The sequence below is a fragment of the Callospermophilus lateralis genome, chromosome 1 (genome assembly GCF_048772815.1).
Source record: "Callospermophilus lateralis isolate mCalLat2 chromosome 1, mCalLat2.hap1, whole genome shotgun sequence".
NCBI classification, from domain to species: Eukaryota; Metazoa; Chordata; class Mammalia; order Rodentia; family Sciuridae; genus Callospermophilus; species Callospermophilus lateralis.
In genome coordinates, this window is record NC_135305.1 from 156,570,196 (window position 1) to 156,640,401 (window position 70,206).

The 70,206-nt window shown below is 51.5% G+C and overlaps 2 protein-coding genes and 1 long non-coding RNA gene across 3 annotated transcripts; 2 read left to right on the forward strand and 1 right to left on the reverse strand.

Annotated features, from left to right (window-relative positions):
- The first annotated feature begins 10,763 nt into the window (after nt 1-10,763).
- LOC143407498 (uncharacterized) lies at nt 10,764-14,303 on the forward strand. Its single transcript, XR_013092358.2, has 4 exons — nt 10,764-11,002; nt 11,251-11,409; nt 11,872-11,961; nt 13,700-14,303. It is a non-coding gene; the product is annotated as an uncharacterized LOC143407498 (long non-coding RNA).
- A 1,895-nt stretch (nt 14,304-16,198) lies between these two features.
- On the forward strand, nt 16,199-23,308 carry Myl2 (myosin light chain 2). Its single transcript, XM_076866771.2, has 7 exons — nt 16,199-16,287; nt 17,517-17,606; nt 19,923-19,998; nt 20,885-20,989; nt 21,583-21,661; nt 21,744-21,792; nt 23,029-23,308. The coding sequence occupies exons 1-7, from the start codon at nt 16,285-16,287 to the stop codon at nt 23,125-23,127; spliced, it is 501 nt and encodes a 166-aa protein (XP_076722886.1). The 5' UTR covers nt 16,199-16,284; the 3' UTR covers nt 23,128-23,308.
- Nucleotides 23,309-24,897: 1,589 nt separating this feature from the next.
- On the reverse strand, nt 24,898-52,741 carry Ccdc63 (coiled-coil domain containing 63). Its single transcript, XM_076855588.2, has 11 exons — nt 52,733-52,741; nt 52,160-52,329; nt 49,687-49,876; nt 43,425-43,544; nt 39,570-39,751; nt 37,836-38,047; nt 34,088-34,308; nt 32,299-32,373; nt 29,656-29,848; nt 26,609-26,809; nt 24,898-25,025 (listed from the first exon to the last, which is right to left on the reverse strand). Exons 1-11 carry the CDS (start codon nt 52,739-52,741, stop codon nt 24,898-24,900), a joined length of 1,701 nt encoding a protein of 566 aa, XP_076711703.2.
- Between the last annotated feature and the right edge of the window lie 17,465 nt (nt 52,742-70,206).

Here is a 70,206-nt window from a genome sequence, read left to right on the forward strand (position 1 = left end):
GTAACATGGAAAACAGGAACTATACTCTGGTATAAGAGAAGATCTGAAGTATCGTCTGGTTCTTTCTTGCCACCTGTGATAAAATGTAAAAGGAGGGAAGTGAACTAAAAACTCTCACGTATAAAGGAGCCAGGAACTGCTGGGCTTGGAAATAGAACTGTTTCCCATCCCCAGTCTCTCTAGATACCCATTTTTTTTCTCTCACACTGAGAATAGTCTTCAGGCTTTTATTACCTGATTTTAAGACTTATTCTAAAATGACAGTTATCAAGACTGTGGTATTGGTGAAAGGATAGACACATAGATCAATGGGGTAGAATAGAGAGTCCAGAAATAGACCCACTCATACATGGTCAATTGATTTTCAACCAAGGTGCAAAAGCAATTCAACAGAGAAAGAATATTCTTTTCAATAAGTAGCCCTAGAACAACTGGGCATCCATATGCAAAAAGAACAAAAACAAAACAAAACAAAAGGTCATCCCTAGCTCTCCATAGGAAATTGACTTGAACTGGATCATTGACCTAGTGTAAACTCTGAAACTCCAGGTGACATAGAAGAAAGTCTTTGTGACTTGGGTTTGGCAAGGATTTCTTATACAGAACACAAGAACACATGGTACAAAAGGAAAAAGACAGATAAATGGGACTTCATAAAAATTTAGGACTTCTACTCTTTCAAATACGTGGTTAAGAAAATGAAATAAGAGGGGCTGGGGATATGGCTCAGTGGTGGAGCGCTTGCCTGGCATGTATGAGGCCCTGGGTTCAAGCCTCAGCACCACATAAAAATAAAGAAATAAAATAAAGATATTTTTAAAAGAAAATAAATAAGAAACTACATGCCAGGAGAAAATATTTGCAAAACACATGGTTTATGAAAGACCAGTTTCCAGTATAAATAGATTAAAAAAAAACTCTCAAAAAATTACCTCTCAAAATTCAATTTTAAAAAGAAACTCTATTTTATCATAAAACAAGCAATCCAATTCAAAATTGGCAAGAGACTATCTGTTCTCCACTGAATTGACTTTGCGCCTTTGACTAAAATCGGTTATTCATGTATGCATGCATCCGTTTACGGACTCTCTATTCTGCTCTGTTGATCTATTTGCCTATCTTTACACCAACACCATACTCTCTTGAAGAGAGTCGTTTTATAATAAGTCTTGAAATCAGGTGGTGTCAGTTCTCTGGGGCTCGCCATCATCCTAAACACTTCCCCATCACCTTCGTTTCCATATGAATTTTAGAATCAGCTCACCAAAAAAAAAAAGAAAAAGAAAAGAAAAGAAAGCCTCCTGGGACTTCTATCAGGATGGCAGTTGACCCCTTGTTCCTTATGGAGGCACTTGACACCTGACAGTGTTGTGTCTTCCACCCCATGGACAGGACATGCCTTTCTGTTCATTTAGAGCCTCTTTAACTTGCCTCAGCTGAGTTTTGTAGTTTTGATCCTGTAAGTCTTTCATCACATCTTTTGACAGATGCATCCCTAAACATTTCTTATGTTTGATGATCTTGTAAATGGAATTGTGTTTTAAAATTCTAATTTCCAGTTGTTCACCACCTGTATGATGAGCTTGCAGCCTGTAGCTTTGCTAACTTCACTTCCTGGTTCTAAGAGCATTTTTTTTTTTTTTTTGTCCATTAGGTTTACTAATAGATGATCATGTCACTTGCTCATTTCACTTCTTTTTTAAAATTTTTTTTCGTAGTTTTATATGGACAGCATGCCTTTATTTTATTTGTTTATTTTTATAAGCAAATAAGGATGGAACCTAGTGCCTCGCACATGCTAGGCAGGCACTCTGACACTGAGCCCCAGCCCCAGTCTGTCACTTCTTCTTTTCCAATCCCTTTTCTTTTCATGCAATACACACTGACTTGAAATGGTAAAAGCAGACATGCCATACCTCAATCCATATACAAAGTTAGGTTAAAATGTGCCCCTTGTCTAAATGTAAAAATATATATAAAAATATGTAAAGATTCCTGAAGAAAAAATTTTATGACCTTGCTGTAAGACTTCTTACAGCAGCAAAAGATGAGCTATTAGAAAAATTGAAAAACTACCTTACATCAAAATTAACATCTTCTGCTCTTTGAACACTGCTGTTCAGCTCAGAATAATATCCAGGAAACAACAGGGTTCTAATCAAGGAACTGGCAACACCTGCCAATGCCTGCCCAGCTAGATTTCAAAATTGCTATGGAGCAGTGGTTGGAGAAAGCCCCCCCTTTCCTTCCTCTTTGGATGGAGGTGGCTGGAGCAACCACCATCTGCTTGTCCCACCACTGTGTGCCCAGCATGTGGGAGCCAGATGCCCTGGCTCTTCATAAGTCTTCAGGAAGAAAATCACTCAAGGAGCTGTCTCCAAAGAATCATCCCTGAGGGTCCTTGGGTGCATCTGGTCCTTGATTCTGAGCCCAATCCTGCCACAGTCTGGCTGGGCACAAATCACGAGCCACTGAAGCAGGAACAAACTTTATTTCTGAACTCCACCAGCACACTCCACACATGCTCCCCGGGAACTCTCCCAAACGCCACCTACGCAGCTCCTCCAGGAACCACCAACCGGAAAATTCCTCCTCCGGCACCTCCCCAACCAATGCGAACTCTTCAGGAATCCCCTCAAGAGCTCAACGGGAACTCAACAGGAACTCCGAGAGAACTCAAAAGTCATCATCTTAATGGCTTGCTAGCGTCACCTCTCAACCACTACTTCTGGCAAAAATGCCATGCGTCATCCCGACTCGGCTGTGGCCCTCAACACAATCCTGTAATGGGATGGCTTTTCGGGGGGCTGTGGGTGTATTTTACCTATGAGATAGATGCAAACTATTGTGGCCAAACAGCAGATTCAGTATATTACATTTTCTGGAAATGTCTGCAACAGTATTTCCCATCAAATATGCTCTTCTGGAATTCTGCAACTCTTCCATCAAGAGGCAGAAGCTCTGCCCCATTCCATTCCTTTTAACTTGGGTTGTGCTTTATGACTCCCTGACCAATGGAGTACAGAAAAAATGACACTATACGATTTCTGGGGCCAGGTCACAAAAATATCATATACCTTTCCCTTAATCTCTGGAGATACTCACTCTTGAAACCCAGCCACTATGCTGTGAGGGAGCCCAACAACCTTTGCAGAGAGGATCACAAGAAAAGTCCTCAGTGCAGATCCCCAGCTAAGCTTCCAGCAAGAGTGGGTACAAGCACCAGCCCCATGAGTGAGCCACCCAAGAAGTGAGCCTCCCTAGCCACCCTCTAGCTGCCTCCGCCGAAACCCCATGGGTCACAGACAAGCTGACCCCACTATGTCCTGTGCAAATTCCTGATTCACAGGCAAATATAAATGTTTATTATTTTTTCACTCCATAGAGTTATGGGGTGTGTTGTTACACAGTCATGAATAAACAGAACCCTTATCTATAAGTGTATAGTCTGTAGAAATGACCCCAGAGCCAAAGCAATCAGAGAAAGATTGATAGATGCGTCCTTTAAAATGTAAAGCCTCCGTGTGCCAAAGATTCATAGACAACATTAAAAGTTAAAGACAGCCACTTCTGAGTGTATACTTAAGAGCACTGGAAGCAGGGACTCCTGCAGATATTGCATAACCATGTTCACATCAGCCCTATCACCACAGCCAAAGGGGAAAGCAAATCAAGTGTCATGGATAGAGGAATGGATGGACCCAATGTGGTGTCTGCTAGAAGTGAAATATGATTCAGCCTTTAAAAGGACAGAAATTCTGACACTTGCTACAAGGTGGATGAACCCTGAAGTCACAATGCAGAGGGAGATAAGCCAGACACACCAAAAGCCACTATTGTGTAAGTTATCAGATGCAGAAAGTGGAATAGAGGTGACCAGGGGGTGGGGAGAAGCAACCAGGAAGTCAGTGTTTGATGGGACAGAGTTTCAGCTGGGGGTGACAAAAGGGCTCCCGAGGTGGGTGGTGGTGATGGTTTTGCACAATGGAGAGAATGTGCTTCATGCCCCGGGGACTGTACACTTTAAAATGATCAAAAGGGTAAGTTTCATGATATGTATATTTTACCACAATCAAAAGTAAAATAATTTAAAGACAAATTAAAAACTGAAAAAAAATATTTGCATATCTTTGCAAAAATAACCACAATATATTGCCAGCTCTTTAAAACAACGAGCAAATATAGGAACATGCAATGCAAAACGAGAAATAGGATGATGATGAGGAGAAATAAAAATGGCTAAAAAGCAATTTGGAAGTATATTCAGTGTCTTAGCAGTTTTGCGAGGTGCAGGATAATATCATATATAGCTGGTGAGGGTGTAAATTAGCATCTTTTTGAAAGGCAGTTTTGTTGCATGCATCAAATCTGTTTTAAAAAGTTCTGTGACCCACTGGTTGTGGTGGTGCATGCCTGTAATCCCAGCCACTCAGAAGGCTGAGGCAAGAGGATGGCAAGTTTCAGGCCACTTAGCAAGACCCTGAGCAACTTAGAGAGATCCTGTTTCACAAAGGGCTGGGGATGTAGTTCAGTAGCGAAGCATCCCTGGGTACAGTCCCCAGTATTGAAAAAGAAAAGTTCCACCATCCATTTTTGTACTACTAGGAATTAATTGTAAAGAAATCATCACTTAAGATCCGGGGGTAGCTTATAATCAGATGAAAAGCTGAACCGACCTAGATGTCCACCAAGAGAGGTTTGTAAATAAATGTGGGAACAGCTCAGAACTTCTGTGCAACCTTTAGAAGGGGCGACATTCTGCTCTATTTGTAGACATGCCGAGGTGTGCACGACATATTTTAAGTGAAAAAGATGCAGATTAGGAAGCACCATGCACAACGTGGGGGCCGGGAGTGCGCGTGTCTGAATACATTAGGAATCTGCAAGCAATGTTAAGCTAGCTGGGTCCAATTCTGGGTGGTGGACTCCTGATAATTTATTTTCTTCCCTATATGTGTCTGCATTAATTTTTTTTCTATGAGCATACATTACTTCTATCAAAATTTTAGAAAGACCTCTTTTTTTCCACAACTACAGAAAAGCACAGCTGTGATTCTAATGAAGAGTGAAGAATCCCATTTCTATTCTTATTTGGGGGTCTCAAGGCCCATCACAAAACATCTGCTGAGGGCTTGGCAGACTCTGACAATGTCCCAGTCCAAGTCACCCTGCCTGGGAGTCTCCTCATCAGAGAGGACATGGAGAGGAAGCTGTTGAAGCTTCTAGGCCTGCTCAGCCTGGTCCTGTTGCCAAGGGGCCTCCAGCGACATATGTCAAGGAGATGTCCCCTTCATCATTGTTTATAACAGCAAATCAACCAAGCTGTGTCCATCCACAGGGGATCAAGCAAATAATTCACGTGATTTATGCACAATGGAAATTTGGTAACAGCAATTACAAAGAGCCAAGCAGCCCCCTTGTCCCTGTAGGGAATAATCTCTCAGATGTGTTGTCAAATGAAGAAAGCTAGGAACAGAAAACGTGTTCTGGGTGAGCCCACTTGATGTTCTTTCTCAATGTGGAACATGAGCTTAATCTAATTTTTTAAATTATTATGATAGTATTCTTTGGGGGCGAGTTCATATAACAAGAATGTGCGGCGGGGGCAGGACCATATCTAAAAGCTGGACACACAGAATAGAGTATGGCAGCTTCTGGTGACACAGGGGGCCCTCTTTTTCTGCTTTACATACTTCTCTTGCGTGTTTTTTTTTTTTTCCAACTGATACAGATGTGTTGGGTTTTCATAACAATCTAATATTGCTTTCATGAGGAAAAATTAATATAAAAAGCTAGGCATGCCCAATGTAGAAAAATTTAATATAGAAATGAATAAAGAAGAAAATTAAAATAAAAATTACCCATCCGGCCAGTCCCTGGAGTCAAATGCTGCCAGTTTCGTAGGATGCTGGTTTCTCTCCAGAAAAAGTGATTTGCCACCAAGGACACATTCTCAGGCTATAGCAGGTCTCCCTGAAGACCTTCCAGGGGCTGGTTCGAGAAACATCCGGGCCTCACAGGCTTGGAAAGTGCGCAACCTTAGGTCCAGTGTCTCTGCTTCTAAAAGTGCATCCCAGGAAGCCACTGGAGGGACTGGCCTGTGGCTCAGGTAGAGGCTTGCCTAGCAAGTATCAGGTCCTAGGTTTCACTGGGGATTGGGGGGGGGGGGGACAATTAGACACTAGGACACATAGGATGTTCTGAGAATGGTGGCCTCATGTCTAATTTGGAAAAAAACAGGAAATATCCTAAATGCCTATTAATGGGGGTTCTGGATCAAATATGGGACATCTATACAATTGGACATTCTACAGCTGTTCCAATAATGACGTGGATCAATGTTTATTGACATGGAATGATTATCTTGTTATCTTATTAAGCAAATAAGTGATTATGTAACCGTGTGTATGGCATGACACACTTTGGTGAAGGCAGGCAGGCATATATTTGTTGTGTTTATGTGTAAAACCTGGGTCATTGACTTATGTTTATCATCTGTGACCTGCTACCTGGTCCCCAGTCACAGGACCAGCTCCAGGAGAGCCTGGATTTGTCTGTTTTGTTTCTTGGGGGCTTTGGTAAATAGTAGGCGCCTAATATTTGAGTCCTGAATTAACGAATGAGCTACAAATCAGCAAATGGTTTTCCTTTATAAAGACTTCATTCGATAGTCACCCTTCCGATTTCCAAAAGTGGCATGGGTGAGATGGATCTGGCAGGCCTGGCAGAGACAGGTGGGACAAAAGATGGCCCTCGCCCTTTCCGGATTTCTGCTCCCTCCGTTCTGCGCTGAGGTGCAGTCTTGCTGAGCCCTAAAGTAGCATCGCCCCCTGCTGGGGAGTTTGGAGAACTGCAGGACAGAAGCTCAGCCGTTGCCACCCCAACTCCCCCCACCCTCTTACCTCTAAGCAATTAGACTGGACATTTGGGAAGGACCGAAATGGAAAGGTCATGGGGATGCATAGTTCTGTGTTTTCTTCCAGAAAGCCAGATGTGGGGGCGTTTTCAGGCTGAAAGAGGAGCCTAGGAGGAAATGGAGCTGACTCTCAGCTGCAGGGTCTGCAGGCGGTCTCGCTCTAGCTGCAGATGGATTTTTCCTGTTGAGAGATTTGACCTTGATAGAAATCAGCTGTAAGTCAAAACCAACTCCCCAGGGATTTTTTTTTTAACTTCTGTTTTTTGTTTTAACTTCTGGTTTCTTTCACATCATTTATCCGATCCTCCCCACAAAACTAGAATTTGAAACGCAGTTTTTACCCAGACTCTTAAACAAATGTGCAAATTCAGTTGCAGATCATTTGTAGATTCAGCAATTTTACTGAGCATTTACTATGTGCCCCGAATGGATCTAGGTGCTGGGATACAATAGGGAAAAGACAAAAATCTCAGCCAGCATTGGAGCTGTTTTTTCTAGTGGGGAACACAGGTAGGGGCCTAGCAAGGGCATGAATGCAAAACTTTAATTTGAAACTGGTAAGTGCTCAGAAAGAAAGGAACAGAATATTACAAAAAAGTAACAGAACAGACTTCAATCTGGGGAGTCCATTTAATCTGAATTCTTTTAGCCTGGGACAATCCAGTGGGGAGGAAGTACAACGAGAGAGAAGCTGGAAGTTTTGAAGCTTTTCGTTTTAGTGAATGGTCTCCCCAGAGAGAAGTGATATGTCCATTAGAACCTAGGGGGCTAAAATCAAGAGTCCCAGTTCCAGTTCTGAGTCTGCCCACTTCCTTGATTTGTCCCATAGTTATTCTGAGGATTTACAATAGCCTAGTATAATGGCTGTTTATGAAGCAATTATTCAATACATGGTAATTATTACTGTTACAGTTTCTGAGAAGTTCTGCAACTGAAGAATCTTTTGAACTAGACTCACTCTGTGGCTATGGGAACTTCGTTGCAGAACATTTTGTGTTTTTTCATATATAAATTTGGGGAATATTGCTTTAGCTGGGCAGTGGGGGGGGGGGGGTATCGAGCAGACATTATTTGTCACCTACCCCAAATCCATCTGCCATATTTTTTTCTTGCTAACAGAATTCTGATCCTGTTCAGGATTTGGCCAGAGTCTTTGATCTCAAAGAAGATAGACCAGGCTTAGTGTGGGCATGGGTACCTTCCATTGTTATGGCCAGCAATGTGAATGGACAGCCTCCCAGGGGCTTCACCAAGAAGATAGTTTCCTCCCAGATTAGAAGTAGATGCGTATGTAAAGAAACATTCTCCCTCCCGGCCACCCTGCCTCCTTCGTCCAACATGGAGGTGTGAAGCTCCATGGCATTTGGATCTGTGGCCACCATCTTGGGAGCGTGAAGGCAATGTCAGTAAAATCACAGAAACAGTCACAGGATCCCCAATGGTGTCCATCGACTGAGCAGCCCTGGGACTGCCTATTCCCAAACTCCTTGTTATGAGAGAACAACAACCCCCTGCAGGTGTGGGATTCTGCCTGTGGTTTTCTGACACCCGCAGCCCAACCCACTTCTCACTGACCAGGGTCTCAGCTCTCTGCTCAGAATTGAAGTCAGCCTGGTTTTCTCATCTTCTCTGAATGAGCCCTAGTTTACCTTGAGGACAGCCTCTGGGCATCGTACCCAAGGCCTGCCCTGGGGCCAGTTCCCATTGGAACCATGACTCACCTCAGAGGCCCTAGTTGGCCGCACACCTTCAGTCCACAGCAGGCTCCTAATCCCCCCTCTTTGTCTTTCTCCTCTGTCCTATCTATTTTTGTCCTTTGTGAAATGCCCTGGCCCCCAACTAGGATGCAGAGGTATTAGCACACCCTCCCCCTGATCCCTCAGGCTCCTGTTCCCTTGTTCAGAGTCACCCAGGAGAATAAGGCCCACTTCGTTTTTTTCTGTATGGCTTTTCTGGGGGAAACAGAACTGCTCCATTGTTCCATTTGCTTCAACCCCAAAATCCTCTCCTATTCTCTTCAACACACATGGGCCAAGAACTTGCTTTCTATCTCAGATATCGGAGGACACCTGCAAAGGAAGAATGACAGACACGTGGCCTAGGTGGCACTACCCCTGAACCCAGCACCACGGCAGACATTGCTAATCAACAGCAGCACTCCTCTCATTGAGCCTAGGTGGAGTTGGCAGGAGAGTGAGCAGATTTCCTTGACCTCTGTGACAGGGTTGGGGGCGAGAGATAAAGAGGGAAGCCCATATCCAGAAGGTTCCCCTGAGCCATCACCTTGTGGCTCTCTTGGCCAGTCTGAAGGGGCCAGGCTGGCTTGCAGAGCCTTAGGGAGTCTGTGGTGCCTATGACAGGGGCGTTGACAACAACCCCAAGGATGGCCTAGGACCTTGTCCAGGTCCTGGACTCATCCTGGACCATCATGTCTGGAGTCATTGCTCAGGAGACACCAGGGATGTGATTGACATCCTCTAAGGCAAGGAGAACCCCGTCATGGGGAGTGGCCAGTCCTGGTGTCGGCAGTGGTGTGGGGGGTGTCGAGTACACCAGGGCGGGAGAAGCCCTGGTGTGGACGGGGCTACAGGCCAGGCAGGTGGAGGCTCTCTCCCTCGGGAAGCCAGCAGCCATTGCAAGTGCAGGCAGTGGCTTTTACAAAGATCCCCCTGGCAATGGACTGCAGAGGGTCAACAGTGGCAGTTCTTGGGGTCATCCAGGTGAGCTGGCACAGGGGCCCGGACAGGAGTAGCTGCACACCGACTGCAGGCCTGAGCTCAGGGACAGTTCAAGATTCCACGTGAATTTAAGGGAGGATGCTTGAACCTCCAACTCCGATTGCACACCTCATGGTCCTCACTCCTTGGGGCTTGGGTTCTGACCCAACCAATTTTGTAGTTGAGAAGAGAAAGGTTCACCCAGAAAAAGCTACTAACCCTCCCCACCCAAGCCCCAAGTGGCAGGGGTGGCATCTCCCCCACCAGCCTGCCTCCACACCCCCCCTTGCCCACAGCCCTGGCCAGGGGACGCAGAGTAGGTGGGCTCCTGTACCCCTGGCCTCCCCCAGCCTCCTCACTGGCAGACACCCACTCTCCCATCCCAGGAACCATTCTCTAGGTCAGTGGCTCCCAAACTGGATTAGTCTACTCCCCGGGGACAGTTGGCAAGGTCTGGAGATGTTTCTGGCCGTCACAATTTGGGAGGGGGCTTGCTCCTGGCAGCTACTGGGTAGAGACCAAGGACACCCTGGACATTCCGTGACACACAGGACATCCCTGCCTCCTGCCAGAACCAAGAAGGAGCTGGTCCCACACATCCCCAGGGCGAGGCTGTGGCCACCACTCCTGAGTCCAAGCCCATGAAGGCTTCGAGGGCGGGAGGGGCCTGCCCAGCCCTGCACGGCTGGGTGTTGCTGAAGACGCACTTGAAGGTCCTTCACCCGAGGACCCCAGGTCAGCGGCCTGAGCAGCCAGCAGCGCAGCCTTTATATAGCTCCAGACCCGGCATGAGGACCAGCCGGCTGTCATCATGCCACGTTCTTCAGCAAAGGGGCTCAGGCTGCCGGCCACAGCTGTCTCTGGAATCCGGGCCTTGTGGAGGGTAACAATGGCCAGGAATGCCACCAAGACAGCTGGGCGCGGGCATCTGAAGGGCAGCAGTAAAAACGATATTGTCTGGGAGCCTCTGCCCACTGCAGGCAGGCAGGTGACCCAGGGCTAAAAATACGAGGGAAGAAAAAGCCAGCAGCAGTCCACTGGCAGCCAGGGGTGGATCTTGCTCTGGGTGAGGGGTGGGTGAGAGCTGGGGCTGGGTCCCTGGGCCCCAAGGGACACCAGAGTGAGGATGGTGGTGGTGGTAGGGACTGAGTTCGAATCCCAGCGCTGCCCGGTGCTGCCAGTGGGGCTGTGTGACTGTGACTGCTCTGCTTGGAGCCTTCTTTATCTGCAAAATGGGTCTAGCATCAGCGCCTGCCTTAACTTAGTGCTTCTATGAAAATTAAAAAGCCAGTCTCAGCCCGGAGCACGGTGCCTGACCCAAGTGCTTCCGGCTAGAGGGGCGAGGATGGTTTCTTTGGGGACCTGTTTGGTGAGTTCACCGTGCAGTGGCTGTGTAGTTGCTGTGGGGACAGGCCTGCTTTCCTCAGACTTTGGCACTCACCCCAAGGACCGGCTCAAGCTGTAATATCCCCTGTAGGACTCAGTACATGTCCCCTGGAACTCAGCTAGCCCTGAGCCCCTGTCCCTAGGAGCTCTGCAGCAGGGGCCTGCAGCGGGGAGGGGGCTGGCAAGGCCATGACCACACCCGATAACCGCCACACGCCTCCCATCACACAGCATGGACATGGTGCCTGGCACTGTGCAGCCACTGACACTCCCTGCGTGAGTGACCACGGGGACCGTGCTGTGAACGGTGCCGGGCAGAATAAGTGGGTCTGCTGTGACATCGGTCTTCCAAGGCTAGGGCTGCTGCGACTGAGGAATCTGAGGTTTAAGGTAGGTAAGGCATTTATTTGTCCAGGTCCCTGCCACCAAGGAAGTGAAAGAGCTGACCTGGAACCCAGCTGTCAATCACCATGCCATTCTAGCAGATCAGGGTCAAGTGTAGGATTTTAACTTTCAGGCCAAGGAGGAGACTTCCTCCTGGGGCAGTGGGGAGCCATGGAGGGTTCTGGAGTCATCGTCAGAGGGGGCATCAGAGTGGGGCATGCAGGAAGGACTAGGGGTGGAAAGGCAGGAAAGGGCAGACCCCAAACTGGGAGCTCCCGCCCTGGGGGGGGGGGCAACAGATTTGCAAGACATTGTAGGGGCCTCCGGTGAGGCAGAATCGAGATGCCGGAGGACTTTGGTTTGGGAATGGGAACCTAAGAGAGGGGCAAAATCATTGTAACAAAAGAACTTTGGAAAAGAGAGAGAAGATGAATTAGTGTCTGAACACGTTATTTCCTCCACCCGCAGCCCCTCGGCAAGGGTCCCAGCCAGTGCCCTGGAGTAAGAGCAGACGTTCACTGAACATGGCCATGCCCAGAGGATTCTAGAACTTCAAAGGTATTAATCAGCTCACTCTGGTTCTTTGAGGCAAGGCCCACTGGGTGTCCGCTTTGCAAATGAGGAAGCCACGGTGCGGAGGCTGAAGTTGCCCACCCTCTCTGCACCCGGGCCGCCCAGTGCCCATCAACCCTGCCCAGCCCATGTTTGCTGGTCATGCCCGTCTGGCTGGCAGGAAGGCTGCCCTCCCCACTGGTGGCTCTCCCTGACGGCCAGGGGCCCTGACATGAGGAGATAGGCTATCACTTGGTGACAGAGTCGTCACCCAGCAGCTTTGAGCTGGCAGGGCCTGGTATGCCTTTGTTCTTTGGGAGGCGGCTGACTTCACCACCATCCTTAAAGGGACACGGGCCTCAAGGCACGTTGTCTCCAGAGGCTGCTGAGTCCCTGTGCCTGGCTGGCTCAAAAGCAGTGTGGTCCCAGGTAACCCTCCTCTCTTTAGCTCTGCTGGGTGCTCGTTAGTCACATGGAGAAGGGTCCCTTTTCCCTGAGAGTGTGGAATGTAATGACGACATTCTGGGAACTAACATGGAAAAAGTACCTGCAAAGGGCATGAATTAAAATATGCCCCCAGCACGGCCTTAAAACCTTCAGAAGCCCCAGGGCTCAAAAGTGGGGGGCTCCCACCGACCAGCATTGAAGGAAAGACAGAAGCGGCACTGAACAGTCCAACCAGCACAGGGACATCTGTGTTCCCCATGGTGACTACTTTGACTCTTTTTATTAAAAAAAAAAAAAAAAGTCAGGCAAAAAAGCCAGGCTCAGTGGCGCACGCCTGTAATTCTAGCGGCTCGGGAGGCTGAGGCAGGAGGATCACCAGTTCAAAGCCAGCCTCACCAATAGTGAGGCACTAAGCAACTCGGTGAGACCCTATTTCTAAATAAAATACAAAATAGGGCTGGGGATGTGGCTCAGTGGTTGAGTTTCCCTGATTCAATCCCAAATACCAAAAAAAAAAAAAAAAAAATCTATTGCTCTTGGCACCTTTTCAGCTGTTGCTTGAGCGTGTATCAAGTGAGCTAGCTTCACAGCCCCCCCCTTGGCCCTGTGGCTGCCACCAGGGAAGGGAGCCAGGAACTGCCAGGAAGGTGGCCAAGGCCCATCCAGGGGTGGAAAGACCCAGGGGCAGGAGGTATGTGTGCATTTGTGCTCAGGTGTGTGATGTGACACTGTTGGAGTGACATGGTGTCTGTGTACATGGTGTGACACCATCAGTGTAAAAAGAAATCTACTTGTGTACACAGATATGTGTGTGTGTGTTTGTGTGTGTGTGTGTGTGTGTGTGTGAGAGAGAGAGAGAGAGAGAGAGAGAGAGAGGTCTAGAAGGCCAAGTCCAATGCGCTATCCTGGATTAGATCCTGGAACAGAAAAAGGACAAGAGGGGAGGCCGATGTCAGGCCCAGGGTAACGGAGAATTCTGTGGCTTCTCTGTAAATTCAGACATCAAAACTTCATTCACAGTTGGCCGGGACTCAGCTGGCATGGCTTGTTCAATAACAAAATCCTGAGCTACAGGAAAGGAGAATCAAAAGTAATCACTCCTCCTGTCCCCATACTAGCAGGGGACCAGGACTTCCAGCCTGTGGTAGGAACCCTCAGTTCTCCCTGTCCCGGCCTCTTGAGTTTTCCCCGGGGCTGTGTTCCCCCTGTCCTGAGGTCTGTCCCATGCTCTCCTGACCCTGGGGTACGCGGATGCTGCCAGGACTGACCCTGGCCTGGGTTTTCTGACTTTCTCTAGCTTACAGCTCGGGGCCTTTCCATCCACGACCTCACCCTCTGTGAAGAGCGTGTCCCCGAGTTCCTGCTCATCTTAGGCTTCTGTGACTGGGGTGTTCATCGCTGGCATCTCGTCATGATTTTCCTCAGCTTTCAACAGACACAAACCTGCCCTCTAACTCACCCACTTAATTTTTAGTGTAGAAAGCAGAACTTGAAGCAGAACTTGAAGTTCCAAGATGTTTTCATAGGCTGGTTGGTTTTGATTTTCTTTTCTCTCTTTTTTTTTTTTTTTCTCATTTTACTTTCTGGAGTTATCCAACTCTTGGGCTTTTAAAGATAATGACATTAACACGCTGTTGCCTTCTCTCACAATGTGAGGCCACTCTGTGCCTCTCCCCTGACTTAGCCCACTCTGTGTTGCTCTAACACGACGCCCAGATCGAGTAATTTATAAAGAGACGTGTGCCTTAAACTGCTGGAGGTATCTCCTCGTCTCTTCCTTTAAATTTGCCAATGAATGATTTTTGCAAATTATCATTCAATAAAAGTGACCTTTCGGGCTGGGGTTGTGGCTCAGTGAGTGGTAGAGCATTCCCCTAGCATGTGCAAGAACCTGGGTTCGATCCTCGGCACCTCATAAAAATATATAAAATAAAGGTATTGTGTCCAACTACACCTAAAAATTAAACATTAAAAAAGTGACCTTTTTTTGGGGGGTGGGGCTTGGGGGTGGTTCTTGTTTTTGTTGGAGCGCGTGCGTGTGCACGCACATCTGTGCCTTTCAATACACTCAAGCTTTGTCATCGTAGTTGACATTGCTCACTGTTGACCTGTTTCCTGTTTCTCTTACACTGATGCCCAGGTCCTAAGCCCTGAGAATGTGACCCTCCATGGCAAAGGGGCTTGCAGATGTGATGGAGGCCAGGACCTGAAGGTGGGGGTCATTCTGGATTACCCAGGTGGGCCCGACGCAGTCACCGGGTCCTTAGGAGAGGGAGGGAAGAGGGCCAGCCACAGAGAGGTTGGCTTCTGAGACTGGAATGATGCGGAGCACGAGTCAGGGAATGTGGGGGTTTCTGGGAGCTGGAGAAGACAAGGGAAGGACTCCCCACGGGAACCACAGAGGGGCGCCGCCCGCAGGCCCTTTTCTATTTGTGACCCTCAGTGCTGCAAGATAACAGATACATACTGCATGAAGCCACCACGTCTGGCAACATTTTCACTGCAGCAATCGGTCACAGTACACTTGGTTTGTTTTCTGATTGTTCTAGAAGTTCCTGTTCTGGTGGCTCAGGCCAGGGTTCTCTCTGGCTTCTGAGAGCCTCAGTGTTTTTTTTGGGGGGGGGCTCAGTTGGACTTGGTCTAGTTGCAGGAAACTTGTTGGCTCTCGGAGTCCCACAGGCAGCCAGCAGGCAGGGGTCCAGCCCTGAGGGCCTGTGGTCAAGAGGGGAGGTGCTCAGGCCACGCCAGCCCAGAGGGCAGGGATGCCCCCCGCTGCCCACTTTGCTCCTTCCTCCCCCCTGTGGACCCCAAGCTCAGCAGACATGTGGCCCGGTGCCCTTGTCAGGCTGCGGTGTTCCCAGAATCCCCTGAGGCAATCCCACTTCTCCTAGCTGCAGCCTCAAGGGGCCATTGTGGTCTTCATGTTCTAGTCGGACACAGAGGCCGAGAGGTCCAGCGCCCTGTCAAGGACTCTGCACCTCCCACTCTCCAGCCAGAGCTCTGCTCCAAGCACCTTTCCACAGGCCCTGTGAAATGCCTCCTGAGACAGCCCCACTGGACACATGCCCTCAGGGACACACCCAGACACCTGCCCGCCTCAGTGGGCCCAAGCCCATCCTCACCCATGTCCAGGGCTCCCCATCTCTCCATCCTTGTGGCTGCAACAACCATTTTTCTTGGCCATTTATAGCTCCTGTGTTTTCACCCAGGGCTTTAACGAAAATCCATGGTGTGCCTATGAGCTGGGGAGACATCCATTCTGGTGCTGGCAGAGAAAAGCTCCTCTGGGTGTGTGTGTGTGTGTGTGTGTGTGTTGGCGTGTGTGAGTGGAGCCCGTGTATGTGCCTCTGCAAGTGCACATGGAAGGCCTCACTGAGAAGGGGATGTCTGAGTAAAGATGGGAAGGCGGGGAGGGACAGAGCATTGCAGATGACTGTCGGGAAGGTGTGCCAGGTAGAGGAGACCGCACAAGCAAAGCCCCTGAGGCGGGACCAGTGCTAACCATGACACAGAGTGTTAGAGAGACTTCCTCTCTCTGCCTTTGTCTCTCCCCAAATTGACAAGCACAAGTGTCGCCTGCCCAAGCGCCACAGAAAGCATGCAGCATCTCTCCCATGACCCAGCCGCTGTCTCTTTAACCTTGAATGCATTTTTGGGTCTCACGTGTCACCCCGTGGCAGTGGCCGCCAGTGAGCTGCCCTGACTTCAGAAGAACGGCATGGGGTGGGGGGGCCTTAGGTGGCGTCTGCTCACCTATCACTGCCAAAAGTGGTCATGGGGTTATTTTTAAACACAGGGAGGAAGTATTTATTGTTCCCAGGCTGGGAAGAGCTGGGCAGTGCGTGGGATTCTACTCGGGAAGTAGCCCTGTGTCCGTCCACCATGGTGAGTACCTCAGATTTCCGGGGGATGATGCTGAGGGCAGGGAGGGCAGGAAGGGGATGCCGCTAGCTTCAAGCTGAGGACCAAAGCTGAGAGGGGGAGAGATAGCTCCCACAGACTGTAGCCCCCCATGGAAAGAGCACTGTGCGCTCTGCACGCTCAGAGGGAGCCCAGTCAGTGCCCTGAGTGGCCACAGCTGACAGCAGCTCCCAGGAACTCACAGAAACAAAATAAAAGAGTTGGCTTTTTTTATGTCTTGTCTGCTGACCTCTCAAGGAATCAATATCTCCTGGGGCTTGCAAAATGGGATCGAGCGCTCTTAAGGATCAAATTGTAATTCTTTTCTCTGGTTCAGGCAGCTGGGGAAAAGAATCTTTTCGTTTTCACCTTTTGAACTTGCAAACTTAAAACCTTCCCTCCCGTATTGTTGGGCAGGTGTTCCCGTCCCGGAAGAGGCAGCCCCCAACTCAGGGCACGGTGGGTCAGTGGTTAGGGGCACAGACTCTCGAGTCAGACTGTCCAAGTTCAACTCAAGCTCTGCCTTTTTGTGGCTGTGCCATCTTGGGCAAGTGACCTAACTCCTCTGAACCTTAGTTGCCTCCCCTGTGAAACAGGGATGGTAATAATAGCATCTACTTGACAGAGCAGTTGGGAGAATTAAATGAACTGGTGCATGTGTCGTATTTAAGCAGTTGCTGTTATTTAAAGTCAGAGAGAAGTGGGATTGGGGGGGGGGAGTTAATTCCTTCTTCTCCACACTGTTGACATGGTACAAGGATGGGACATTTAGGGAGGCGATTTCACTGCCATTTGGATCAAGGGAAAGTTGTGGGGCGGGGAGCAGATGGGTTGTAACGCCCTGGAAGGGCGTCATTTCATCTCAGCACTCCCGATGGCTTGGTGAGCCTGACTTTTTCGTTCCCTCCAATCGATTCTTCTCATGTGCTCTCCTGAGGATGGGAGCCACCTGGCTGATCTGCAGGTGTGGCCTCTGACCCCAGACCAGAGACGCACCTGGCCGGCCCCCAGCTTGCAGAGGAGGGGCCACAAGAGCCACAGTCTCTTGCAATAGGCCAGAAACTACTCCCAGGCCTCTCCCCGTCCAGCAGCACCATGAGATGAGTAGGGCCCCTTGTCACAGCAGCCACTGAGCAGGCCCAGCCCTCGCCCAGGGTGGCCCGGTTTTCTAATTCCCAGCCTCTGCCTCCTCTAATCGATGCTCTTCTCCCCAGTCGCCTAAGAAAGCCAAGAAGAGGGCAGAGGGGGCCAACTCCAACGTGTTCTCCATGTTTGAACAGACGCAGATCCAGGAGTTTAAGGAGGTGGGTGAGCTGGCAGGCAAGGCCCTGGGTGGAAATCCCAGCCAGAGACAGGCCCTCCTGCCTTCCCTGCTCCCAGCAGGGACCTCTCTGTCTTCTGAACATCCGGGTTCAGTGGGAATGTGTGTGGGATCCTTTTAAGGAGGTCATCTTTAACAACTTCTGCTGATCATCCAGCTAAAAGGTATTCCTGGTTGAAAAACTGTTTTTAGAAAAGCACCTTCAATTCTACCCCTTGGAAATAATCAGTCCCTGAGTCAGGACATAGCCTTGGAGTCATCTTTGTGACATGTGTATCTACTGATCAAAGTTGCACCCCCATAAGTGCCTACATTTTTTTTCCTTTGAGCACTTCAGTGTCAGCATTTTCCTGTATCTAGTTAAATGACTTCTTGGTGCATTTGTTTGGAATGTTTTATTATCATAAAGATCACCTCATTGCTCCTATCTCTGATGATTTCCTGGGGGTGAATTCCCAGCAGCAGAACTGGGGTGGGGTGGGGGGGTGGGGGGTGTGTGCAAGGAACTTAAAGAAAGAGGGAGGGGGAGGCGGGAGGGGAGGGGGGAGGAGGGGCAGGAGGGAGAGGGAGGAGGGAGGGGGAGGAGAGAGGGGGAGGAGGGAGGGGGAGGAGGGGGAGAGAAAGCGACCAGAGTTGCTGGGGCAAACCCCAGTCCAGAATCCTATACTACGAATCCCTGCCCCCAAGGCCCCAAGAAGAAACTGCCTTTCCCCAACATTTCCATCAATATTGGGTCATTAGGTAGCAATAGTCAACTTTTAGTTCCAACCTGAGAGGGAAAAGCAGCATGTTCTGAGCTTTAAAACCTACAGTCTTTGCAAAATTTGTCCCTTTTAGTTATGTGCACCACCAGGGTGACGTTATCACAAAAGCAGGGAACCCAGCCCAGCCGCTTCAACTCTGTCCAGCACCCCCCCACACCCCTCTTAATCTGTTTAGTTTCTTTTCTTTTTTTAATCATCATCCCATGTGCCACACCCTCGATGCACATACCCAGCTTCAGTTGGATCCTCCCTCCTCAGTCCCCTTGTCTCCTCCACTGACCTTCCCTCTGTTTTGATGAAATTCCCTCTGTTTCTTTTTATATACCCCCACCCCCACCCCACCCCCCATTCTATGTACAGTCTGATGACGGAGCACCAGCTCCGTTGGATGTGTGGTCCCACAGTGGGGACTACTAAGCAAACCTCAGGACAGTCAGGCAGGATGCAGCCATTGCCCATGGGCTGAGAAGGACAGACTGCATTAATGTCCAGCAGCAGTGAGGGCTCGCACTGGGCCAACCACACACACACTTGGCCCTGGGGAGGGAACATGCTGAGAGACCAGGTTGGAGCTCGAAGACAGGAGCATTCAGATTTGCTGGCAGGCCTGAACCATGGGCCACCAGGAAAAGAGGGATGCAGTGCCACCATCCAGGGGCAAGGCCACCCCCAGCTCCATCTCCCCACCCTGCCCCACCCTGGGCTGAGGTCAGCTGCTGGGGGGGGGCAAGCACAGCAGGTGCAAATACTTCCAGAAACCAGCTGTAGCAAAGCACTCAAAAAGCGTACCCTGAAGCCCCATTTGTGACATGCCTGAGTGATTACAGAGCTCTGGGCTTCTCCCCGGGGCCAGCTGGGGAGGTGACCGGCCTACCCTGCTTTACGGATGGCCCGAGCATGGGAGTGGGGAGACCACATGAGACTCTAGGATTTCACCTAAAAAAAAAAAAACCAGCACTTTCATAGGTGTAATTCACATATCATGATGTTGGCCTCTTCAGGTGAAGGGTGCCATTCGTGTTTTTGTTTTTTGTTTTAAGAGAGAGAGAGAGAGAGAGAGAGAGAGAGAGAGAATTTTTTAATATTTATTTTTTAGTTTTTGGTGGACACAACATCTTTATTTTATTTTTAAATATCTTTTTTTTAAGAGATAGAGAGAGAATTTTTATTTATTTTTTTTAGTTTTCGGCGGACACAACATCTTTGTTTGTATGTGATACTGAGAATCGAACTCGGGCCACACGCATGCCAGGCGAGCGCGCTACCACTTGAGCCACATCCCCAGCCCTCATTCTTCGCAGGAGGTTTCCAAGGTCACTGCTCTCCAATAGCAGGACACTCCCATCACCCTCAAAAGAACCTCCGTCCTGTGAGCAGCCCTTCCCACTGCCTCCCCCAGCCTGCAAGAGCGCAAGAGCGTCCGCCTGCCCCCTGTCGCTGTGCCTGGGCTGAGTGCAGAAGATCCCAGAAGCCTGGGTGCCCCGACCCTCAGCCCAGCCTCTTGGACTGACCAGCTGGTCCCCTCCCTTCCACAGGCCTTCACCATCATGGACCAGAACAGGGACGGCTTCATTGACAAGAACGATCTGAGGGACACTTTTGCCGCCCTTGGTATGTCACCTGCCAGCCACTGGCAGGTCCCCTGTCCCATAGCCCTGGGGTGGGAGGGGAGACCCTCAGAAAAGGCCAACAGCTTGTCCTTTCCCAAAGAAAGATGGTGCCACAACTGACCTTCAGACAACTTCAGAGGAGGGGACAGAAGCTTTCCCGCACCTTTCAGTTTTCTTAGGAGCAGCTCAGGCGCGGCCAGCTCTCGCTAGAAAGCAGACATTCTGCAAAACATACGGGAGAGGACGACGGTCCCCCGAAAGGCCACATTCAGCGTTAACCTTTCAGTTTCTCTCTTTGGAGTCTTTCTAGGCATATCTGTTGTCTTTTTCAAATAACTGGGATCGTTCTATTCTGGACTCAGCTTTATTTAACATCTCGGGTGTGATCGTGAGAGCACGGAGCTTCTTTCAAAATATACATGTCCAATCTGCCACCCGCACCCACCGCCACCGATCCCTATCCTCAGAACTCAGGGTCACCGCGAATAGCTACCCTAGCTTTTTATATCTAAAACAGAGACGGTCGCCAGGGGCAGCTTGTTCTTATTTGCATAGGGGGTTATAAAGGCATCAGCAGGACCAAGAGCAGGTGTGTCAGAATCTCCATGACCCACTGAGATCCTGTCTCAAAAAAATAAGGACAGAAAGAGCTGGGGCTGCGGCTCAGAGGTAAAGTGCCCCTGGGTTCAGTCCCCAGAACCAGCCCATCCCCCCACAGGCTGTGGGGCTGCGCCTGGCTGTCCAACCCGCAAGGAGCATCTCCCCAGGGAACTCTGGCCCTGTCCTCCCCATTTCTGACTATCCTTAGAGGAGATTCCTTGAGGCACAATGACAAATGTCAGCCGCTGTCCCTCTGCCAGCACTGAGGCCCCGTGTCCCCACTGCAGGGCGTGTGAACGTGAAGAACGAGGAAATCGATGAAATGATCAAGGAGGCTCCGGGGCCCATTAACTTCACCGTGTTCCTGACAATGTTTGGGGAGAAACTCAAGGGTAGGCCTGTGCGCGTGCTCCTGTGTGTGTGTGTGTGTGTGTGTGTGTGTGTACACGCATGCATGTGCACATGTGTGCCCTAAGCATGTCTTCGGCTCTGGGTGTCAATTTAAGCACTAGATGGACAGGGCTGGGAGAAAGTGGGCAGCTCCCAAGGACACACCAGGGAACTGGGGCGAAAACAGGATAGAAATGTCAGCCATGTCCCTCCAAGGCTCATGCTAATCACTTGAGTGCCTTACCTCATTGAGCAGCACCTAGGATGTAGGTTTCACTCTTTTCCCCCATCTGTGGGTGGGGAACCTCGGCTCAGAGACAGAAAGTCACTTGCCTGAGGCCACACAGCTAGCAGGGTTCAGAGTCTTTCTGAAACCTAGATCAAACTTGACCTGCAGTTAGCTCAGACACACCTGGCCTCTCAGCCCTCTTTGAAAACCCCAGGCTCAGTGCCCAGAGGAAGGAAGGGTCTCCTCCCAGCTAGGCACGCAGGCTTGCTCTGGCCCCTCCATCTCAGAAGGGACTTGGGCCTTGAGTCCTGGGTGCCACGGTCCCCAGCCGCCTGCAGTACCTGTGGGCCCTGTTCTCCATTTCAGGGGCTGACCCCGAGGAGACCATCCTCAACGCGTTCAAGGTGTTCGACCCGGAAGGCAAAGGGGTGCTGAAGGCCGACTAGTGAGTGGCTTCCCCCGGGGGCCGGTGGCGCCTGCTCTCCTTGCCCCCACCTGGCACCTATACCTCTGTCCTCTCTCTGCAGCGTGCGGGAGATGCTGACCACACAGGCAGAGAGGTTCTCCAAGGAGGAGGTAGGGTCCTTCAGACACTCCCTCCCGTCCAGCGCCTGGTCCTCCCAGGGGCTCTGTCTCCGCTGAATCACCTGTCCCAGAGAGCGAGAGGGAGGGAGCCCTGGCCACATTCATTCTCTCAGTCACTCTGCGAGGATCAGGATCATTGTCATTTTACAGATGAGGAAATTGAGGCCTGGGGAAGTAAGTCACTTGTCTAAAATGACAGTGCTAATGGTGAATGCCAGAGCGGGGACCCACACCCAGGCCTGTCTGACTCCAGGTCCTGCCTTCCCCACATGCACTGAGACACCGTGAGAGCGCCCCTTTACTGTGCCCTGAAGGGTCACCATGGACTGTCGTGCAACCTGAGCACTGATCAACACCCCCCCACAGCACCTTCTTTCCTACAGGCATCCTAGATCAGGCTGTTGTTGCACACATTTCCCAGCAGGGGGAAGTAGTGAGTCCAGAAGAAGGGACACTAGCTAATTTGCCAAAAGGTCCTCAAGGAGCAACTGTCATGTGAACATTAATCAGGAGCCTTAAGGAGTCCATTTAAAGTAGCCACCTTAAGGCCTCTGGGGCCCGTGTCCATCCAGGCTCAAACAGGCAGAAAGGAAAGCTCGGCTCTGGGACTGGGCGGCACCAGCATCAGCTGTATCAAGTGAACCAGTGACGCTTGCTAATGGGAAATCTAGTGTTTAGGACAAATCTAGATTCCTAGTCTCCTTTGAGGAGTCCGGCTTCTTGCCCGCGCGGCCACCCTCAGCCGGCCCACTGCGCACCCCCACTTAGCCACAGACCCCGCCAGGCGTAGGCTCCCTCATGTGACCCACCTGGCCCCTGAAGGGTCACTGATCCCCCTGCTCCCCATGGGGGCTGGTGTCCAAGAATGTCCCAGCAGCTCGTCCCCTTGGGGGGCTGGGGTGAGCACCTGAGTAGGGAGGAAGGCGTGGAGCTGAGATTCAGGGTCCACGAGGGTCTCTGCCTGGGACCTCCCTACTGTGGGTCCGGCTTGGGCACAAGGCTGAGCCTTCACCCCCACACCAGGCCCCGGTGAGCTGCCCTAGAGCCGGCATGGCTTCAGGAGAGGGGGCTCTGCACAGCGGCAGCTGGACCCCAAGCCCCAGCCGCGGGGGAGGCCAGGATGGCCAACCCACACCCCCGCGTCCAGGGGCCTCTGCATCTGTGCCACGAGCCCCTCACCCAGCTCCAGCCCCTCTGTCTTGTTCAGCATCTTGCTGGTGTTTGCAGATCGACCAGATGTTCACGGCCTTTCCCCCTGACGTGACGGGCAACCTGGACTACAAGAACCTCGTGCACATCATCACCCATGGGGAGGAGAAGGACTGAAGCGGGCCGGCCACCTGGGCTCCTGGTCTCCTTCCCAGTCAACCTCCACCCTGCCTGGCCTCCACCCTGCCCCGCCTCCGTCTCCGTCTGGGTACTTACAGATGACCACGTGGCCACACAGCCTGCAGCTGGAAATCCATCCCGAGGCCAAGTTCAAATAAACAGGAGCTTGTGTACTGGTCATGACGTTCCTCAGACAGAAGCGCCTTGGGAAAGGAGGGCCCTTTGCTGATCTGCACAAAGGCGGCATATGAGCTAGTGCTGACCCTTTTGTCCTTATCTTGAATCTTAGTGACTCTTTATTTGAGATAGACCTTTGCATTCACTTAGGACTGTCCCAATCAAGGGCCTATTAACTGGATACCACAGCCCTTGCTTCCCAACAGCTCAAGTGTTCATAGAGCCCGGCTTCATGACACCCTTCCTTTGGGAACGCCATGGGGATCGTCTCCCAGAGGCTGCGATGGGCCCCGTGAGAGTGAAGAGGGCTAAGAACATGGCTCACCAGGCAAAAATTGTGCCTGTTAACCATAAGAAGGCCATTTCAGGTCAGATAAAGTACAAGTTGTACTTCTCTCCTAGCAAATTGGGGGAGGGGGGCTGATCTCTGCTCCTGTTTGGGGCCCAGGCCTGGGCTTGAGTTGACTCATGTTGAAGCACTCAGGTCTATTATGGCTGCAAAATCCAAACTTAAGAAACAACTGGGTTCACAAAACCAGTAAGTCCAAGGACTTCAGGCACAGCTGCCTCCAGGAACTCAAACAATGCACCCAACCCTGCGGCGGCCTCCCCACAGCTCACTCTTGTAGGTTGCTCTGCTCTTAGTGATGGCAAAATGGCTCTCAGCAGCTCCCAGCTCTTCTACCCACTCGGCAAACTTCTGTCTTCCCAGCCTCACACAAGTATTGAATAGGTCTTCCTGGGGTCTCTCTGGGGTACCTGATCCAACCCTGAGCTGACTGCTGGGGATTGGCCAGAGCAGTGCTCTGATTGGCAGGCCTGGGTCACCTGATCAGCCCTCTGCCCTCATGGCCTGAAGATGGGGGGACAACTCCCCCAAGGACCACAGAGGAGAAGGGAAGGGGGTTCCCAGGGAATCCCCAAGAATCGGGACAAGGCCGGGGTGAATGGTGACAAAGCAGCAAAGATCCCCGCTTGTGAGACAGTGGAGCTGGGGACACCTGCAGGGAACAAAGGGTCCCAGAGGCTGGAGGAGCCAGGTGGGACTGTCCCTGCAGCCCCTGATGTCACCCTGGATGCTGGGAGCTGGGGCCACCTGCAAAGCCATCCAGTGCTGGGGGTGGGGCAGGACCCAGGGCAGTCAGGGCCTGTGTCAGCCCACACCCTGCCACAGTGTGTCCCCCATGACCTCCCAGTCCTCCCAGAGAACCTGTGCTGGGCCCCTGCAGGGACAGGCAGCCCCCGTGGCTCAGCTCACCCAGGAAGGCAGAGGGTGGCTCAGGCAGGACACCCGGGATGGGGCTGTGAAGTGACAGCTGACCGGGGAGAGGGACAGAGAGGTATGCATGTGGGCGCACAGCCCCCGACGTGGGCACGGAGCCCCGGGAATGGAGACACATGGGCGACACACAGGCCCGCCCCCTGCTGCGCCTCTGGCCACCTGCTCGAAGGTCCACTGAAGTGCTGACCCCTGGTTCCTCTCCTGCGGCGGCCTTCTCACCCCCACCTGCCCAGGCCCAGTGCCCGCTCCCTCAGCAGCCGAGGAGAAGGCACCAAGGCACCAAGGCACTGAGGTTAGGAACAAAACCTTTATTCTTTCGGTTGGTCGCGCTGGCCTTGGGCTTCGCTTGGTGAGGCTGTGGGCCCGCCAACTTCCTTCTGGGTGTAATTGTTTAGCACCAGCTGCCGCAGGCTGCCGTGGTCCAGGGGCTGCTCCACTGCAGAGGGGGATCACTTATGAGCAGGTGGCTCTGCCCTGCTCACGGGCACCTGAGGCAAGGATACCTGAGCCTGGCCAGGTCCCTCCACAACACTGTGGGGGGGGGTGTGAGAATCCTCAGGGCTGGGAAGGGAACCACTGGCAGAGGTTGCTTCCAGGGACGTCGAGACAATCACTGTTTCTCCTCCCGGATAGGAATGTCAAGGGTGTTTGGTTAATATCAAGGAGACAAGGCTGTGATGTGCAGTTGTTCGGGATATGCACTGCACAAAGAGGCCAGGGGTGAGTGGAGGGGCTGAAAGGCAACTCCTATTTGATTGCCAAGTCATGTCTATTCAGAAGGGCACCTTTCCCAAATTAACCTGCCCACAAGTGGCACCCCTTCTAATCCACACCCATGGTGCAGCCACACTCCCTTGGACAGAAGAGAAGACCTCATCTGTGAGTCCCTGACTGTACACTGAGACAGAGGGATGGAAAGACCAGCCTCAGCAACTCAGCTGGCCCCTGTCTCAAAATATGTAAAGGGCTAGAGGAGGAGTTCAGTAGTAGAGCGCTCCTGGGTCCAAACACCCCCCTCCCCCACACCAAACAGACAGACAGAATTGTTAAACTTAGATGCAAAGCACTCCACAACCCACCACCGGAGACACTCCACACTCCCAAGGTGGCCCCGGCTTATGTATCCACTTGACTTTGATGACCTAGAGGCCTCCCTCCTCCTCCCTCCTCCTCCCTCCTCCTCCCTCCCTGCTCCCCCCTCCTCCCCCCTCTTCCTCCCTCCTCCTCCCTCCTCCTACCTCCTCCTCCCTCCCTCCTCCCCCTCTTCCTCCCTCCTCCCCCTCTTCCTCCCTCCTTCTCCCTCCTCCTCCCTCCTCCTCCCTCCCTCCTCCCCCCTCCTCCCCCCTCTTCCTCCCTCCTCCTCCCTCCTCCTACCTCCTCCTCCCTCCCTCCTCCCCCTCTTCCTCCCTCCTCCTCCCTCCTCCTACCTCCTCCTCCCTCCCTCCTCCCCCTCTTCCTCCCTCCTCCCCCTCTTCCTCCCTCCTTCTCCCTCCTCCTCCCTCCTCCTCCCTCCTCCTCCCTCCCTGCTCCCCCCTCCTCCCCCCTCTTCCTCCCTCCTCCCTCCCTCCTCCCCTCCTCCTCCCTCCCTCCTCCCCCTCTTCCTCCCTCCTCCTCCCTCCTCCTCCCTCCTCCTCCCTCCTCCTCCCTCCCTCCTCCCCCCTCCTCCCCCCTCTTCCTCCCTCCTCCTTCCTCCTCCCTCCCTCCTCCCCCCTCCTCCTCCCCCCTCTTCCTCCCTCCTCCTCCCTCCTCCTCCCTCCTCCCCCCTCCCTCTCCCCCCTATTATATGTAATTGTCCAGCACCACCCTGCCATCCAGGGGAAGTGCCTTCTCTGACCTCAGTGTTACCAAACTGCCCTCCAAAGGCTAGTGGGGCTGATGGGAGGCCCTGCCTAGGGAGAAGGCCCGGCTCTGCTGTCCCCAGAAACCATGTGGAGGGGCTATAGGCAGATGACCCCCAGCAGGAGAGACAGTCCCCAGGGCTCCGGCCAGGACGCCCCACCCAGAGGGGCAGGCACTCACTGTCCTCTAGCTTGTCGCTGAAGGGGTCAGTCCCCAGCACGGGCGGGGTGACCTTGAGGGGTTCTGGGAGCTTCACGAGGGCAGAGCCGCCCCAGAAAGGGTTGAGGAAGGGCGGGGGCGGCTCGGTGTCCACGTCCACTTCCTGCAGTCGCACGTAGGCCTCCTGCAGCAACAGGTCGTTGGTCTTCTTCTCGATGAGGGCTGCGAGAGAGCCGGGGCATGGGTGGGGTGGCTGCGGGGACCTGCCCGTGAGAGCCCCCCAGGACCCACTTTCTCTGGGTCACACCCTGCGGTCCCCCTTGAGAAGCAGAAACAGAAGCTTCGACTTATGAAGCAAGATGGACACACAGCCTGGACACCCGGGGTGCAGATCTCGCCAGGAGGGACACTAGAAAAAGAACATCCTGAAGGCTCCTCAGGGGGCCATAGTGAAAGGAGGGTTGAGAGTGGGTTAGACTGAGAATGGGGAACCGGGAAGGGGGAAGAGCCCAGCCTTAAGCTCTCTTCCCCAATCTGCACTCTCTGCTGGTCGCTGGGTCCTTGCTCATGCAGTTCCTTCTGCCTGGGATGCTGTTCCCTACAGCCCTCCCTGAGCAATGGCCTGGCGTTTGAAGAGTTCTGGGGAGCAGTCCCTCCTTCCGTGTGCATGGAGGAACCAGCCAGGGGAGGGTGGATTCCAGGGACCTCGCCATCCGGGGGAAGTGACTTCTCTGATCTCAGTAACTCCTGGATTTGGATCATTTAAAAAACAACAACAAAATGCACACACCCCAAACTGATTCTATCTAAAAATCAGACCAGAAATATTTGCAGCTGAACTGTGCTACCGGCTCTCAGGAACCTCATAGCCTCTGATAGTAAAAGCTTTCTCTGCTCACAGACAAACGGGGAATGTCAAATCACAGCACTCTCAGGAGCAGGGGTGACAGGGTAGCTTCACATGGGGCAGTGCAGGGAGATCTCACGGGAGAAAAGGACACACACTGAGGTCTGAGAATGAGGAGGAACTGGGCACATGGACCAGTGTTCCAGAAACAGCCTGGGCAAAGGCCCTGAGGCAGGAACTGAGATATGGTGGTGAGGTGGCCAGCATCTTGGAACTTGGATCTCAAGGATCCCACCACCAGGACCTGGTCAGAGTGGCCCACCCTGGACGGTTAGTACATGTGGTTGATCATGTGGTTTCTGAACGGATGTTTCTCTCTGTGCTGCTTTCACCTTGAACCCTTTCACTGAGATCAACTGTAGCCATAAGTACCACTATGTGCTATGCCTGTAAATCCTTCTAACCCACCACTAACCAGATTCTATGAAGAATCTCAGGGTCAACTCTAAGAGCAATGAAGCCATTCACTCCAAGTGAACTCCATCGGGGTAGGTGTGCCCTCCTCTGCACCCTGAGCTCAGGGCCCTGCCTAGAAATGCAGGCAACAATCACCAGGCATTTGCTACACTAGGCACCGTTCTGAGCACTTTATTTCCTCCTTTCCAATTGGTGTGCCTTTTATTTCTTTTTCTTGCCTTATTGCATTGTCTACGACCTCATTCTGACATTGAATAAGAAACTGGGATAGTGGCTCAGCAGTAGAGTGCTCGCCTAGCATGGGTTGGACCTGGGTTCGATTCTTAGCACCACATAAAAATAAAGGCATTGTGTCTTTTCCATCTACAAAAAATAAATTTAAAAAATTAAAAAAAGAATAGAGAGCAAAAGCCCTTGCTTTGTTCCTGATCTTAGAAGAAAGATATTCAGCTTTTTACCATTAAGTATGAGGTTAGCTATGGGTTTTTTGGTTTGTTTGTTTGTTTGTGGATGCCTTTATCAAGTTAAGAAAGATCCCTGTAGCTCTAACTGGTTGGGAGTGTTTACCATGAAGGGATATTGAATTTTAGTAAATGCTTTTTTGCATCTATTGCAATGACCCTGAAATTCTTTTCCTCAAAGAACTCCTCATTTATTTATTCCTCCCAATAGCTTTATGAAGTAACTCTAGGGTTTAACCCTGCTTTTTTTTTTCCCAATATTTAAGAATAGAAAGCACAGAGATGTTCAAAAACTTGCCCAGAAGAATACAGGTAACGATAAATGTTGGTGAGGATGTGGGGGAAAGGCACACTCATACTGCTGGTGGGACTGCAAATTGGTGCAACTACTCTGGAAAGCAGTATGCAGATTCCTCAGAAAACTTGGGATGGAATCACCATTTGACTCAGTTATCCCACTCTTCAGCATATATCTAAAGGACTTAAAATCAGCATACTCTACAGGAATGAGTTCTCAAGCCTGGCCACGTCAATATTTACAGCAGCACAATTAACAATAGCTAAGTTATGGAGCCAACCTAGGTGCCCTTCAACAAATGAATGGATTAAACAAATGTGGCATATATCCACAATGGAATATTACCCAGCCACAAAGAAGAATGAAATTATAGTATTTGCGGGTAAATGGACAAAACTGGAGACAATCATACTAAGTGAAATAAACCAATCCCCAAAAATCAAAGGCCGAATGTTCTCTCCGATATGCAGATGCTAATCCACAATAAGGGGGTGGGGAGAATAAAAGTTCATTGGATTAGACAAAGGGGAATGAAGGGAAGGGAGAGGGGATGGGAATAGGAAAGACAGAGGGATGAATCGGACGTGACTTTCCCATGCTCCTAGAGGAACACACAACCAGGGAGACTCCACACATGTACAACCACAGAATGGGAAGTTATAACATGTATGTATGCTATGTCCAAAGACACTCCACTGTCCTGTCCGACTAGGAAGACCATATTAAAAAAAAAGAAAAAGGAAAAGAGCCCTAAAAAACAAGCAAACAAAAACAAAAACAAAAACAAAACAAAAAATTAAAACCACCTTGTCGGAGACCACACAGCTAGTCAGGGTGTAAATGGGATTTGAACCCACGCAGCCTGGCTCTGGTGCCCGGGCTTCACCTCCAGGCTCACCACCTCTGCAGGAATAAGTTCTCAAGCCTGGTCACGGAAAGCACTGGAAAAGCTCGCTAAGCGTTGGACGGCCCCAGCGCGACTCACAGAAATACTGGGCCAGGTTGGCGTCGGTGACTTTCCCCGTCTCCCCCAACTGCACCAGTATCTTGGAGGTGTCGCAGTTGATCTTCTTGAACAGATTCTCCACCGAGGTCTTGAGATGCTCCAGGGTCTTTCTGAGCTCGCGGTTTTTGTCTTCGTACATGTTGGCCTCCTCCGTGGTCTTCCTCAGCTTCTCCTGGGGGCGGACACCAGTTCCCCGGGGTCAGCCCGCTGGACGGGACTCTCCAGGGGAGGGGGCCGGGAACCCTCGGGGGTCCGGATCTCCAGCCACTGGCTTCACCCCTCAGAGAGGGGGTAGGACCAGTTAAATGGCCCCAGTTGTGCATTTAGAAGAGAGGCACCACGATGAGTGGGGCCCACCGCCTCATTCCCCTTAAGGTGAGTCCTCACCTGGGCTTTCTGAAAAGGAAGGAGCGCGGCGCAGGACACAGCTCTGTGTGTCGCCTAATCGCATGGAATCAGGCCTCACCAGCCAGTGTCCACAGGTGTTCTCTGTTTTCCTTTTCTGTTCCTCCCATCCTAGGAGCTGCAGGTGCTGGCTGCCATCCCATAAACAGTTCTCACCATCCATGATCTAGAACATCTGCACCAGCCCAGTGGTTTCCAAAGTGGGGTCCCCAGACGGGCAGGGTCAGGTCACCAGGGATCTTGGGCGTGGTGCAAGTCTGGGGCCCACCCAGACCTGCGGGATCGGGCTGAGGCAGGCGTCTGAGTCTCCAGGTGACACTGGTGCACAGAGAAGTTTGAGACTCTCTGGGAGCCCACTGTATCTCAGCCTGGGTGACACACTGGGGTCACCAGTGAGCTTTACAATATTTGCAGCCTGTGCTCCACCCTCTGGGGGCCAGAGCTCACTGGCTCCAGTTGTGACTAGTTGTGACCAATTGTGACCGGGGCAGCAGGGAACTTTGAGGACTCCAGGGATTCTGACCTGCAGCTGGAAATGAGAATGGGTGCATCCCATCCTGCCACCCGCTCCCTGAGTTCTCGGACTGCAAAGCAGTCCTGGGCCCTAGGAGAACCAGGGAGGGCCACACGGGGCTCGGGAGGTCACAGGCACAAGTCATGGTTTTACAAGTCTCCCCAGCCATGAGCAGCAGGTGGGACGACTGCCCCATTTTACAGATGAGAAACCTGAGGCTCAGAGAGGTTAGGCCACTGTTCCAAGGTCACACAGCTAGGAACTAACTGTTCTGAGAGCCTTCCCAGGATCCCAGTGAGGGAGTAGGCTCAACCCTTCTCCCAGAGGGGCAGAAACTGGTGAAAGGAGGGGGTAGGAAAACCTGGGAACCTATGCTATTAAGACAGATTCTCCCGCTTAGATATTTGCACTGGAAAAGGAGTCCAAAAGTCAAGCTAAAACCTAAGGAACAAAGAGCTAATGCAGGGACCACGGGCAGAGGGGGCTGGCGGCCTCTCCTGCCCGCCCCGGCAATGCCTGTCTCCACCCCAAAGAAGAGTCTGGACTCTGGGTGGCCCCAAGCGAGGATTAGGGACTGCAGGCAAGTATTCTTCGTTGGGGTGGGAGTCCTCCTGAGACCTGGACCCTGCCTGGGGGTCTGCAGTGCCCCTTCGCCTTCCCCCTGAGCCATGGCTCTGAGCCCAAGCACCTTGGTGGCAGCACGTGCTCTGCTGCCCTCCAGTGGTCAGTTGGAGGATAGCACCTTCATCCATGTGGACCCCGTGCCCCAGGGACCCTGACACAGGCCACAGAGGTGCCCCAGGAGAACGGTTCCTGGGCCAGGAACTCTGGATTAGAGGAGGACGTTGGTCAGACCTCCTGAGAAGTTCAAGGTTTTGACAAGTATTTGCTATCCATTCTCCCCTTACGCCTTAATGACAAGACCTGACTGACTGTGGGGTGGCAATGAGGGCCCCTAAGTTATATTCCAAACCTGCTTTGCAACATGGATGGTCAATGAGATGTAAATACAGAAATCATTTAGCTTGAATCTTCTGGAAAATAACTTAAGCTGGTTGACAGATAGCAAGACCCCCTCCCCCCACCCTTTATGTTTGTTTACTCCCCACTTTCTCCCTGCCTGGAATGTATATGTGATGGCTGGACCTGTGGAAGCTATGATGCAACCACAAGGAGCTGTTGGGATTACAGGTATGCTCCAATCAGGAGTTAAATGACCTGGCACATTTGGAATGTAAGCCACGCACACACTCAGGATGGCAAACTAGAAAGCTAGAAGGAGCCTGGGCCATGGATGACATTATGATGGATCCCTACCAGCCCTGAAGTGCCAATCTTCTGATGTATTTAACCAGGAAACTTCTGTCTTGCTTAGGCCACTGTTATCTCGGGTCCTTGTTATTAGCTGCCAAGTACAACTTAAATGTCATAACACATCCCAGCTCCTCGAGGTTGGTCAAGTGATTTTACCTCTGTGAACCTCAGTTTCCTCATCTGTAAGTTGGAGAGATCAACAGCGTCCACTTCCAAGCACTGAGTCCAGTGCCTGGCACATAGTACCTGCTCAGGAAATGTGTCTGGATGCCACCCAGGCCAGCCTCAGGTCGTGGGGCTAACAGCTTCCTGCTCCAGGTACCAGCTGACGGGCTGCCTGATCCACAGACAACAGAGACCCCCCATCCCATGCTCTGCACCCGGCTCACCTCGAGCTCCTTCAGGACAGAGCGGCTGTCATCGTGGGAAGACTGCTGCTGGGATCGCAGGTGGGTGATCTCATCCTGCCGGGGAGAAAATCCACTGTGAGGAAACGGGGTGCTCCTCTCCCCTACCACACCTCAAAAGAAGCTGTGCCTCCAGAGGCCTAAGAGGTGTTTTTGTTTGTTTGTTTGTTTGTTTTGTACCAGGGATTGAACCCAGGGGCACTTGACCACTGAGCCACCTCCTCAGCCCTTGTTATTTTTTATTTTGAGACAGGATCTTGCTGAGTTGCTGAGACTGGCCTTGAACTTGTGATCCTCCTGCCTCAGCCTCCCATCCGAGCTGCTGGGATTACAGGCATGCTCCACCACATCTGGTCCCAATCAGGAGTTAAATGACCTGTTCAAGAGTCTTAGAACCTCAGAGCCGCTCCTAGGCTTCGGAGCTTCGGAGGTTTCTTAATGAAGAGCAGAGTGATGGCATGGGAGGGTGTGAGGCGTCCATTCTGGAGATTTCCTAGGGGGCCGTCACCAGCATCTTCTGTGAATAGTGGGGACCTTCTACCTGCAGTAATACGGACTGTGGTCATCACATGTCGGTATTAGAATGTGGCTAGTGCCACTGAGGAACTGGTTTTCCAATTTTATTTAATTGCAATGAATTTAAACTTAAATAGCTACATGTGGCTAGTGGCTACTGCATTGGTCTGGGCAGCTCCGGAGCAGAAGTTCTCAGACTCTAGCAAGAATCCCCTGGAGGCTTGTGAAAACGCAGATCACAGGTCCCCAGAGTTTCTGAATCCAAGAATGTGCATTTCTAACAAGGTCCCAGCTTCAGAGACCACGGGGAAGCCGGGTCTTCAAGTGTTGTATGCCTGTAATCCTGGCAACTTTGGAGGCCAGCCTGGGCAGTTTAGCAAGATCCTGTTTCAAAATAAAAAGGGCTGGGGATGTGACTTGGTGGTAGAGCGCCCGGGTTCAATCCCAGTACCAAAAAAAAAAAAAAAAAAAAAAACCAACCTGGAGTCCTCACATCTTTTGCTATGGCTTGTCCTTGTCCCACTGGGTCTAGAGAGACGCTCCCTCCTGCAGAGTGGAAACTCAGGCCTCACCTGCCCACTCTCCCTTCACCACGCTCGGCCCGCAGAGCACATGCAGTGCCGCTCTTGACCACCAGGGGGCAGAAGCGATGAGCCGAGCCCGAGAGGCCTGGCGGAGACGGACTGGGGGCGGGGAGGAGGGGGGAGGGAGAACTCGGCTTCGCGGGGGGAATAAGGGCCAGAGTGGTCAGATCTGATTTTCCAAGAGAAACAGGAAATGCGATTTGCATGTGGAATATACTGATTTTTTCAAATGTTGGAAACTAATAAATTAGCAAATTAGCAAGTAGAGGAGCAAAAAAGAAGGCAGGCTGCATTTGGCCAGTCTGCTGCACCCTGGGACCCGCCCTGCAGCGGGGGAATAAGAGCCAGATATATCGTAAATAGTAAATATTTTATGCTTTGCATCTCTCTGGATTATAAAGTATGCCATGGATTATAAGCGTCCCTACTGGAGGTAGAGGGGACCCGAACCCATTAAATGTACGTCTTAAGTGAGACACAAATGCCAGTTTCAGAGAAGTTAGATCGTAGGGGGAGTTGGGGGAGCACACAGCGATGCTTGCTAGGCTGGTGTGACCTCGGGGCCCTTCTCACCGCAGAGTAGGTCTGGAACATCCCAGGGAGGGTGCCCTAGGGAGGGCTGCTGTGGGAATAGGTGGTCCCAGACCCAGGCAAACAAGAGCTGTCCCCACCTGGATCCCCTGGATCTTCTTGTTCATCATCTCCATGTCGTTGTTGAGCTCCATGATGTAAGTAAACCTGGCAAAGTTCTTCTCCTCCTTGGCCAGGAATTCCTCAATGAGCTGGCTCAGGTTCCCATCCTCCACCAGCTTCATCAGCCGGAGGTGGGCCACCTGGTAGCTCTCAAAACTCTCTCCCTTGCTATTCTTCCTGTGCCTTTTTGTCTTGAGAGCTAGAGAAGAAACAGTGACAGTGAGGAGCCCTTCTGCTCCGGGTCAGGCAGATAGCATGTGCTCCACAGCATGGGGGCCCTGTCCTGGGAGGGCGGGCACTGGGTTTTTCCAAAAGATGGGTCAGAAGCTCCACTATTTCCACTTCACCAAGACCTAATTCAGTATTCACTAAGTGCCAGACACTGGGCGAGGCTCTGCTGACACAAAACCCTGGCCCCAGGGAGCTTTTCAAGGAGGAGTCAGACAAAGAGAGGAAAGAAAACAGGATATACAAGTAAACAGAAGAAGAAATCCGCTTAATACCATTGCGGCTGGAAGAAGGCACGTCAGGCACAGAGATGGGGGTCCTGCGTTAGGTGGGTAGCCAGGGAAGGCCTCTCCGTAAAGGTGACGGTTGAGAAGAATGAAGGTCAAGGCAGTGGCCAAGTTAGTCTGGGGACAGAAGATTCTTAGGAGGTCTCAGAGCTTGGTGAGTTCAAGGAATGAGAACCTTCAAGGAAGTTCTTCTCTGAGTCTCACTCTCACTAGCCTAGAATCACAGAATCCCTGAACCCAGACTTATCTCTCTGATTTGGCCTCCACATGGCAATCAGAAGGTTCTTTCTAGATCTTTCTGGGCACATGACATGATGTGGCTCACATGATGTGGCTCCCCATGGTCCTTGGGATCAAGCTGAAGTTTCTCAGCATCATTTATGATCTGGTCTCCTCCAGGGCCTCCTGTGACGGGTTCCCTCGTGTCACCTCCTCCAACAGGCCCACCCTGACCACCCTAGATAAAGCAGCTCTGGGTCACTGCCTGTCAATTACCCTCTTTTATTTTCTTTGTGCTCTTGGGTTTCTGAGAACCAAAGAATCAACTTTAAAAAGAAGTTTAAGAATCAGCTTAACTTCTGTGTTTTATTTTTATGTTTTTCAAATCGAGGGGTACCAGGGATTGAGCTCAGGGGCACTTGACCACGGAGCCACATCCCCAGCCCATTTTTGTATTTATTTAGAGACAGACTGAGTTGCTTAGGGCCTCGCTATTGCTGAGTCTGGGTTTGAACCCATGATCCTTCTGCCTCAGCCTCCGGAGCTGCTGGATTACAGGCATGGGCCACCGCGCCCGGCTTCTGTGTTTTCTCACTTGTTGGATCCCCTGAAGGGTCAACCCTGTGAGGACAGGATCTCTCTCTTATTCCTACTGTGTCCTTTCTGCCTCTCCAGCTGCTGGCATGTGGTCAGTTGGTCCCTCAGTGTCCCTGGAGGACTGACTCCAGGACCCCTCTGCACTCCAGCCCAGCCATCCCACCCCCAACCTTGCCTTGGCTGCTCTTGCTATCTGGATGCCTGGTGCCTGCACCACTAGTCTTGTGTCCTTTAGGTCGCAGGCTGTCCCCTCTCCTGAGACCTTCATTGGCTTCCTCCATCCCGTGTCTGTCTTTCCTCCCAAGGGTCTGCCCAGTGCGAAGTGTTTGTGTCCTTTGTATGTGTGTTTTCCAGGGCTCTGTACCCAGAATGTAAGCCGCACGACATCAGGGCTGTTATGGTTTGAATGTGATGTGTCCCCCAGAAGCCCAGACGTGAGACAAGGCAGGAAGGTTGAGAGGCGAAGTGACTGGCTTATAAGGGCCTCAACCTAAATGGTGCACTGACCCCGAGAGGGTGGTAGCTGTGGGCAGGTGGGTCATGGGTGTGATCTGGGGGTATATGTCATCCTGGGTGACATCCTGCTTCCTTGTGGCCGTGTCCCAGCTGCCCTCCTCTGCCACCCTCTCTCACCATCCTCTCCCGCCATGATGTGAGCCTCACCTTGGGCCCAGAGCAATGGGGTGGGCCATCCATGGACTGAGACCTCGGAAACTCTGATCCCCAAATAAACTTTTCCTCCTCCAATTTTTCTTGCCAGATCATTTGGTCACAGTGACAAAATAATTAAAAGCTAACAAAGGGTGAACACAGTTGTGGTCACTGCTCCCCTCTGGTCTCCAGCATGGTGCCCGTTTCAGGCTGTGGTCAGGAAGTCTACTAAAGATTAGAAATGGATCAGGTGGGTGGACGGTTGGATGAGGGGTCCAGAGATCACAAAGAACATGACCCTGACAGATCACTCTGAGGGCAAAGGGCACAGGAGGGACAGGACTAAGAATGAGGAGAGTGGTGGTGGGAGGGAGTCCTGGACCTGTCACTCACATTGCCATGGACCTCGGGGGGTCAGTGACAGAGCCCACTTCTCATGCTTTCATGGGGTCATATGGAACTCACATGTGCCAAGTACCTAGGAGAGGAGCTTGCACAAGCTGGTGGCTCCAGGACCCCTGGATGATTGGCAGGTGAATCGAGGGGTGATGGACAGGTGAATGCATTGGTGGGTGACTGACTGGGTGGCTGGGTGGGTGGGTGGACACTGGCTGGGTGGTTGGACACAGGCCCAAAAGGTGAAAAAGCTGTGGGTCGTTATCGTAGAGGAAGACATGGGCTCCTCAGAAGCTCTTCCAGCAATGGTGCCGAGTGACTGACCAGGAATAGGCAGGAAAAAAACAGAGAAGAATGAATCCAAGGGCCAGGGGTGCAGCTCAGCAGGTCCTAGGCCCTGGATCCCCTCCCAGCACCAGAGAAAATGAAAACCAACATAGCGGAGGGGGCGGGGCGGGGGCTCTGGGAAGGGCGTGGCCCAGCAGGCCTCCCTCCCGAGGTTCCCCAAGGTCCTTGGGGTCAAGCTGAAGTTTCTCAGCATCATTTATGATCTGGTCTCCTCCGGGGCCTCCTATGCTGTCAGCTGGCATCCCAGGACTCAGGGTGAACGGGTCCCCGTGCTTGCCCTAAGTGGTTAGGGGGCTCACCGCGCTCTACTGCCACGCCTGCCCTTGGGAGCACACGACTGTGCTGTGTGCTAGGCACAGGAGCCTAGGTGACGGGTCCCCAGGAACACAGTCTGTGTGTGCGCCCCTCATAAATGACATGTGCCAGGTAAGGGAGGGGTCATTGCTCTGTGTGGCTCTCCGTGAAGTGTGCACCTCTGGTCTCCACTCCTCGGACCCTTGCCTCCTGTTGATTTTGTGCCCTTTTACTGTGATACATCACCGCCATGACTGTGACCCTGTGCAGAGTCCCTCGGGATCTCTTGGTGAGTCATCAAACCTGGCCTGGTCTAGGACACCCTGACACATAGATACTGCTTGGGACATGTTTATCCTAAAAATCTGGGCATTGTTTCTCTGAAATTTGAATTTAACTAGGCATCTTTTTTTTTTTTTTATTCTTTTTTAGTTGTAGATGGACCCAGTCTCTTTATTTATTTTTATGTGGTGCTGAGGATGGAACCCAGGGCCTCACGCATGTGAGGCAAGTGCTCTACCGCTGAGCCCCAGCCCAGCCCTATTATTTTTTTGTGCTAGACTTGGCGACGCTACCACAAGGAGACTGGGGAGCGCTGGGGGGTGGGGTGGGGGGGTTGTGGGGGGTGGAGGTGGGGTGGGGGGTGGGGGAGTAGTGGGGGGTGGTGGGGGGGGTGGGGGTGTGGGGAGGTGTGTGGGGGGTGTACCTTCTTCCTTTTTTGAGTCCTCCTCCAATTCCATGCGGTCCTTCTTCTTGACGAGCAGGAAGGACTTGAGCTTGGCCTCGTGGTTGTAGAAGGACTTGAGCTTGGCCTCGTGGTCGTAGAGACGCTCCAGCTCTTGGATCTCCAGGTTGTACTCAGAGATGTCCTTCTGCTGGCGGTCCTTCATGGCAGCCATGCGGGCCATGGCCTGCATGCTGCGAGGATGCAGGGGCTGAGGTCCCCAGGCACCTCACTCTCTTCCCTTCTCCCTGTGGCCCCGGGGCTTCCTGTCTGGCCAGCAGCCACCAGGTCTCCTACTGACCAAGGACTTTAGGAGTGGAACAGCCTAACTTACTGGAACGACTGGAGCTGCAAGCTCTAGGCCATGCACAGGAAGTGTGTTTTCCCATTGTCATCTCTGTCTCATCATCATCCTCACTACCAGCACCACTGTCATTATCATAATCATCACCAGCATCATCACCACCATCACCATCATCACCATCACCACCATCATCACTGTCACAGCCATCACCACCATCACCATCACCATCACCATCATCACCATCACCACCATATCATTACCATCATCACCATCACCACCACCATTATGTTACCACCATCACTACATCACCATATCATCACCATCACCATCACCACCACCATCACTATCACCATCACCACCATATCATCACCATCACCACCACCATTACCATTACCACCATCACCACCATCATCACATCACCAAATCATCACCATCACCACCATCATCACATCACCAAATCATCACCATCACCACCATCATCACCATCACCACCACCATCAGTGTCACAGCCATCACCACCCTCACCATCACCATCATCATTATCACCATCACCATCACCACCACCATCATCACTATCATCACCATCACCATCCATCACCATATCATCACCATCACCACCATTCACCACCACCATCACCACCATTCACTACCACCATCACCACCACAATTACCATATCACCATCAACATCACCACCATCACCATCAACACCATATCATCACCATCAACAATGTCACAACCATCACCACTCTCATCATCATCATCACCATTACCACAACACCATTACCACAACACCATCACCATCATCATCATCAACATCACTACCGTCATCATCACAATCACCACATCACAATTAACATTACCACCTCCACCATCAGCACCGTCATCACCACCATCACCACATCATCATCAATATCACCACCGTCATCATCACCACATCATCACCACTACCACCTGTCACCTGTCAGTCACCGTGTCCCAGGCACTCCCTCATCTTATTGACCCTCTTTCCTACCTAAAGAGATCCTACAATGATGTGAGGCGATGGAGCAAAGATTCAAGTCCAGATTCCTCTCACTCTAACATCTGCTCTCTCCACAGCCCGACTGCAGGCCACAGAGAGGCCATGGAGACAGTCCCTCAGGACCAAAGGCAGGGGCTCCCTAGGGGACAGTATCGAATAGAGGTCTGCGTATTAACTCCAGCACACCCACCACTTACCTGGATTTCAGGTAAGTATTTTAGTGTCTCTAAGCCTCCTTGTCCTGGTCTGTAAAAGGGGGACCTAGGGCCGCTGTGAGGGCTAAAGTCACACACAGCCTCTGGCCTCAGCTGCACGCAGTCAGTGCTCAGAGTCATTGGGTTTATGGTCTAAGGTCCCCCAACACACCGCGGTGGCACCTGCCCAGCACACCTCTGCTCATAGGCCTGAGAAGACTGCTCAATGGCCAAGTTCATGGTTTTCTTCTGCGATAACAGACTCTGGCACAGCTGCTGGTAGATGTTGTCATAAGTGGCCTTCTCAAACCGCAGGTTCTCAATCTCCTGACGGAGCTTGGCGTTGGTAGTCAGCATCTTATCAAAGTGCTCAGTGACCTGTTGGAAGGGCTGTGTTTCAAAACAGGGCTGCTCTCTGGGCTGTAAGACAAGCGTCCAGAAGGCAGATGGAAGGTGGGAAAGTCCCACACGCTGCTTCACATCCCAGGCCATGGAACAACCATTGGGGAGCACTGGGTGACGGTGGAGTGGGCCACCAACTGGCTAAGTGGCCTTTGCTGGATTCTTTTCTCTGGATTTCAGATTCCTCAATGACTTTTAGACCTAATTTCCAGTTTGGGGTCATTACATGAGAGACAGGAACAAGTTAAATGACACCATCAGAAATAACTGGCCAAGCTGGCCATGGTGGCACATGCCTGAAATCCCGTTGACTCTGGAGGCAGGTGTAGGAGGATCGCAAGTTTGAGGCCAGACTCAGCAACTTAACAAGACCCTGGTGCTTACAGCTAGATGATTCTCTGTGTCAGGGGCTGGGCTGGGCTTCTTAGCATGTTAAATATCACTACCACCCACCCCCAGTCCAGCTGTGACAAGCTAAAGTGTGTCCCTCAGAAGGCAATGTCCCTCTAGGGGCAAAATCATTCTTGATTAAGAGCCACTATTTTAAATTTAAAGAAACTTAAAAGACCTAACAATTGTATGAACCTTGCTTGAACCAACTTTTTTTTTTTTTTTTTTTTTAAAAGAAAGAGTGAGAAAGAGGGAGAGAGAGAGAGAGAGAGAGAGAATTTTTTTTAATATTTATTTTTTAGTATTCGGCGGACACAACATCTTTTTCTGTATGTGGTGCTGAGGATCGAACCCGGGCCGCACGCATGCCAGGCAAGCGCGCTATCGCTTGAGCCACATCTCCAGCCCTTGAACCAACTTTTAAAAGACATTTTTTGGTTCAACTAGAGAAATTTTAGTAGGGATGGGGTATTGGGTCACGTGAAGGAAATACTCATTTTGTAAGATGTGATATTGGTATTGTGATTTTGAAAGCAAATGTTTAATTGTAAGAGGTGAAACTGAAGAAATCAGGGCTAAAATGTCATGATACCTATAATTTACTTTAAAATACTCGAGGGTGAAAAACGGTAAAGCCATTAAAGCAAATCGTTAACAATTATTGGATCAAAGTGATAGGTATGTGGGGGTTCATTGTTTTTTTCCCTCTAATTTTTTTTTGTACATCTTCATAAATTTGTTTTAGTTTTTTTTAAAGATTTTTTTTAAGTGATGTGGGTTACACTATGGGAATATGGGTTGGTACAGTCACTATGGGAAACTTTATGGAAGTTTCTAAAGAAATTAAAAGTAGAATGACCCTACGACCCTCTTCTGGTATGAGCCCAAAGGAAATGTGATTGGCAGCTGGGAGCAGGCAGCCTTGCTCGCTGTAGCTGAGGCACAGCAACACCTAGTGTCCATGACGCATGAACAGATCAAGGAACTTGCACACATGCATGCATGCACACGCATACACACGATCAATATTCAGCCTTAAAAAAAAAAATCCTACCATTTGCCACAGTATGAGTGGATCTGGAGGACATTACGCTACGTGAAATAAGCCAAACACAGAGGGACAAATGCTGTGTGATCTCACTTAAGTGCAGGGTTGGCCACAGAACAGAAGTCACGTGACAGAGAGAAAGACAGTGGTTACCAGGAGGGGTGGGGAGCTTCAAGTCAGAGGATGCGAGGGAGCAGACGTGTCAGATGAACAAGTTAGAGTCGCAATGTGAGGATGATGGGTAATAAAGTCCTACTGTGTTTGGAATCCCTGGGAAGTGAGTAGATTGTAGCTACTGTCACCACAAAAACATGCACAACCATATGACATGATGGATATGTTAATTTCCTTTGCTACAGTCACCACTTTACTCTCCACATGTATTCCAGAACATCACCAACTATGCCTTAAATATACATGATAAAGCTTATTTTTAAAAATAATTTTTTTAAGTTTTTTTTTTTAAGGTGATGTGAGCCAGGTTTGGTGATGCAGATCTCTAATCCCATCGACTCTGGAGGCTGAGGCAGGAGGATTGCAAGTTTGAGGCCAGTGTCAGCAACTCAGTGAGGCCCCTAAGCAACATAGTGAAACCCTGACTCGAAATAAAAAATATAAAAAGGACTAGAGTGAATTTCTCCCATAGACATGGAAAAAGAAACAACTACAAAAGAGATTCCTGACAGTAAGGGCTTGGCTCCCATCAGAGGTTTTCAAAGCACATTATGAGAGATGTTAGGTTTCTGCAGGGTCAAGGCGGGCTTAATTGAGGTAGCCAGCCATAAAATTTAAGGGAGCTCTAGTGGTCAAGTGTCAACACAGTATCTCCCCAAGCCTGAGCGTGAGCACTTCCTTAAATTTTAAACCCTGGACTCTTGGCAGGTTTCCCTGTGGGGGTCTCCGGCTGCCACTCAGGGGAGGGGAGGCCAGGGAACAGAGGTTCTTACTGTACACTCGATTGTGCAATAAAAGATGTGACCTACTAGGAGGGCTCTCAGGCTCTCTGGAGTAAGTGAAGGAGATTTCAGGGTCATGGGTATTCTGGGATCCGGAAGTCATCTTTAGAGATGGCCCCTAATCCACTCGAATGCATAGCCAGTCCTGTCCAGTGTGAGGGGAAGAGGGGACCAGTTTGGGATCCAAAATCCCATCTCTCCGAGACATATGAGGCGACCTCGCTACAGAGTGCCTGGGTAACGCCTGGTGGTCAGAGTTTGGAGGAAGCTAAGAGTTTTGCACAGTGAGGCAAGGACCTGTCCCCCTCTGGATGCAGGAGCTTCTGGGCTGTGAAGTGTCCCCACCCAGCCTTCCACCCCTTCTCCTGATCCTCCAGGGGGAACCACCTCTCCTCACTCTGCTGCCACACAGTTTAGACTGGGCTGTCCCCGCTCTCTGCTACCACTCTGGGGGAGAGAAAGCCAGCCAAGAAGAATCACAGGCCTCAGGTCCCTGTATTCCATTCTTCTAACCACAGTGATTGATTCAAGGGTGGGCACATGATCCAAGCTGATCCAATGGGAACCCCCCTGGGACAGGCATATTAAACCCTTAGGAAAGAGACGCTCCCTTTCTGCTGGCGTTTGATCATGTCTGGGGCTACCCAAGGATGACGTTTACCCAGGGGAGAGATGGACAGAGAAGATGTCCAAAGGACATGTTTGGAGCACCTGCATCCAGCTATGCCTGAAGGCTCCACTTCTATCTCTGAGTTTTTCAGATCTTGGACCAACACTTTCCTTTTTGTCATTGTTCTTTGGGGGTTTTGTTTGTTTGTTTAAAAGTCAGCTAGCAATTTAGAAAATCCTACTTAATACAAAAGTCATTGTGAATTGAGGATGATCATGTAAGGCCTAATAGCTAAGAGGATGATGTAGTTCAATAGCACAACAGTAAGTCACTGGCTATGACAAGAAGCAAGGTCTCACTGCCATGGTGAAATCTAATTCTGCTTGCTGAAGAGGGTAGGCATCCCCGGGACGGTGGGACGGGCGTGGGGCAGGTGGAAGACAGCAGCACATGCTAAGGTAGATGGGACAGAGTGCAAAGAGGGTGGATGGCAAACTCTAGACTGCTTCCTGCCCTGTCTGCCCATCACTGGTTCACCATCTCCTGGGTCCACAGGGAAATGGGTGTGGTCTGCCAATGGTTCAGAGGACGCCCTTCTTCACCATGAGCAAAGGGGGTGGGGGGAGAGGGGAGCACCCCACATACCCGATTCAGCCGGCTCTCCAAAATGTGTATCTGTTTCTGCAGTTTCTGTGGGTTGTTGGCCTTCTGCATTTTTGTGAAGATCTGTTTTTGGCTTGAGATTTTTTTTTCCATCTGAACAATCTGCAAAAGAGAGACGGAGCTCGAGAGCAGGCAGCTGTGTTAGCATCTGTAGGGGTATAGATTCCGCAGTGGGCTCTCTGAAGAGGGCTAACGCAGAGACGGAAATACCCTTTCTTGTCCTGTCAATTCTTCTCTTTTGGATGTCTGCTCAGTTCAGCTTAATCTTAGTTTTGGGTAAAATGAGGCAATTTAGAGTGTAGGATCTTGGGCTGGGGCTAGGGCTCAGTGGAAGCGCACTTGCCTGGCATGTGTGAGGCACTGGGTTCGATTCTCAGCACCACATAAAAATAAAGGTCGGTCAACAACTAGAGTGTGGGATCTCACCTGTGCATGGAAATTCCACTCACCTGTGGGTATGAACTCTGCTTCCCTAAGCCATGGTCTCTAGCAGAAATGAGTGTACCCCAAGGGGCCGTCTGGGACCTTGAGCAGGTGTTGTTTGGCTCTTGCAGAGCAAGGGTACTTTGGGCATTTGTTGGGTTGGTCAAAAAATGTCACACATGTCATGACATGTGAGACAGCATCAGGCATTCAAGCTGTGTCTCCCATCCCTTCCATCCCTTGCCATCTGGACACTACAGATATTTAAAAAAAAAAAAAAGCCTTTATTTCACTTATTTATTTTTATATGGTGCTAAGGATCGAACCCAGGGTCTTGTACATGCGAGGCGAGTACTCTACCACTGAGCCACAAACCCAGCCCCTAAAACTGTGTTTTTGTTTTTGTTTTTTTTGCAAGGGTAAAAGGAGTACAATTTATTCAAGAACAGAGCTCTCACAGGGTGAGAGCAAGTTGCTGGCAAACTGTCTTTTCTATGTAAATACACTGTATTTTTCATTCAGTTCTAATAAACACTGACTGACCCAGGAACAAAGTGACTTTATAAATCAGAAGAAAGGGCTGAGGATGTGGCTTAAGTGGTAGCCCGCTGGCCTGGCATGCGTGAGGCACTGGGTTCAATCCTCAGCACCACATAAAAATAAAGATATTGTGTCCACCTAAAACAAAAAAAAATTTAAAAAAATAAAATAAATCAAAAGAAAGCAGTTGGACTGAGGCCACAGCTCAGTGGCAGAGTGTTTGCATGTGGGAGACAATGGGTTAGATTTCAGCAAAAAAAAAAAAAAAAAAAAAAAAAAAAAAGTGGGGGGTGCAGGAGATGTAGCTCAGGTGGTAGAGTGCTTGCCTTGCATGCACAAGGCCCTGGGTTTAATCCCCTGTGCTACACAAACAAAATAAATTGTTCTGGAACTTTACCAAGAGTTTGTCACCATGAAAACAGCAGCCCTTGGCCAAATCCTGCCCACTGTTTGTTCTTATTAATAAAGTTTTATTGGGACCCATCCACAGCCATTCACTTACGTATTGTTAAGGCTGCTGCCTTCAGGCTACTCAGGTGGAGTGAGGTTGTTTCAACAGAGACTGTAACTTACAAAGCTGAAGTATTGACTGTTTGGGCCTCTACAAAATGAGTTTCCTGGCCCTGTTCCTGATATACCACGCCAGAACATTCAAATATGGAAATAAATTTAATTGTAGTGTAAATAGCTTTTCTTTTATTTCTTCTTTACACTATAATTAGGACATCACAATGATTTAAAAGAGTAAGTAAGCGGAACTTCTTATCATCTATGAATTGCAACAGGGTATTTATTGGTTGTTGAAAAGAGGTCTTGGCAAAGGATGTCGAATGAAAGGAGCCAGACATGGAGACATACTTTGAAAGTGGCCATTTACATGCTGTTCTATATGCAGGCAGAACAAATCCATGATGTGGGGATTAGGACAAGGGTTCCTCGGGGGTAGTTAGTGGAGGAAACGGAGGCAAGGCCCTGGTTTTAGGAAAGTCAAGTTCCTTGGTGAAGCCAGGGAAAGCAGTTTTGGTGGAGGGGACGTTGCTCCGAACACTAGGGACAGAAGTGGAGACAGCCCCAGCCCTAGAAAGGGAAGCAGAGAAAGTAGAAAAATCTCCCTGAAACTTCTAGAAAGGGGGAATGTGGGTGGTCACCTGCAATCCCAGGAGGGTTACGTTTTGTGTTTTGCTTGGTTTTTAGGTTATTTGAAGGAGGGGAAGAGAGGGACCCCTTGGAGAAAGAGAGGTAGATGGAGAGCTAGGGGGCAGTTGCTCTGAGGCAAAGTTTTTTGGGGACAGGGGCTAGGGAGACCTTGGTCTGGAGACCTGGCCCTGTAGACCAGGTCACCTCCTCCTCTGAAGCAAGCAGATATGGCCCAGGGTGGAGGGACGCAGCGGGAGACACGGGGAAGGCCTGGCTGCCAGAGTCTTGACATCTGTCCAGGGGACTTCTTGTTAAGCAAAAAAGAAAAAGAAAAAAGAAAACCCAAATAACTTAAATGCCCTGTGTTGTCCTGAATGGAATCCTGGGAGTGAAAAAGGACATGAATGGAAATACCAGTGAAATCCCAATAAATATGGTAGTCAGGTTCACAGTCATGTGCTAGTCCTGGTCCTGATGAATGTCCTAAAGTAACCTACGATGATCACCTTCTGGGCAGCAGCATGAAGGGCCTGTAGGAAGCCTCTGTGTTACCTTTTTAACTAATAATTCTGTGGATTTAGAATTATTCCAAAATACAAAGTTTACTTAAAAAAAAAAAAAACAAGAGATAAATAAATACCCCTTGACTGGAGCCCCTTGGTTAGGTATTATGTTACCTGCAGCCCAGAGCATGCCTAACAGACACACTGTCCACTTTCTACAATAGGACAATGAGCTGATTCTGATTTCAGATAAGTGAAATACACCCCATATCCCAGCTGGCAGGGGAGAATTTTGATGTCTCTATCCTTCAGCCCCCGAGTCCTACAAATGCCCCCCCTCGGGGTCACTGTCCCTTAAACCTCACTCCATAGATGTTCAAATGTGTCATTTCCACCCTCTGCTAGAAATGGGCACAGCCAGCTGCAGTGTGCTTGGTCTACACCCAGGCAAAGATCCTTATTCTCCACCCACCCGTCAGCCCCACTGAGAAGGAGCAGCTTGACCAGAGTCCCAGGAGTCCCCAGGCTAGCCTGAAAATGTCCTCTGAAGAAAAGTGCCCTTCGAGACAGGCGAGGACCAGGTCCCAATTGAATCAGGGGCACTTTATCTTCTGGGGTTTGGGCTGTAACTAAGGGGTGAGGCTTTCTGGGGAGAACCTGGTATGTAAAGAAAGCAAGGAAATAAGGGGTCACCACTATTTAATCATCCCTTCAGAGTGAGAAGTTTGTCTAGAGGCAGCTGCTGGAATTCACCTTGGAGGATGGTCTGAAGCCCAGCTCCTGTTCTGGGTTTGAGGGGTCCTCAGTGAAGGAGGCTTTGGTGCCTCGGGGTGAGTGACAGAGTTTGTCACCCACACTGAGTCTGCCTCTGGCTGGGGTCAGAGACCCCTGAGCCAAGATTAGGCTGCTGGATTCTGGAAGCAGTTGTGTCAGGGGTCCTGTGTCAGCACCCCTGAGTTTCAATGCCCTTCATTTGTCCCCACACCTTCATGAAGTCTCTAGGGCACAGTCCCTGCTGTCACTTTGAGACACAGAAAGATAAATCTATTGCCTGCAGTCGCAAGCTATGGCCAGGTGGCTGGCATGAAGCAATATGAGCCAACTAAAAGAAAACACATCCTGGGTTTCAGGGGGAAAAAAACCCAATAACACAGAGTGGTTGCACACCTGTAATCCCAGCCACTCAGGAGGCCAAGGCAGGTGGATCAAAAGTTAAAGGCCAGCCTCAGCAACTTAACCAGGCCCTAAGCAAATTAGACCCTGTCTCAAAATAAAAAGGGCTGGGGATGTGGTTCAGTGGTAGAACAACTCTGGGTCTCATCCCCCTCAAAATAAAACAGGCTGGCAGAGTGCTGAATTGTGCATCTGGAATGCTTCCCCAAAGACCTGTGTGTTAAAGGCTTGTTCCCCCAGAGAGGTGCTATTAGGAGCTGTGCCACCTTTAAGAGGTGGGGCCTAGCGAGAGGTCTGCAGGCCAAGGGGGCGTGTCCTGAGGGGGCTGGCAGAAGCCCCTACCTCTCCTCTTTTGCTCCCCGGCTCACCACCATGAAGTGCTGCCTCCACGCCCTGACATCGCTGCTCTGAAGGCATGCTGCCCTCTTCACTGGTTACCCTGGAGCCACCAGCCTCTGCTCCTCCTGATTAAGTTCGCCATCCTGGCCCCTTTGGTGTCTCTAAGGCTGGAGCGGCTCTGGTGATGCTTGGAAGAGCCAGGAGCCTTGGGCTGAGCCGAGGGAGGAATGGATTCCCCAGCCTGGCGCTGTCTTCCAACAAACTTGCTACGTCCTCCCGGGGCCAGGCAAAGCCCCATGAGGCTCCAGCGACCTCCTGCAAGGACGAAGCTCTGTCCAGGGGTGGAGGACACAGGAAGGAATTCTGGAGCCTGCCTGTCCCGGGATGAGACGCAGCCAAGAGGCTCTGTATGGGGCCGTGACACCACGATCTTTTGAGGATCCCACACTAGGTTGGCCTCGCCTAATGCTTCTCAAGACCCGTGTCCCATCTTTTCTTCAATTCCCCTCTTCACTTTTTGCCTCCTTCCTCACCCACCCATCCATGCTTATTAAACACCTGTTCCCGTGCCAGACAAGAGAAGGGCCGAAAGCAAGGCGGATGGTCCCCGCCCTCAGAGAATGACAAGCCAGTCTTGGAAGTGAGCCTGGGAGGGCAATGAGCAAGGTGCTCCCGGCAGGCTCAATAGGGCCATCTAGCGGGGAAAGATGAAATAATGCCTGAGCTGGGACCTTAGGGATGAATAGGAGGTCACCAAGCACAGAGGATGGGAAGGGCACCCGGGCAGAGGAACAGCATCTGCAAAAGCCTGATGAGAAGGAGGGCACTGTGGACTCAAAGGACATGAGGACCGAACACCCAGGTGCGGGCAGGGGATGGGGAGGCAGGAGGGCCACGGTGCAACAAGGCCCAAACCTACTAGAGCATTTGGTCTGACCGCAGAAGATCACTGTCTGAGGCAGAGAAAAGATGTAATGAGATCTTTTGGATTCATTCAACCGGTTACTATTTATTGAGAACTTGCCGTGTGCCAGACAGACAGGTGTGGGAGTGGGCATTATTACCACGGGGACAGAGAGGACATAGTCCTACCCTCATGGATCAGACAGACTGATGAGACAGACATTAAGCCACCCTTTGTCAAGTCAGAATCACAACTGTGAGAAGAGCTTAGGAGGGAGGTACCATGGGTGCCTTTGAAGAGGGTAAGGGGCCGTACAGCTTAAAATCTACTCCCTACCCTGTTCCATGCCAGAGGCTGAGCTGCAAGAATCCAAGATGGCTCCCTAAGCAAGGATTGGAGGGTTAAACAGAGAGGAGTCAGGTCTTTCCTTCCTCCGGCTTGCTCCAGGTCCACCCCACATGCCCCCGGTAGCTGTCCTGCAGATTCTCAATGTGCTTGCTCACACCCTTGAAAACAGCCCCGCCTAAACCCTGGCCCAATGCCTGCTACTGAGGGTGCTGCCTGCTCCCAGACAGCAGCCTAACCTGTAGAAGAAGATACACTGCACCCTGGAGAAAGGACACATAGAAGGCCCCCCAAGAGGACAATTGGGGTGGTGATGGGGGAGCATGTGCAAAGACCCTGAGGTGAGCCAGAAAGGTGGGCAGGGACTGGACCATGCAGGGCACTTCAATGCATAGTCAGGGACATGATCATTAATGCCACCCAGTAAATCTTAACTCTTTGCCATGGGAAGGTAGTACTTCCTGGACACCTGTGTGGATGGGTAGAGTCACATGACTATCTTGAGCCAACAAGGCTCCAGGGCCAGTGTGAGGCCCTCCAGAACTCTCCTCTTCCCTGACGTAATGCCTGGCAGTGTTCCAAATGGGTGCTGCCCGCCCCTGGCCACCCATGGTACATATGCAGGAAGAGGCCTTCACTGTTTGAAGGCATGGAGCCTGAGGAAGGGTGGCGTTCGCTGCTGCAGCCTGACCCCACTGCCCCTGGTTGATGCCCCAAGGACGGGATTGTGGTGCCCTGGGATTAAGCCCAGAAATTAGGAGCCCCGAGGACACAAGGGTGGCAGCATTTAGGGGAAGTCAGGAGGAGGACAAAGAGGTCTGCCTAAGGCATCCTGGGAATGCCCCCTCCCCTCCTGCTCTGGGTGACCTTTGAGTCGCACCTTCTCGTCCAGCTCCACCAGCAACTCCTTCATGGACTTAATCATGGCCTCGTAGTCTTCCTTGGCCTGCAACAGGAAACGCAGCTCAAGGTAGTTTTTCTGATTCAGATCCAAGTTCTTCGAGGACTTCAGGAGACTCAAAACCAGGGTGATCTCATTCTGCTCTGCTTGCAGGGCCTGGATTTCCTTGCTGTTGGGAAAGCAGCCTGTGGTTAACCTGGAACCTCAGGAATTACCTTCAAGGAACATTCTAGACACTGTAGCCTGGGAGATGTGTTTCCCACCTGGGTGACCAAAGTCTCCCCTCCAGGTCTAGAGCCCTGATTGCCTGAGATCCAGTCTCTGTCCTTGGAGGGCCAATGATTGACTAAGCTGACATGGTCTCCTCCTCTCCTTTCCTCTGTCTACGCTGAAGGAGGGCTGGAGTGGGGATGCAACTCAATAATGGGAAACCACACCAAGGCCAGGTTTTTGTGTTTTGCAGAACCACTGCCTCAATGTCCTTTGGGAGCCTGGAGAAATGCAGAATCTCAGGCCCCAACCTGGAACCTAGTGGATCAGATGCTCCTTGAGTGTTCCGTAGGCTCATAGAAGTGTTGGAAGCAGGGCTCAGAATACTAAAGAATGTTCTAGGGAAGGGCTTGGCAAACCTCATTCTATAAAAGGCCAAAGAGTGAATATTTTAGGCTTTGGGAGCCACGGGTCTCTCTTGAAAGCTCTAAATTCTCCCTACAGTGTAAAAGTGGCCATAGGCAATGCATAATCTAATAGATATGGCTGTGTGCCAATAAGACTTTATTTACAGAGAGAGGCAGCCAGCCAGATCTGAACCCTGGGCCATGGCCTGCCAACCACCGTCCTGTAGGACATTCTGTAAGGATGGGAATGTCCTCTATCTGCACCATCCAGGAACACCCATGGAGGCACATGTGGCCAGTACACATGGGAAATGTGACTCGAGTAAACAAAGAACTCTGTTTTCGATTCATTTAATCAGTTGCAACTTCAATAGTCACACATAGCTGGTGACCAGAGCACCTAGTCTTCTCAGCTTGCAACTGGACTTTCTCCTCTTCTTTATAGAAGGGGGTCTTTGTTAAGGTAAAGAGAAAAGAAAAACAGCTCCACCTGAATCAGGCGTTTGGTGCGGTGGTTAAAGCTAAAGGAAGGTTTGTCTGTTGTAGACAGCAATCGGACTGGGTAACAGAGTGAGGTGCCCCTAGATTTTAAAAGCGCTCCCTCTCAGGGTGGCTTAAGTGAGGGGTGGGCATTTGGAAAAAGTGCCTGAGGGCCCTGCCCTCAGTTCTGGCTCTATTTATAGGTGCTAACTGTAAAGAAACTAGACTCCCTGCTCTTCCACCCCTCCCTTCAGTTCCACCAAAGTGAAACCAGATCAAATGGGGCGAAGTAGCCACACCAGGAAGGAGGCATCTCTTGATGCCCACCAGGCGTCCACTGGGAGTCAGATGGCCAGGCACAAATGTGCAGGTTGTGGGCAGCACCACCCTGGAGAATGCCCACAAAACATCACAGATGTGTTGATTACACTTTTCTAGGAGACACTTTTTCTTGTTCTAATAAAATCCCTACGTAATGACCATTTTTCCAACAGATGGCAGTAAAGTATCTTGGGAAGGGATGCCTTTTAAAAATTCACAGGGATGTCCCATGTGGACCAGCCTCGGCCCTGATTAAGTGAATCCAAGGGAAATCTAAGGAACCGTTTTCTCCATCCTTTGAACTTCACGCATCATCCAACAGTGAGATTTTCTAACAGTGAGCTTTCTGTAAACACTACGGATGCAGATAAGGCATTAGATTCCCGCGGAGGGAATCTCAGAATTCCTGCTTCTGTTTGTTTATTCAACTCTAGGGAACACCTTTCTATTGCCCAAAGAAATACACACACCGTTGTTTCTAGGGCAACCTAGTTTCATATATTCTATCATGAAGTTCCCCTAAGGACGCACAAATAGGGAAGGCCAAGGGTTTGCACAGCCCAAAGAACTCCCCGAGGCCGGGCCCCGGGCAGGGATAGCCACGCCCACTTCTCCTCCCACGGCCCCTCCCCCACTCAGCTGATTGGACCAGGAGTAGACACCTGACCCAAGCGGAGCCAATCACACTTCCCCTTTCTCGTGGGACTTTGGGACGGATTCCAGACTGTGGCCCTGGGTCACTGGCAAACTCAAGAGTTGGGGACAATCATTTTCTTCCAGCCAAGAATGAAGTTTGGAGAGAGGACAGGAAAGAGAGACAGAGGCACCAGAAAGCCTCCCCTGGGGCCTTCCCTGAGGGTGGGCGCCCTGCTCCCCGGGGTCCTCGCCGCGCCCTGGACGCTGACAACACCCGCTTCCTGCTGAGGCCGCGTCCAGCGGGTTTCCCCTGGAAGTGGAGCCTTTCGACGAAGGACTGGGTTGAGGAGAAGGTGAGCCCGGGAAGCCCAACCCCGCTGCCCTCCAAGGTCACTCACTGCTGGCTGGAGAGCTTCAGCTGGCTGCGGAAGTTGAAGGACTTGCGACTTTCCACCATTTTTCGGAACTGCAGCCTCAGCTTCCGAAGCTCGGCCTCCGCCAGCTGCTCCTTGGTCTTCTCGGAAAGTTCCGGAGGAGTTACCGAGGTTTTTCTCCTGTGCTTCTTCAACTGGTTGAGATGGTGCGGAGAGCGAGGGGTGAGGTGAGCAGAAATGCCCGCACTGGGGCACAAGGGAGGATGGCTGCCTGCACAGGGCTGGCCATGGCTGGCCACCCAGGATGAGGTGAATGCTCGTCTGCTACATGGAAAACCGGCCCTGGGTTGCCAGGATGGCGAGATGGCTCCTGTCAACACTGCGTACTCAAGAGGTTCCTTGCTATGTTGGGAAGAGGGTATTCTTTGGGGCCCTGGGTTCAAGTCCTAGCTCTGCCACCTTTTGTGACCTTGGGAGAAAGTCACTGGCTGTCTCTGAGCTTCCAGGCTCCCATCTAAAAAATGACAAAGAGCTAATACTTGTGAAGTGAGTGTACAGCAGAGTGCCCAACTGTCCCCAGGAGCTGCGGTTACCTACCACCGGCATCTTGAAGGAATTGAACTTTCCCTCTGTTCAGACACTGGACCCACGGAGGTCAAAGCCAGTGAGCGCACCTCTTTGTCTCAGCAATGTCCTGTCCACAGTGATAAAAGGAAGAGAACTTGTAAGCCACCCTGCTGGCGGTGCAGGACCAAGTGACACCTCCTCCCTTCCCCACTCTCCACAGTCCTGTCCCCCGCCCACAGCTTGGCACGTGAGAAGGAGGCAGATGGCTGCCCGGGTGTGAGAAGAGCCCCCCCCTTTAAAGCAATGTTTGCCCGGAACTTGTTCCACTCAGGATTTATTATTAGGAGCTGGGCAGATGGTTCTGGCATGTCACTTACCCTTCTGTTCCTTGTGTTCCTAAAGAAAAGGGGGCAAAGTGGCACTGGGGTGGTGTGTCCCCTTATGGGGTCAAAACAAAATGTGCCCCAGCTACAACTGTGGGTGGACCCCCACCCCTTTAGAGCAGGAGCCAGTGGCACTGAGTGACATATTTATCAGGGCATCACTTGAACCTCACCTGGCCTACTCAGAGGAGGGGGCAACACTGACTCTCTAAGCCCTATGGGCTGTGAGACTCCCTGAGTCCCCAATTCCAGACTCAGGAGCTAGTTCCTAAAGCAGAAATTCTAGCTTTGCCACCCATAGAGGAGGGGTCCCGAAATGTAGGGGATTAAAGCACTGGTTGTGTGGTTCACCAGATCTCAGCTCAAATTCCTCCACAACTACTAACGAGCCTTGGGCAAGTCCTTTCAGTTCTGCAGAGCTTCTGTTTCATCATCTGGATAATGGGGAAAATTCTAGAAGCCACCTTGCAGGCCATTATGTGTAAGGCACTGTTCCTGGCGCATAATAAGTGCTCAGTAAATGGGTTGTTCCAAATGGTGAAGTGTGGTGGTGATTGTCTCCTGGGGTTTGCAGGGTTCAGCATTCCCTATCTCCTGGTGAGGCCCTGAATTGCCTGTGAAAAGCTACACCCTCCCTCTCCCCTGCCCCTCAGGGGATCACTGCTTCCCACCAGTTTTAGGATTGGAACTATGACTCTATATCAACCAATCAGAATGCCAGATCCCTGCCCAATCTGCATAAGCCTAGCCATCTGGCCTAGTATTAGCTCAAGGGTGGTCACGTGACTCCTGCTCCGCTAAGCAGAGTGGGTAGTGGAATTGAAGCTGGAACACTCAGAAGGGAGAGACTTCGCTTCCTCCCATACCTGAGCCTAGGAGAATGAGGTTAGGGATGACTGAGAGCCATCTTGCCTCTGCAGGGACATGAGAATAAAGCTAATATGAAAAGAGACTGAATCTTGAAAACATCATTTAAGCCTCTGGATTTAGCCAAGCCTGAAGATGCCTCTGGGTTATGTCAATTACATGAATCAATGTTTTCCATTAAAGCAATCTGAGTTTTCTATCACTTGCCTCTGAGTGGTGAATCAGCCTTCAGGATGCTGTGGATAGGGGCTGGGGTTGTGGCTCAGTGGTAGAGCACTTGCCTAACATTTGTGAGCATTGGGTTCGATTCTCAGCACCTCATGTGAATAAATAAAATAAAGGGCCATCAACAACTAAAATAAATAAATAAATAAATAAAGATGCTGTGGTTAGGCTGGTGCGGTGCACATGCCTGTAATCCCAGCCACTCAGGCGACTGAGGCAGGAGGATCACAAGTTTAAAGGCAACCGTGAGGCCCTGTGTCAAAATAAAAAATAAAAAGGTCTGGAAATGTGGCACAGTGGCTAGGCAGCCCTGGGTTCAATCCCTGGTACCTAAATAAGTAAATAATGATAAAAATAGAAAAAAATAATTCTGTGAATGAAGCCCAGGATGAAGTAGAGGAAAGTCTCAACAAGGGAGAGAAGAACGGACAGGAGCTCACCAAAGCAGAGAGGAAAAGTGCAGAGGGAATTCTGGACCTAGAGAGCAGCCCAGGCAAAGGTGGAGATACAAGCGAATAAAAGGAGTGTTCAGAAGATGATCAGTACGGGAGTACAGATGGCCACAGCCAGTGGGGAGTGACAGGGTGACAGGCAAAAGATCAACCTGGAAACCCACTGCTCCTGGATAGCTGAACAGCCACCTCCCTGTCACTCAGAGTGGCCACCTGAGGTGGCTTCCAGCTACAGCTTATACTTTCCAGCTACTTGTGCATCCAGGCACAGACATGTGATGAATTCTCACCAATGGGATGGAAGCAGTCAACTTCTGGGCCATAACTTAAAGAAATGCATGTGATTCTTCCATTCTCTCTTCCCCAATAGGCGTTTATGGGAGACTGAGCCACAAGACAGATTCCCAAATCAAATTATGGAAGAAGTCACCTGGTAACCGTGAACACCCTCATTGGACTCCTATGAATGAGAAAATAACTTCTGTACACCATGCCAATGAAATATGAAGATTTATTTGTTATAGCAGCTGGAATGACTTAAGCTAGATAAATATCTTTCTTCCTAACATAACTTTAATGTTGTCCCCCCCTCCTCAGTGTATCAGAGGATGAACTGTGATTGGTTTCCAGTAATCATGGTAACTCCACCTCTCTTTATCAATGATTGGTTTAAAGATGGGCATGTGACCCAGCTCTGGCCAATGAGACATAAAGTCTATTCCTATTCCTTTGTGACAAAACAGAACTTTGTCCATGTTTCCCTCTCTTTCTTCTTTTTGAAAATTAGGGGGAAGGCACGATGGTCAGTGCTCTGGCAACCATGCAATGACCATGAGAAGAAATATCATTGTAACGCTGAGGAGTACAAAGAAAATTTTGGTTCTTATTAACAAGCTTTGCTATTGCCCCTTGTTGGAACTGCCTTCCTCCAGGCTGCTTGTTTAGTAAAATAATAAGTGTCACTATCGTGAAGGCACCCTCATTTCGTAACTTATTCATTACAGCCTAAAGCATTCCTAACTTACATGATCAGCTGCCTTGAAAATGACTTTCAGTCTGATAGGTAATGGGACAGTAGTGGATGGCAATGCAGGTTCTAGAAGGCTTGGGAGCTAACTGAATTTTAGTAAATCATCATTAAAGGAAAATATCTAATGTGGGGACATTCCCATAGGCAGGAAGGCAGGGTAAGGGCAATGGCTCCATGTCTCTACTGCTTCTGGATGAGCCCTGGAGGAGGGGCGCAAGCTGCAGCCGGATTTCCCTCACTGATAAGGTTTGGGTAAAGGAAACCTTTCATTCTAATGGGACCCCTTTCAACTCTGAGATTCTGTGCAGCTCAATTTCACCTTGTCCAGGGGCTCTCCTACGTCCCAAGGCTCTTTGGATCCTAAGTGGTTCTGGGATGCACTGGTTGCAGAGCGGGATTGGGTGCACCTGCCTTTCACGGGCAGTGTGCTTTTGCCTCACTGGGCTCAGTTTCCTCATCTGTAGATGGGAGTACCCACACCCACGTGGGGTAGTGTGTGTGAAGCCCTTAGCACAGCCTGCTCACGTGACGGATGAATGGTGCTTGTCTGACAGGATTATCCAGTGTCTGTTCCTGAGATCACTGGCTGTGCTGGGTATTATTCCCTGGGAGCTGGAGCTCTCTTTGCTGAGACATACATGCATACCCAGAACCAGGCTCCTCCAGGCTACTGCTTTCTCTTCAGCTTCCAGAGGCCAGCACAATCCTCCCCTTCTGGGGATAGGATTGCTCCCTGGGGATAGGTCCTCCCTCAGCCTCATAGCTGAGCCTTTGGAGGATGCCCCAGGTTTCCTGGTCCCCGTCTTAACAACCTCTCATTCAGAGTTCTCAAACTCACAGTTCAAGAATCCAATCCAACCAGCCTTCAAGAGTTGCAGAACATGAATGGGCATTGCCTTCTCTCCTGGCCACAAGCCCCACTCTGGCTGCTGCCTAAATGTGCCCTGCACTTCCCACATGTCCTATAATTGCTATTCCTGGGAGGAACCAAAGCCGGCCCACTTCTGCGGAGCAGAAAGTGCCAAGAAGTCAGAGCCTGGTCAGGCCACGTCAGGCCATAGTCCCCTGGCGAGCACCTGGTGAGCTCTTGGCAAATACCGGGTTTGAATGGATGGCATCCCCTCCAGGCTAGCTGAGGCAGGGTAGGCCGCCCCCTCCTTTGCTTCCAGATTCTAACAATCTGACTTTAAAGGATAAGCCAGGCCTGTGGAAGGTCCTGCAGGGACCCTGTCAGGCTCCTGTGTGGATTAGACTGAGCCGGGGCTGCAACTCAGGAATTGAACCTGCGCCTCGGGGACCAGCTAAACCGGGGTGCAGAAATACACACCATTAAAATAAGAATAATGAGGATCGTTATGGGAGGAAAATGGGAACGCGTCGGACGTTTTAGGAGTTCTTTACACACTGCAATTTACCTACGTCTGGTGGGGAACAGGCGGCTTTCCACGCTCAGGGCCCCTAGGTCCACGCGGGTGGCGGGCGGCCGCAGTGCTGCTTTCGTCCGGCAGGCGGCGCTGCGGCGGGGCGGGGCGGGGCACTCACCGGCCGCGGGTCCCACGACGCCAGCGCTTGCTGCACAGCAGCGCTGCGCCGCCCGGCCCGGCCCGGAGTGCGGGCGCCTCGGCCCGGAGCGCGCACCCTTGTGACACGCACAGTTTGCATTCTCCCTAGAAGGCGCTGCGGGGCGCTCCCCCCCCCCACCCGCGGCCCGACCTGCAGCTGCAGCGAGAGAGAGGGACCGGGGACACTCTCCTCCGAGACCTGCGGCGACCCCTTGCCAGGCGAGTCATGCCCAGACGGGCCCTCCTGACCCGGAGTGACCTCGTGCAACCACCAGCGCTCTTCTCAGTCCTAGGCCACTCTTACTGAGGATCCCGGTCCCCGGCCACGCCACTCTCCATTCCCGGTCCTCTTATCCACGCGCTCTCAGCGACCCTGCCTGGTACCAACTTCACGCGCAGTTAACCCAGCCCTGGTCCTGCTACTCTGCAAGAAAATTAAAAGTCGATTATAAAGAAAGAACTTCACCAGTGATTGGGAGTCTGCCTGTTGTTTTCCTTGGGGACCACCCCTCTCCTGCCCCTTGTGACCATGACACAGGAAACCCCGGTCAAGGGTGACTCAAGGTCAAAGGCGACTAATCCTGAGCATTTCACTGTGCTAACAGTTTGAAAGTTTAAAGATGAACGCTTTTCATACAATTGGCCCCAAAACACTTCCTCTGGGGCTAAATTCAATAATGACAGCGCTGTCAGGTATTAATGGAAGGTCCCGGTTTCCTAGGGCACTTTTGGGTCTGTGTGACTTCCACTTCACCTCCCAGCCCCCTGAGTGAATTGTAGCTGGGCCATAATAAGGGTTTCCACTCTCTTGTCCCTAAACTCCTAGGACAGGATGTATTTTGGGTTCAGAAAGGTCATACAGCACACATCAGGTGCCCCTGATGTTGCTGGCAGCCATGTTGTCACCATGAGGGATGTTACTGTGACAGTGTGGGTATAGGGTTTTGGATCAAGCACACAAATGATTCTGCAAGGAGACCTATGAATACTCACACCAAGTGGGATAAATAAAGATCACCAACAGCCCCCTGTCAGGCTTTGCCTCTAAATGATGATACAAGGTGTCATGGACACACGTTACCTTCATTTTAAAAATGAGGAGACTGAAGCTTGGAGAAAACAGCATGGCAGTTAGTGAAGCGGCAGGATTTGAACCCAGGGTCGCCTGTCTCTAAAGCCCCTTGCTTTACTCACCACCACGCTGGGTGAGCCTCAGCCCCCAGATGAGCGGCCCTCTGAAGGCTGGTCTCTCCAGTCTCTGGTGCATGAAGAGCAGTTCCTACCCTCAGTTGCTTGAGTGTGATGCACGTATTTCAAGTGTCAACGCCTGAAAGATGATGAAGTTCAGTTAGGTTCAGGAACTGTTAAAAATAGAGGAATTCACGCTCCGTGACTTCATGGGTTCAGATCTCAGCCCCCCTGCCGGGGAGAGTACAAGGCTTTTTAAATTAGAACATGCCAGAATTCATTCTGCTAAAGGGATCTTTAGCTCCATCAGCGGGGCCTGGAGCAGAATGAGATGCCAGCTTGCCAGAGCGGTGCGCCAGTGGTGAGAAATGTTGGCAAGAGCAGAAGCCTCGGAATGGAAGGGGAAATTAGCCAGGCTGCGGAGGGCCAGGCAGAGGCATCTGGGCGCAGACCAGGAAACCGATGCCTCTCTGGCTACCAGGACCAGGAACCCACGCAGACCAACTCAAGATGATGCTTTCAATCTTCCCAGCCCCTCTTCTCCCTTCTTCCTTTCCTAGCACACTCCGATTTGTTCAGGTCACTGTCCCCCTCCCATGTAACCTGTGTGCCCAGGAGCTGATTCCAGCCCACAGCTCCAGCCCCAACTCCATTGGCCAGCAGCCATTCCAGCTCCTCGCTCATGATTGGACCAAAGACCTAAGCGTACGCCAATCAGTGCATGGTCTTCTGCAGGAGACCGCAACTGGTCCAGGGAGATGCACATAACTGAAGGTGACCTCATTCAACAAGAAAGGTTGGTCCAGGATTGGAGAGAGATGCTTTTCTGGCTCCATGGAAGTCTGTGACTGCTGTTGTTGCTGGCAGCCCTCTTGTAACCATGAGGGAAGCCAGTGAGTGATGGAAGCCAACATATAATGGAGGAATGTGCTAGAGAGAATTACAGAACAATGTATCTAGAATCCTGATCATACCATGCCGCAGTCTTTCGGCTGGGCACAAATCACGAGTCTCCACACAGCTTGTAGATTCAAACAGCAATTCTTTATTCCCAAACTCACACCGGCCGTCTACAAACACGTTCTGGGGGAATCCACGTTCTCTTCCCAAATCCACACTCTGCCCTGATCCACTCTCTCCCAAATCCACTCCGCATGGGCTTCTGTCTCCCAAAATATACTGTCTGACCCTAAGCACTCAAGAGGAACTCAGCAGCAGGATACGCCCTATTCCAAAAGAGGAACACCCTAATCTCCTATTACTAAACCGCCCTATTCTAAAGGGGGAACACCCTAATCTCCTATTATGCTAAACTGCCCTATTCTAAAGGGGGAACACCCTAAACACGGATCCTGCCCTGGTCCTTGAGCAAGGTCACCTTTCAGAAGTCCTTCCACTAGACAGCATGGGAGTAAGCTGGCAAGGAATTTGTCATACCTACTTGGCTGATGGCTCCCAGCAATACCAGGCCTCAGACCACATATCTCTGCACTTCTTGTTATGAGAATTACTAAGTTTTCTTCTCGGTTAAGACAGAATGGATTATGTTTTCTTCTTCTTGCAGCCAAAACCATGGTGAAGTTTATGGATTCTAGGGTTCTATCTGGTAAGCAGGAGCAGGTTCCCATGAGCAGCAAGAACCAAGAACTAGAAAACTGAAACCAAAGCAGCTCCTCCCTCAAATTCTCTCCACCTGGCCTCTCCACCTGGCCTCTTTTTTTAAAAGGTTATCTTCTCTGCCTTCCCCTCTCCCTCCCAGCTTTCTCCTTATGAGTTCCATTCTGGAGCCCAGTTTATAAAAATGAAAAATCAATACTTTAATCATGACTTCCCAGGAAAGAGAATACAATTGTCCCAGCCTAGATCTTACATTGGCCCAATCATGTGGAGCCAGCAGCCATGGTCAGGTGGCACTAATGCCACCCTCCTCCCAGAATGTGAAAATAATCCTCAGAAAAGATGGAATGGGTGGACGAGCACTGTGTAGAAGAGAGGACACTGGAGTCCTCCCTCAGTTGCTGATGTGCTGTGTGCCCTTAGAAAATTGGTAGGACTCTCTGAGCCTCAATTTTTCAAGTCTGCCAGGACCAAGTTGGGAACTTTAAAGCCTGCAAAGATGGCGAAATATGTCATCCCATCTACTGAGGTAGGTGGACGACATAAAAAGGCAGAATGGAGCCAGGTGCAGTGGTGCACACCTGTCATCCCAGTGGCTCGGAGGCTGAGGCAGGAGGATCTCAAGCTCAAAGCCAGCCTCAGCAACAGTGAAGCACTAAGCAACTCAGTGAGACCCTGTCTCTAAGTAAAATACAAAATAGGGCTGGGGATGTGGCTCAGGGGTCAAGTGGTCAATCCCCTCCACCACCCCCCCAAAAAAAAGGGAAAAAAAGGACATAGACAAAAGGAAGGATGAGGAGACTGTAACTTTAATCCAAAGGCCTGGTCCTCATACCCTCACTCTCCAGATCAGTTTTTCTTCCAGGACTGTCACTCCCCAAACCAATTCCTCTCCTCATCCTGTCACCCCTAGATTTCTGGAAACCTGCAAATCTTCACTCAAAATCTTAAAGCTACTGAAAATTTACCACTCATCCATCCTGCGTTGAGGTCCCTCTCCTGGGGAAATCCTTGGAGCTCCTCGGTGATACTATGTCATTCCAAATAAAAGCCACACTGATCTATTTTATTTACTACATAAATAAGTGTCAGGCAGTCCGACTGGGTTCTGACTTCTGCCATCGAGATGACCAATCATTTTAAACAGACAAAGAAAGAAAACAAGCTCCAGCGTCCCACTTCGCAGGGCCCTCCTGAGGGCCACCCTCCAAGTTCCTGGCCATGATGTCACTCAGTCCTCCCTCCTGCTGCGGCTGATTGGATGACAGGAGGAGGTCTCACCAGGTTGGACCAATCAGAGTTTCTTTCCCTGGAAATGGAAGTGGACACAGAACACCCCCTGGGGCAGCAAAGGACTGAGGAGCCGGTGGTGAAGTGTCTGGCACTGGGGCTGAGAGACTGCGGGGTCAGGGCCAGGGTCACCATTTCCCACCCAGTGCCGCCAGACCTCTGCATCCTGGGATTCAACCAACTGTGGATGGAGAACGTTCTAGAAAAGAATCCTGCCTGTACTGGGTGTGCACAGGCTTTTTCTTACCATCATTCCCTAAACAAGGCAGTGTGACCACTGTATTAGGTCTTAGGATTAATCAAGAGGTGATTCAGGTACCTGAGAGGATTGCGAGGGCACATGCGCACATACTGTTTCCTGGGAAGGACTTGAGCATCACGGATTTTACTATCTGATGGAGGAGGGGTGCCTCGAATTCATCCCTTAAGGAACACTGAGGGACGATGGAATGCCCCACTGTGGCCACAAGAGCTGACCATGCTCAAAACTCTTCCCTGGTGTCTTCCTTGCTAATAGTGCCCTGAGTCACATTCAGGCTGAGTGGAGGACCCTGAATCATAGATCTGAAGGTCCCAAAGAGGCCAGCAGAGATCCTGAGGGTCAATGAGACAAGAGAGGAAGTCTATCCATAGGTCTGGGGACAGCGGCACTGGCCAAACGTCCAGTGCTCAGAGTCCAAGGCATAAACTGAAGGGCCTGGGGATTTGAGTTCTGATCCTGCCACACAGTCGCCAAACCCCCCAGGTAATCCACGGACTGGCTACCCAGTTGCCGTCAGTAGGCTGCGTGTCCACCTCGCCCAGCACAGAGGATTCTGTGGCTTATGACCAAGAACTGTCAGGCCCAGAGGCGGGAATTCTCAGCACTTAGTTTCAGATCCTTCCCCAGGAGGATCTAGACCTGGGCCCCTCTTGGCCTCTCTCCCAGTGAAAGCTCAATCACCCTTTTTAACCTTGGTGACAGACTTCCCAGATGAGCAGGGAGAAGGGTCGTGCATCCTTCAGAAAGCGTTTTGGGAGCTATAAAAAATGTTTACCCCGTTCCACTGAGAACACCTGAATCTGGAGATTCTTCCTAGATAAGGCAAAGGGTATGCAGAGATGTCCTTGCAACGTGATCTCTGCTGCTGCGGCAAGGGGGAAAGTGCAGCCAAGGACATGGACACGTGGAATGCAAAGGCCAGACCCCTAACAGCTCGTGCCGAAGATGTTCTTTATGTACCAGCACCAAACTGGGGAAAACCCATGTTTTTAGAAGTCAGAATCTAGGTTTCCTGGGAGAGGAGGGTGGAGAAGGGAGACAGGAAACCAGGCCTCCCAGGGAGGGCGAAGCCTCCGTGTCTTAGCGGGTTGCATGGATCAAGTTCACCTGTGACCGGCCCATCCCAGTGCATGTCACACTTGAATTAAAAAGTTTCCCGAAGAGACGTACCAGAAGACAATTTTCAAACTGAAGGGTGGCACCTCACTGTGGACTCCCCGGCCTTCTGGGTTCCAGCCAGGTTTGGCTGATGGGAGGGGCCCGCAGGAGATCCGAGCGTGCAACAGGGTGGACATGGCTTTCCAAGTCCCTCTTTGCTTTGGTCTCATGCTTCTGCAGGTCGTCACGACGTCCACAGCTTCCTGCCACATGACCCCTCTCCCCAGGCCACCCCTCCCTGGCCTTCAGTCACATGGGCCCTTCTGCAGCCTCCTGTATGGGGCAATGGTGCCCCTCAGTGCCCTGACCTCCCGGCTCCGTTCCCCGAGCCCGGCCCACGCTGAGAGAAGGCCCTTCTTTAATGTCTCTTGACGGGTCGCGTCAGGTTCCATTTCCTGCTGGGCCCCCTGACCATCATAGCCTCTCCTCACCTTCCCTTGTGACAGCAAGTGACCTTCTTGGGCTCCATGCTGCAGACACTCTGCCCCGAAGACAGCGCTGGGAGCCAGCCCGGGCACGGGGCCAGCATTAATTTCAATTTAGCACCAGGAGCCCCGCCAGCTGCTCCCGTCTTTGGGAAAATGTCGAGAACTGGGCCTCCCCCCGCCCATTTGTGCCATCATCTTCTGCCTGTCACCCCCTCCCAGGTGGGGGTCAGGAAGGGCCCACAGGCTGGGTGAGGGCGGCGGGCAAGGGAGACCCTGGGTGCGTCCTTAGTCCAAGAGACGCCAGGAACCAACAGACACTGGACCGGAGGTGGCATCGGATCCTGGTGTCCTGCCCCGTGTCCTTGACCCTAACCAGTCCCATGCACCAACACCCATGGATCATCCTGCTGTGGACACAGAATTGGGCCCCTGTGCCACCTGCCCTGCATGGAGACAGGCTCCTGCAAGGTCCTCTTCCCAGCCACCTGCATGAGCAAAGCGGTGCAGGGCCAGCTCCTGTCCTGTGCCCTGGGACACACTCTGAGCTGCCCTGTGCACTTTGAGCTCCACAGGGCTGGGTTGAGGTGACCTGAACCTGGACCCTGGCTGCTTCCTTTCCTCCTTGACGGTTTCCTCCGGGGGCTTTTTCTAAGCGAATCTCTTGTATCTGCAGCTGTGGCTTACAGTCTCCTTCAGGGCTTGTAAGACAGCTCCCTAAAAAGAGCTGACTCAGGTGGCATGCAGGCTGCCCTTCTTTTGCCATTACCCCACTTCCTGTCTGAACTGTGGGTGTGATGGCCGGAGCTCTGGCTAGCCATGATGTACACAAGGCCTTCTGTGTGAGAAAAACATAGAGTCCTAACTCTCGGAGCCTCTCCTCCTGATTATAGACATAGTGGCCTTTGTAACTATCCAGAAGTTAGGCCAAGAGAGCTCTGTGGCCTTTCTCACTGCAGGGAATTTCTCCCTTGAATATCTTCCTCCCTGGGCCATAACCCCTTTGTTCCCCTATAACTTCCTGCTCCAAAGCAACCTCAAATCTCTCTCCTCCATAATACAACGATGGTAATGATTTTAAAAAAAAGTAACGTTTGTTGAACAATTACTATGTTCCAGGCACTGTCTCAGTGACTTCACACAACAATTCACTTAAACCTCAGGGTGGGCATTCACACCCCCATTTTACAGATGAGGTGACCCTTCATAGGTCAGACTCCACCAGGTTTGTCTCCTCATCCTTCTGGGCCAGGGAGCCCTGGGGGAGAAGGTAGGGCTCTCTCCAAACTAAAATGTCCCACCTAGGTAGTTTCCTCAATACGAAAGCCATTTTTACCCTGACACAGATTCTTCCATATGTCTTAGACCACCAGTTCAAATCAGAGGCAAACTGGAAACCCACCATCTAGTCCTTGTTTTGTTTTTAAAAAGTGAAGCATTGAAGTTGTTTCTCTTGATAAATGAGATGTTCCCAGCCCTCCGTGGTCATGGCTCTGAGGGAAGGGGCCACTTTTCCACTCCGTGGGCCTATCTGGAGTGCACCCGGGGATGCCTAACTCATTTCCACGGGTCTCCCACCTGAAGGGTGCCGTGCTGGGTTTCAGCCTCAGGACCAGGCTCTGGAATCAGGAAGGCTGTGAGGGCCTGGGCAAGGCACTTAACCTCTCTGGGCCACACCCACCCCATCAGCAAGGGGACCTGCGCTAGCTGCTTGCCTCTTCCCAGCTGCTCTGCTGCAGCCCAGGGCCCCCGGTCCAGGGCATGGGTTTTTCTGATCTAAGCAGAGCCTCCAGGAAAACGAGGCACAAAGAGGAGTCTGTAGGGGGCTCCCCTGGAAAAGGAGGGGACCCCGAGCAGAGAACTGCCCACCTTCACTTCCTAGTGGCAGGTGATCTCCAAAGATGGCCACCAAGACCAGCCCCAGGCTTCACGACCCCACAGAAGGACTCAGTAACGTCCGAGAGGCGGCCAGCCTTGGCCCTGGCTTATCAAGGCGACAGGACACAGATTAAAGGCAGCAAAGATCGAAGTCCCAGGGGTCAGAGTCTAGGAGACCAGGAGTGAAATGAGCTGTAGCTGCCCCCTAGACACTGCTTTATCCTCACAGTGATGATGTGTGACAACAGAAAGTTCTGCCAATCAGGAAGACACGCCCAAGCCGTGGTGTCCGGGGTCTCTCTTGGGGGTCAGTCACATAGGCATGGTTGACAACCACGTGTCCAATCTTAGTTACTCAGTCTTCAATCCTCCAAAGTCAAGTTCAAGCGTAGCCCACAGACACATGGCCACCACCAGGCATCATCAGGTAAACCACCGGGTGTGGCCCAGTGACAAAGGCACTCAAGAGGTGGGACATTCTGAGGGCTTAGAAGTTATCTCGCAGGGGTCAAGCAAGGGCCAGCCTCTTCTCGGGAACAGGAAGGGTTTGGACAACGTCCACCTGATGAGTTAAACTTTAACCGCAGCCTGCAGCTCTACACACCAAGAGGTGGACTCCGTATCTCCTCTGGCCTTGTGACCGAGGAGTGATGAGGGCCAGCTGCAGGTCTTCAGGAGGACTCGCTGGTCACTGTGACAAGCAGCTGACTACCTTGAGACCACCAGCTGTGAAGAAGCCTGAGCTAAACAGGGGACGACACCCAGGTGCATCAAGGGCCTAGACAGGCAATGGAACCTTCTGGAGCCTTCCAGCCTAGAGCAGCTGCCAGCTGCATGCAATTCAGGGAACAGTTGCAGCCAGTGCCACGTGGAACAGAAAAGCCATGTAGCTGTACTAACATCAACACAAAGAAAGGCAAAATAATAACTGTGGTACTTTTCAGCCACAGAATTGTGGCACAGTTGGCTCCACAGCAACTGACCACTGAAACACTGTAATCTTTTGTTGGGACCTTTTTTTGTCTACAGTGTTGATGTCTGGAGCGATGGCAGCCTTCTTGGCACTACATAGAGTCGTGTGTAGTCTCAAGCTCACAATGTGCTGAGCAGAGAAAAGCGAAAGAGGGTAAAGATCTGGGACCTGGATGGTGCCACGAGTTGACACAGGGAACCTGAAAACTTCCATCTCAAGACTTCTTCTTTCTTAAGCCTCTGTTAACTCCTCCTTCTGCCCCTGGTGGCCAATCCTCACTTCAGCGGATTCAGCAGATTGATTTCAAATATGGAGAAGATGATACTGGAAGGACGCTGTGCCCACTCTGTCTTTTTGTTCAAATGCTTTCATACCCTGGGGACTTGGAGACACTGGAAAGGACTGCCCCCAGGATTGGCTTATTCCTAGAGAAAACAGACAGCTCACCTGTAAGCATACCTTTCAGATGCAAACCAACCAGTCCAGAGCTCCTGCCCCCAAGGACCCCTGCCAGGGCCCTCACACTCCAGCCCCCTCGCCCCTGCCCCAGACAGCCCAGCGCCTGAACCAGAGAACTCTGCAGTACCCATACCCCAGATCCCACCGGAAGCTCACAGACCAGCCAATCCGAAGCCTCCTTGGCCTGCTGCCCTGCCTCGCCCACCTGTTCCTTCCTGTGGAAGCCACAAGAAGGCTCCGGGACACCTGCTCCACCCGCTGCCTCCTGACCCGCCTCCCAGGCTCCTCTGCGTGGCCCTGCTTGGCGTGCCGAGCCCCGTTTCTGGGAACCGGCAGGTGTAAAGTCCTTCTTCCACGACAGTCACTGTGCCTGAGTCACGTCATATCACAGCAGGCTGACCACAGAGCCCGTGCCTAGAGCCCCAGGCAGCTGCTGCCATTATTATTGTACCAAAATACAGAAGAGTCTCTCGGGCTTGTGTCCTAGTTGGGGAACTGGTGTCTGAGACTCAGGTGGCTATTGCCATAAGCACAGTCAGGTGTCTGCCATAGGTTGAGGTGTCCCCCTCTGGAAGAGCTCAAATGGAGGGGACTAGGACCCTCGACCTTCTCTCCCCAGGCCTGGGGAGCTTGTGGGCAGAATCCTGAGCCAGGCTGGTCTTGAGCCCAGTGCAGTGTGGAGGTAGCTCTGGCCAAGTCTAGAGGTGGACAGTGGGCCACGGAATCCTGGACAGGTCTCGGGGTCGCCGAGTTCCAGACTGAGCCACCCGGCACAACCCCTGCTGCCCTGAGAGCAGGGTGGGGTTTTCCAGGTCAAGGGCTGAGCTGCTTAAGTACCGGCTTTTCCTCACTCTTGGGTTTCTGGAATAAGAGGAGAAAGAGACAGTCACCGAGTGTGGCTGTAAGGAAACGGTCTTAGGAATCTGACGCCTCAGTGCAAATCTCTGCTCTGCCTCACACAGCTTGGTAGTCAAGAGGGTCAGGGGTCCTCTCTGAGCATCTGTTTCTTTTCTAAAAACCAAGGGTAAGAGCTGCCTACCACACGGGTTCTCTGAAAACGGGTGCTTAGGCCAGCACAAAGTAAATGCTCAATAACTTGCTGGATCTTATTGTCTGGGAAAATCTAATCAGGGACCTCATTAGGGTTGACTGTTAAGAAGAGAGCTGATACCGCTTCTGGATCTTTCCAAAGACATCGGTCCTTCTGTTGGTCAGCGGTGTTCACGGCCCATTCCTTATTGAACTCAAGAGTGGACGAGGGACTGGCTTTGGTTGAGGAAACGTGGATGGAGGACACTATCACTTCTGGAAGGAAGAGCTAAGAACCAATTTGTGTGAGCAGAGCCGTTCCTGCCCTGTGGTGACGCAGTTTCCAAGTCCCAGGTGCCCTTCACCCTGGGTCCCAGAGGCACCCGCGGCTCCGCGGGGGCCTGGAGCACACCAGTCAGTGGTTCTGGCAGGAAAACGGAAACCACATCAGTCGTCTTAACAGAATAACTTAATAGAGTCAGCACATGTGGTGGGGACAGGGGAGGCCGAGGAGAGTCGCAGGCTGCCCAGGGACCTGGGGGTCTGGCACTCACCCAGCCCTTGGCAACCGCAGGAGGGGCTCCGTCCCTGTCCCACTTTATAGACAAGGAGGCCGAGGCACCAGGGTGGGGGGAGGGTCGCATCTCTAACAGGAGGCCCTGACGGTGCTCCAGGGTGAGAGAGAGGCTGCTGATCCCTAACCAAAGGGCCTGACAGGAGCCCGAGGGATGATGGAGGTGGCCATCGCTGGTGTCCCAGAGGACTCAGCCACTCTCATCACGGGCTTCTAATGACGCAGGAAATTCCCCGACTCAGCAAATCCCAGGTGCACCCTTCAAGGCACAGGGAGGGGGCTCCTGGAGGTGTCGTGGGGGGGGGGCGGCAGGCAGAGGGGGCTCCCTCTCCGACCTGCCCATCCCCCTGCTCCATGGGAAAGGCCGCCGGACGTTTCCCAGGTCTCAGGGGAGACCCAGGCCACAAGCAGGAGGGGGACTTAGCTCCCGCCCACAGAGCAGGCCTTTGAGGCAAGGCCAGCGCCCCGCCCTGGACCCTGCATTCTCCACTTGCCTAGTCCTGGCCCCCGAGCAGTTGCTGGGGTAGCAAGCTGTGCCCTTGAGCAAGCCACCAGGCTTCCTCTGAGCCACAGCTTCCTCACCCATACAACGGAGATAACAAGACCCCTCAGCCACAAGACAGGTTCACGGTGGCACAGATAAAAGGAGCAAAGCCAGGGTCCAAACCCAGTGACCATCAGCGGGTTCTGGGTCTTCCTGCTGCCTCTGAGCGGGAATGGACTCCCCAGTTCACCGCAGTCCCCCCAATATTCTCTTTCCATTCCTCCCAGTCCCCCTGGGCTCTGTGTTTCCCACCCCCACATTCCAGGGGCTCCACCACATGGCAGTTTTCCCAAGGAGCCAATTGAGGATGTCTGAGGCCACACAGGCAGAGGGCTGGGGACTTAGCATGAAGTCCCTGAGTTCACCCCTCAGGTTCTGGGTCCCAGGCTCTCTTAAAGAGCCATGCTATCCTCAGACAGATTTAGTTTAATCTCCTTATCCAGTAGCTCAGGATCAGGCGGACGGTCGGGTCACCTGCTTCAGCCTGGCCAGACTGGATTACCCGCCGTGACCCCGAAATTCCCTCATCCACACCTGCTCCTGAGATCTTTGCTGGTGATGAATCACAGCAGGGCATTTGGGGACCGTGTGTTTCACCTTCTGGGAACATCCACACTCAGGCACAGAGGCCACCCAAGGTTGGGCTTCACTAGACCTCAGGAGCCTCCAATCTGTGCCCCAGCCTCCAAGGCCCCACCTGCCCTGAATCTGGGTCATTTTAAAGTTCCATTTAATTCCATTTAATGTCCCTGAAAATAAAAGATGATAAATTAAGGGTCATCAAATTAAAGAATTTGAGAGCTACCAGAATGTTCTGAAGTGATCAGCTTGGGACTGTCTGAAGAATGTCTGCTGGCTCTTCCCGCCTGCCTTCCCCGGTACAAGCACCCCAGTTTCCCGCGAGAGGGGCTCCCTCCTCTGGAGGTTGGGGTGCTGTCTGTGACTCTGCTTGGCCAGGCCAATCTGCTTCCTCCACCCGCAGTCTGGCTCCTATTGGGGAGTCCCCCTCGGATTCTGGAACAGTCTTCCTCTTGCTCTTGCCTTCCTAGGAGCTTCCCGGTCCCTGCTGGTTCCCTTTCTCCCACCCACAGGATTTGTGACAAGCTCTCAGTCACCCAGCATCTGCCGAGAGCTGAGCATCCTTCTCTCCCAAATGTGCCTCCCACCCCCCTTTACTTCTCTGCCTTGGCCCAAGACTCATCTGCCCCTGTTCCACTGAAAGCACGGGGGTCACCCTCTCTCTCTGAGAGTTTTCTTTTCAGCTTCAGAGCGGGGGAGATTCTCCTGGCACCCCTCTTCCCCACCGCCCTGATTTGCACCGTGCAGGGATGTGGTGGCCGGTGCTCATTTTCTGCACATCCCCACAGGGAAACCGGCACAGGGAGCTCCCAGGCTCCGCAGTCTCCCGCCCTCAGCCCATGGGGGCTGAGCCGGTCCAGATTTGGTGAACTATGGTTTGCAGGAGGGCATGGTGGAAACAGGCCAGGGGTGTGGAGTCAGGCAGACCTGAACTCAAATCTGGCTCCTGCGATGAGCTAGCTGTGTGACTTGGGCAAGTGACTTGTCCTCTCTGGGCCTCTGCCTGAGG

Excerpts from the sequence above, each read along its gene's own strand:
- Ccdc63 (XM_076855588.2), bottom strand. Across the intron at positions 49,877-52,159 it reads CTGAAGCTCTCCAGCCAGCA|CAAGGAAATCCAGGCCCTGC; the intron begins GTGAGTGACCTT and ends CTTTCCCAACAG. Across the intron at positions 26,810-29,655 it reads CAACCTGGCCCAGTATTTCT|CCCTCATCGAGAAGAAGACC; the intron begins GTGAGTCGCGCT and ends GCTCTCTCGCAG.
- Myl2 (XM_076866771.2), top strand. Across the intron at positions 19,999-20,884 it reads GGACACTTTTGCCGCCCTTG|GGCGTGTGAACGTGAAGAAC; the intron begins GTATGTCACCTG and ends TCCCCACTGCAG. Across the intron at positions 21,793-23,028 it reads AGAGGTTCTCCAAGGAGGAG|ATCGACCAGATGTTCACGGC; the intron begins GTAGGGTCCTTC and ends TGGTGTTTGCAG.